This window comes from Nomascus leucogenys, chromosome 1a, assembly GCF_006542625.1.
Source record: "Nomascus leucogenys isolate Asia chromosome 1a, Asia_NLE_v1, whole genome shotgun sequence".
Classification (NCBI taxonomy): domain Eukaryota; kingdom Metazoa; phylum Chordata; class Mammalia; order Primates; family Hylobatidae; genus Nomascus; species Nomascus leucogenys.
In genome coordinates, this window is record NC_044381.1 from 40,484,891 (window position 1) to 40,556,979 (window position 72,089).

Here is a 72,089-nt window from a genome sequence, read left to right on the forward strand (position 1 = left end):
TGATTATTTCAATGATGCTGAAAAAGCATTCAATAAAATTCAACATCCTTTTATGTTAAATTTTTGTGTTAAAAAGTTAAGAGTTAAGAATTTTTATGTTAAAAACTCTCAACAAACTGGGTATTAAAGACACATATTTCAAAATAATAAAGGCCACATATGACAAACCCACAACTAACCTCATACTGAATAGGGAAAAATTGAAAGCCTTTCCTCTAAGATTTGGAACAAGGCAGAGTCCCACTTTCACCACTTTTATCCAACATAATACTTGAAGTCCTGGCCAGAGCAATTAGCTAAAAGAAATATAGAAAAGAGATCCAAATTAGAAAGTAAGAAGTCAAGTTAGCTTTGTTCACAGATGACATGATCTTATACTTAGAAAAACCCCAAGACTCCACCAAAAAACTTCTAGGACTGATAAACAAATTCAGTAAAGCTGTAGGATATAAAATCAATATACAAAAATTGGTAGAACTTATATACACTAACAGTGAACAATCTGAAAAGGATATTAAGAAAGCAACTCTACTTACAATAGCTACAAAAATATAAAATACATAGGAATCAATTTAACAAAGAAGTGAAAGATCTATATAAGGAAATCTATAAGACACTGATGAAGGAAATTGGAGAGGACACAGACACACACACACACACACACATATACACACACAAATTGAAAGATATTCCATACTCATGGACTGGGAGTATTAATATTGTTAAAATGACAATACAACTCAAACAACCTACAAATTCAATGCAATCCCTATAAAATAACACTGACATACTTCACTGAAATTTTTAAAATACTAAAATGTACATGGAGCCACATCTATTTGATGAAGAAATTTTGAGCAAAAAGAACAAAGCTGGAGGCATCATATGGCCTTTGAAACATACTACAATCAGCATGGTAGTATATATAGCAAAATATACCAAGAAATCAGCATGGTACTGCATTTAAAAAAGACACATAGACCAATGGAACAGCATAGAAAACCCACATATATGTCTATTATTTTTAACAAAGGCACAAAGAACATACACTGGGAAAGGGGCAGCCTCTTCCATAAATGGTTCTGGAAAGCTGGATAATCATATGCAGAAGAATGAAACTAGAACCCTATCTCTCACCATATACATAAATCAAATCAAAATGGATTAAAGGCTTAAACCTAAGACCTGAAACTAGGAAACTACTAGAAGAAAACACTGGGGAACTGCTCCAGGACATTGGTCTGGGCAAAGATTTGTGTGTGTGTAAGATCTCAAAAGCACAAGCACAAGCAAAAATAGACAAATGGGATTACATCAAGCTAAAAAGCTCTGCATAGGAAAGGAAACAATCAACAAAGTGAAAGGACAACCTACAAAATGGAAGAAAATATTTGCAAACTACCCATCAGACAAGAAATTAATAACCAGAATATATAAGGAGCTCAAACAACTCAATAGCAATAAACTCCAAATAATCCGATTTTAAAATGGGCCAAATATCTGAAGAGACATTTCTCAAAAGGAGTCATAAAAACCACCAACAAGTATATGAAGAAAATGCTCAACTTCGCTGTCAGAGAAATTCAAATCAAAATCACAGTGAGAGATCATCTCACCCCAGCTAAAATGGCTTTTATAAAGAAGACAGGGATTAACAGATGCTGGTGAGAATGTGGAGAAAGGAGAGCCCTTCTACACTATTGGTGGGAATGTAAATTTGTACAGCCACTATGGAAAACTGTATGAAGGTTTCTCAAAAAACTAAAAATGGAACTATCACATGATCCAACAATTTCACTACTGGGTATATATCCAAAAGAAATGAAATTAATATATCACAGAGACATATGAACTCCCACATTTATTGTAGCACTGTTCACAGTATCCAAAATACGGAATTGACCTAAGTGTCCATTGGTGCATGAATGGATAAAGAAAATGTGGTGTATATACACACAATGGAATATATCCAGCCATTATAAAAAAATTCAGTCATTTGCAGCAACATGGATGGAACTGGAGGTCACTACGTTAAGTGAAATAAGCCAAGCACAGAAAGACAAATGTCACATGTTCTCACTCATACATGGCAGTTTAAAAAAGTGGGTCTCATAAAGATAAAAAGTACATTGGTGATTATCAGAGGCCAGGAAGTTGGAGGCGGGAGAAAAGCGTTTAATTAATGAGTCTAAATATACAATTTGATAGAAGAAAGAAGATCTAATGTTTGACAGGTTGGTAGGGTAACTGTAGTTTCTAATAATCTATTGCATATTTCAAAATAACTAGAAGAGAATAATTCAAATGTTTCCAGCATAATGAAAGAACAAATATTCAAGGTGGTGAATATCCCAATTATACTAAATTCATCTTTATAAATTATATAAATGTATTAATTTATCACATATATCCTGAAAATATGTATATCTATTGTGTGTCAACAAATTTTTTTAATATAAAGGAAAAATCATTAAAGGAATTAAAATGTTATACTAGAAAATATTAACTCCACACAAAAGAAAGAAATCAAGGAGGACTAGAAGAACAAAATAAAGGAGACGTATAGTAAACAAAAATGAAATGTCAGATGTAAGTCCAACGATATCAATAATGACCTTAACTTAGAATGGATTAAATAATCCAATCAAAAAGCAGAATTGTCATACTGAATAAAACGCATAATCCAATTACATGTTGGCTTTAGGAGATATGTTTGATTCAAAGATACAAATGGGTTGAAAGTGAAAGGATGGAAAAGACATATCATCCATATAGCAACCATAAGAAAGCTGAAGTGGCTATACTAATACCATATAAAATAGCTTTAATTTTTTTCCCTGAAGATAAATAGGGATATTTTATAATGATAAAAGTGTCAGTCCATCAGGAAGTTGTAACAATTGTAAACATATGTGCACCTAACAACAGAGCCCTGTGATATATGAAGCAAACCCTAACAGAACTGAAGGTGGAAATAGACAATTCAACAATAACAATTAGAAACTTCAATACTCCATATAATGGATAGAACAACTTGGCAAAAGGTCAACAAGGAAATAGAAGACTTGAACAGCAATATACACAAACTAGACTTAACAGATATGTATAGAACACTGTGCCTAACAAGAATCACATTATTCTCAAGCACAAATGAAACATTCTACAGGACAGACAACAGGGCAGATCACCAAGCAAGCCTAAATAAATTTAAAATAATTGAAATTTACAGGACATCCAATTACAATGGAGTGAAATTGAAAACTAATAACAAAAAGAAATTTGGGAAATTCATAAATATGTAAGAATTAAACAACATACCATGAAACACCAATGGGTCAAAAAAATCACAAAGGAAATTAGAAAAATACTTTGAGATAGGTAAAAATGAAAACACAACACATAAAAATTTCTGGAATGCAGCTAACATACTGCTTAGAGGGAGATTTACAGATGTGAATTACATGAAATAAAAATAAAGATCTCAAATCAGTATCCTTCCACCTTAAGAACCTGGAATAAGAAGTGCAAACTGAGCCCAAAGTAAGCAGCAGAAAGGAAATAATGATTACAGTGAAAATTAATGAATCAGAGAGTACAAAAATAATAGAGAAAAGTCAACTAAATCAAGCATTGCTTCTCAAAAAAGATTAACAAAATTAACAGACAACAAAATTTACACTTAGTCGTGGTACAGAATCCTTTTTACACTAAGGAGTAGTGTAAATTCTTTTTTACACTAAAGACTAGTATAAATCATTTTTACACTAAGGACTACATCCAGACTGACTAAGAAAAAAAAGAGATGACTCAAGATTCCAAAATCAGAAGTGAAATAGGAGACATAACTACTGACTTTACAGAAATAAACACAACTACAAAGGAATACTATGAAAAACTGTGTGCCAAAAATTATACAACTTAGATGAAATGGACAAATTCCTAGAAAAAAGAGCAACTGAAGCTGACATGAGAAGAAATAGAAAATCTGAATATACTTATACAAGTAAAGAGTTTGGCTTAGTAATCAAAAAAAGTCTTCTGCCAAAATAGCCCAAGACCAAATGGCTTCACTGGTTAATTCTACCAAGCACTTAAAGAAGAATTAATATTATTTTTTCACAAACTCTTGCAAAAATAAAAGAGGTTGGAGCACTTTCCACCCCATTCTATGAGACCAGTATTGCCCTTATTTCAAAACTAGACAGATACACCACAGGAAAACCATATTTCATTCATTCTCACTTTTTATGAGTATAGACACCAAAATGTTCAACAAAACACTATCAAATAGAATCCAGCAATGTGCAAAAAGAATTATATATTATGATCAAATGAGATCTGTCTCAGGAATGCAAGGTTACCTTATCATCTGAAAATCAGTTAAAGTAATACACTACATCAACAGAATGAAGGGAAAACCCATATTTTCATCTCAATTGATGAAAAAAGACAGTTGACAAAATCTAACACATTTTTATTATAAAAACACTGAACAAACCAAGAATAGAAGGAAACTAATGAAAAACCCATGAAGTTAACTTCATATATAATAATGAAAAGCTGACTTATTTTCTCTTAAGATCAAGAAAAAAACAAGGATGTCTGTTCTCACCACTTCCATTCAACTTTTACTGGAGATTCTAACCAGGGAAATTAAGTAAGAAATAAAATAAAATGTATCTAGATTGAAGAGTAAGAAATAAAATGATCTCTATTTGAAGAAGAAATGAACTTTTGTACATAAACTCCTAAGGAATTCGCTAAAAAACTATTATTAGAACTAATAAACAAGTTCAACACAGTTGCAGAATATAGGATTGATATATAAAAATCAAATATATTTCTAAACAACTCTATTTACAATAACATGAACAAGAATAAAATACTTAAGAATAAGTTTAACAAAAGAAGTGCAAAACTTTTACTTTCAAAACTACAAAATATTGTTGAAAGAAATTAAAGAAGACCTAAATAAATGGAAAAACATCCCATATTCATCCCATATTCATGGACCAAAGACTTACTATTGTCATGAAGGCAATGTTATCCAAAATGATGTGCAGATTCAATGCAATCCCTATCAAAATTTCAGCTGATTTATTTTTGGAAATTGATAAGCTGATCCTAAAATGTATAAAGAAATTCAAAGGACCTGAAATTGTCAAAATAATCTTGGAAAAAGAACAAAGTTGGAAGAGTCATTCTTTTCCTATTTCAAAACTTACTACAAAGCAATAGTGATCAAGACATTTTGGCAGTGGCATAAGAAAGACCTTTATTTAAATGGAATACAACTATGAGTCCAGAAATGAGCTCTCACTTTTATCGTCAATTGATTTATGATGAGGGTAGCAAGATGATTCAACGGAGGAAGAATAATCTTCTTAGCAAATGGTACTAGGACAACTGAATATCCACATGCAAAAGAATGAAAGAGTATCCCTACCTCACACCGTATACCAAAATTACCTCAAAATGGATCAAAGACCTAAATGTAAAAGCTAAAACTATATGTCTTCGAAGAAAACACAGAATCTTAAATGGGAAATAGTTTCTTAGATATGACATCAAAAGCACAAGCAGCAAAAAAAAAAAAAAAAATAGACTGAACATCATCAAAATTAAAACTTTTTACACTTCAAAGACACCATCAAGAAAGTTAAAAAAAAAAACACAAAGTGAGATAAAATATTTGCAAATCGTATATCTTATAAGAGATTTGCATCCAGAATATAAAAAAAATTACTACAAAATAACAAAAAGACAAATAACCCAATGTATAGATGGGCAATGTGTCTAAATTGACATTTCTTTAAGGAAGATATACAATAGACGTTAAGAATATAAAAAGATGCTTGCCATCATTAGTCATCAGGCAAATGCCAGTCAAAATCATGAGCTATACCACTTCACATCCACTAAAATGACCAGAATAAAAAAGACAATAGCAAGTATGTAGAGAAATTATAACCCTTATGCACAGTTGGTGGGAATGCAAAATTATGCAATTGCTTTGGAAAACTGTTTAGCAGTTCCTCAAGATATTAGAGTTTCCATATTACCCAGCAATTATATGCCTAGGTATACACCCAAGAGAAATGAAGACTTGCATATGAATGTTCAGAGAAACTATTTAATAACCAGAATTAATAGCCCCAAACTGGAACCAACCCAAGTATCCTTTAGCAGATGAATGATCAAACTACTGTGTGGTGTATTCACACCATGGAATCCTACTCAGCAATAAAAAAGAATAAAGTATTTATACATGCAACAGCATGGATAAATTTCCATGCAATTAGGCTGAGTGAAAAACTACAGATGAAAAAGTTTGGGGGGTGATTTATATGTTCAGTATTTTCATTGTGGTGAGGGTTCCATAGATAGATAGATAGATAGATAGATAGATAGATAGATAGATAGATAGATAGATAGATAGACAGACACAAACACACACACATATGTACAGAAGCATATCAATTTTATTAAGAGAAAGACAAATTACAGAATGGAAGAGAGTTACTTGCAAACCACATATCTGATAAGGGTTTAATATCCAGAATATATAAAAACCCTTACAACTCAACAACAAAAAGACAATCCAATTAAATAGTGGGCAAATAGCCAACAAGACATGAAAAGATGCCTGACATCATTAGCCAATAGAAAAATACAAATCACAACCAGAATGAAATACCACTTTACACTTACTAGGATGGCTATAACTAAAAAGAACAGAAAATAGCAAGTATTGACAAAGAGGTGGTGAAATGGAACCCTCATAAATGCCTGGTGCGAATGTAAAATGGTACCAACACCATGGAAAAGTTTTGAAGTTCCTCAAACAACTAAACATAGAGTTATCATATAACCCAGCAATTTCAGTCCTAGCTATATACCTAAAAGAATTGACAACAGGAACTTGAACAGATACTTGTTTGCCAGTGGTTATTGTAGCATTATTCACAATTAGCCAAAGGGTGGAAACAACCCACCCTCAGAGGAATGTGGTTTATCCATATGATGGAATATTATTCCACAATAAAAAGGAAGGAAATTCTGATACATACTACAGCATAGATGAACTTTGAAAACATGCTAAGTGGAATAAGCCAGACACAAAAGGACACATACTCTGATTCCACTTACATTAAATATCTATAATAGGCAAAATCATAGAGACAAAAACTAGAGTTTACCAAGGGCTAGAGGGGAGGGGAAATGGAGAGTTACTGTTTCATGGGTACAGTTTCTGTTTGAGGCGATGGTTGCACAACAATGTGTATTACTTAATACCACTGAATTATACACTTAAAATAGTTAAAATGGCAAATTTTATGTTATATATACTCTACCACAATTTAAAAAATAATTAATAATGTAATATACCAAAAATCACTGAATTTTACACTTTCAATGGGTGAATTCTATGGTATGTGAATTACATCTCAAAAAAGCTGGTTTAAGAACTTATCAACTTTCATACTTCACATGTTTGCATTTTACTATGTATCAGTTATACTTCAATAAAGCAGTTAACAAAATGCTGCAATGCATGACTTCGATAAAAATAAAAAATCGTAAGGAAAAAATTACATTCCAAATGCAGTCTCTTAATCATTCCAATAATACGGATTGATACAGTGCAGAAACTTGCAGTCCCTCTTCATTTCCCTGCTTCCCTGAAATCCATTCATTCAAATAAGAATAGTGTGTGCCCCACTCAGCACGTGCCAGCGGGCTGTGACCTCCAGCACACCATGCCTGAGTTTATTTACACTGGTCTTAGGAGGTGAGTGCTGGGGCACTGAGATTCAAGGGACATAGATGGGACAATGGTGACTTAAGCTCAACAAGCCTTGGTTTCTTTATCCATGAAATGGGAATAATAATATCTGCTTCTAAGGATTAATGAAGGCATCTTTCCAAAAGGCTTGCTTAGTGGTGTGTGGCACATGGAAGAGGCTGCCTACACACAGCTTTGAGTAAGTGGGGGTCTGATATCCTCCCGTGAAGAACACATGGTCCTTGCCTGGACTTCCACATCGAGGGAGGGAGGAGAGAACTCAAAAGGGAAGGGCGAGGGGAGCAGAGTGGCCTGGGATTGGTGTGGAGTCCATGTGCTTCTCAGCCCCTAAGAAGTTGTGGAGTGATGGGTGAGTGTGACTCGAGAGGGGTGAGCAGCACCTGGAGGAGAGTGGGGAGCTGAATATCAGACAATGGAGGGGCCCAAAGTGGAGACAGAGTCCCCTGGACAGCAGGCTTCTCAAAGTCCCTTCGGGCAAATGCTGGCCTCTGTCCCCAGGCCCACTGTTAGTATTGTATTCCATCCCATCCCTGCAGCGTGCCTCCTATCCTCACCTGCAAGAGGCAGTGAAGCTACCTGGCAAGGGGGTGCAGAGGAGGAAGGGGCTCAAGTTGCACCCCACCCACCCTCTTCCCAGCCCACAGGCTCTTCTACTATCGCACCCCCTTCCTGCACATTGTCCCCTCAACCAGGGAGGCTGTGCAGTGCCAGACATCCCTGGCGGGGCAGTTGGTGGCAAGGGGCTCTCCCTCTGTCCCTCGTTCTCCCCACCCGTGGGCTGTGATCTCTCTACACCTCTCCTGGCTGGGACCTAGCCATGCCCCCTGCAACCCTCCCAGATTTATCCATCCCTCCAGGCCTTCAGCTCTCCAGGACCTAGCTCTGGACAGCGAGGCTGGGCTATGAATAGCACACAGCCCTTTTCCTTTCCAAATATAAAATGTTTGCTTTCAATCAGGGGCGTCTGGGGAAATGGAAATTATAGGATTGGAGAGTGTCCTTGGGTAAAATGCCTTGAATGCAGAACCTTGCAGGGCCTCTGATTAGGGCTGGAATAATTCCTGCTGTAATATAAACAAGCCTCACTAGGCTAATGGGGGGCAGGGAGCGGGGCCGGGAAATAGGGGCACATGCCTCCTCTTTGTTCTCTTTCCTCCCAGCATGCCAGTGCAGCAGGGCCTCGGGGCCCGGGGCGTGGAGCAGCTCTGGGGGCCCCTCAGGACATCAGAAACCTTAGCTTTGTGGCGTGCTGAGTGACCACAGGCAGGTGGCTGTCCTGAGGCCTGGTGATCCCACAGGGGTGGGTTGGGATAGATGGGGCATCCATCTTAAAGGCTGTCTGGTCTAGTCCCGGCTCCTTGAACCCCTCCATGCTTCTGGGCCTTAGACTGGCTCTGGGATTTGGTGGAGTGACCAGGGCTGAAGCCAGCAAGGCAGATGGGCCGGGGCCAGAGAGAAAAAAGGGGAGCTTGGGGAAGCGGTGCCAAGCAGAAATTTCCCATATGGTCAGTCAACAAACATTGGTTGGCATCTTCTTGATGCACCAGGATGTAATGGGGGTGAAAATACTGTCCCCATCCTCAAGGGGCACAGAGTTGAGTGAAAAAATAAACACACCAACCGTAAGTGTTAGCAGCGTGGCACAGGGTGGAGGCCTGGGGAGGGAGGGCCTTGTTCGCAGGGTGGGGACTGGAGGGAGCAGCTCCCCGTGCCTTGGAGGGCTTGGCCCTTTCCTCAGCACTGTGCTGCCACCTCCTCATGGCATTCCCTGTCAAGGGCCCTCGTTAGACCAACACCTCAATTTCCCAGAGCAGGGAAAGTCCTCGGAATTACCAAAGATGTTTGATAACACCCAGCGTCAAAGCGCAGACTCATTATTTGTTTTCTTTTTTGCAGAGTGAACTCTCAGGCTAACTGCTCTTGCTTGGCATCCAGTGCTAAGGTGTGCGGCCACCTCCACGCAAAGCGTTCAGAGAAAGGAGGCAGGCTCAGGTGAGCGCAGCTAATGAAACATAGAGATTGGGAAACTCTGGAGAGCCTTCATCAAAACTCAAAGGTCTCAAAATATGTGGTCATGTAGTTTAGGAACCTCAGAGGCCTGCAGAGGAATGGGACACGGTGGGTGGTGGGTGGGGATGGTTCGTTTCAGTTCTGGCTCCCTGTCTCTGTGGCCTCAGGCAGCTCCTTCTCCATTCTAAACCTCAGTCTCTCATCTGTAAAATGGGTACAGTTGGTAAAGAAAAAGCCATCTGAGGTGATACTGAGGAAGAAGGATCATCAGGACATTGGGGGTGAGCAGGCTGAAAGCCCTGGAGCCCCCCAGTCCACGGCACAGGCTGGCTGCAGTGTCTTGGTCAGCACCAGCTCTCCAAGAGGCCACCCGGCTTGGCTCAATGTACACTGGAGGCCCAGACAGGTCAGGGAGGAGGCAGACAGCTCAGCTGGTACCTTTGGAGAGAAGTGGAGGTGCCAGCAGGGTGCACAAATCACCTTGTTTTGTCCTTGGGATAGCCTGGGGGGAAAGTTGAGAGCCCCTAGGTCTTGGGGTTGGGGGAAGCCTTGGGAACTGGGACCCACAGGTGAGGGAGGGGCTGGGAAAGTGCCCCAACTCCTCCTCCCCTGCCTCCAGGGGCTGAGCTCTGTCAGGGTGAGGATGAGATCCACTGTCCAGAGCAGGAAGGAGGAGGGGAAGAGGCAGCCAGGCCCAGCGTGGGACACCTGCCCAGTCTCCCCCTGGGTGGAAAAGAGCCCTGCCAAGGCCTGCCAGGGGCTGCTGCAGACCCCTGCTGAGTGACTGAGGCGAGACTCACCCTTCACGCCCCTGTTCAGCATCTTGGGTGAAAAACTTGAGAACGTGGCAGGCTGCAGCCCCAGGCCCCAACCAGCAGGGCCCAGCAGGAGGAAGCCGGCACCTGGAGGAGCAGGCTTGGCCGGGATGAGGGCAAGGGGTGGGACCCCTCCCCAGGAGGGTGGGAGCAGGAACACGCCCCAGGAATGTGATGGCAGCCTCGGCAGATGGCCCCCTGCCCGCCCGCCCGCCCTGGGCCGCCAGCGGTTCCGTATTTACACTACATTAATAATGGTTTAAACGTTCTCATAAATAGATGCTGATTAATTGGCAATCCATTTGCTGAAGCCCGGCCTGCCAGACGGTTTCCTGGAGGCCCGTTCCACATCCCTATAAACACCATCAGCGAGCAAAGCAGGCGCTAATGTACCGGGCGCCCAGCCCGCCCCCCGTCCCCGGAGCAATTCCTCAGGCCTGAAAGGGCCACCGACCCGCAGCTGCACCGGCTGCCTGGAATTCCCGGCCTCGGCCGTGGGAGGACGACTCCAAGGGCCCCTTCGGGGCAAAAGGGTTCCACTAGGTGGCAGGGAGGGCAGAGGCACGGTGGCCCGGCAGCCGGTGCAGTGGGGCGCAGCTGGCCCCCACAGGCTGTGCTGGCAGAAGCTTGCTGGCTGAGCTTGTCCCGCCTGAGCCGGGGGCGGCTCCTGTCTGCTGCCCCCAGTGGCCTGCAGGCCGCCATTGCAGTGGTCACTCCATACCACCGGGTCCAAGCCCTTGGGTCTCTAGGGATCTGGAGACCATTCTGGGAGAGTGGGCTGAGTCCCTCCACGCCGGGGTGAACCAAGCCCGGGCTCATGGCTGCTTTAGGGAGCAGTCACTGCCCGTAGGCAGTCCGGCACCTCCCTGCTATCTCTCGGTCTCCCTGGCCTGCGTGTGCCCTCCCTTCTGTTCACCTGGCAGAGGCCTCTCTTCTGTACATTGGGAACCAGGTTGCGCCTTGTGCACAGGGTGTCGGGAGGAAGGGTAGGCATTCATGCAAAAAGCAGAGCCGCTGCAACCTACCTGACCTCTTGGCCCTCCTCTACAAAGCTCCTGTCCCTTAGGGGGAGGGCTGAAGGAGGGCTCGCCCCCTGCCCCTGCGGCCCCGCCTCCCTCAGCACCTCACCAATATCAACTCTTCTCTGCGTGCCTCCTGCATCCATTTCGCAGATGGGAACACTGAACGCTTGACAGTCACCTGCCCAAGGTCGCCGGCTGGCAAATGACAGTGTCAGAACTCAAATCCGGCATCTGCCCCAGGGGCCCTGACCAGGGAGTCCTGCTGCCCTAGGATGGGTTGTTGAAAGAATGAATGGGAGTGAATGAATGAATTTTACAAACCCAGGTCCAGGGAGGGAAAAGGATGCGGGAGGGGAGAGCCGAAGAGAGGGAGCCCCTCCCATCCCTTCCCTGATGATTGGTTTTTAAAGCTCGGGCAGACCCAGCCCGAGTGGGGAGGTCAAAGGTGGCCACTGATGGCTGTCACTCAAGCAAAATAGCCCCGTTTTCATTTTTCACTTGGGCCCAGACCCCTCCAAACAGACAGTGATTAGGCCCTGATTGAGCCTTTCCTCCGCCTGATGACTCCCACATGTGACCCGCTTCCAAATTACATGCAAATGTTCCACGGACGAGCTGCTGAAAGCCCCCGCCCGCCCCTGCCTCCGCCCGCACCCCTGGGAGGGGCGGCAACCGCCCCGCGCAGTCCCCCTCCCCCGCAGGTGCGCGTCCAGCCTCGGGTCGGCCTGGCTTTACCTTACCTGCGTCCTCTCCGCCGCTTCCCGTGCAGGTGCGAGGCCTCGCGCACCGCAGCGCCGCCTGCCGGTGACGTCTGGCCTCCGTTTGCTCATCTGTGAAGAGGGCACGATGATGGAGGCCAAAGGGTGCGTGTGGGCCTTGGCACAGCCTGTGCGCGGTGCATTGTGTTCTCCAACCCGAACGGGAATGGTGGCGACGGCGAAGGCCATGACTGTAATTGCTGTTAGAGTCATACAGCTGAAATGCTACGAGCACCGACTGTGAGGCCAGAGTGCTAGGCTCAGAGGAGGCGCAGCACGCAGTGCCAGCCCAGCCTACGGCAAGTTACTGGATGTGGCTGCCCCCGATTCTCGCCGATGGAATAGGGGTCACAAGAATGCCCACCTCACAGAGGTGTGGAGAAACAGAATAAACACACTCATCTACAGTGCTTACAACGGCACCGGCCACACAGTATTACGTTTATAAATGATGCTGCGCAATTCTGGGGGCGCAGCGCATACAGAGGGGACTTTGTGGCAACAACCTGGGGGCGGGGCAATCCTGCAGCGGGAACAGCCCCGATGTCTCACTGCCCCATGCAGTCATCCCAGCAGCTGTTGTCCTGGAGTCTTCTGGGCACCAGTCAGTCCTGGAAGCACCTCTGTGGCCAGTTCCTTCATCCTCAGGTCCGTCCTGTGAGGTTGGTAACATCACGATTTTCATTTTCAGAGGAGGACATTGTGGCCCAGAGAGGTTCAGCAGCTGGTCAGTGGTGGAGGTATCCTGAGGCTGACCTCACCTGCAACTTGGGAGCTGAGGCCCTGGCCTGCAGACGGCAGAGAGGACAGCTAGAGGAGGCTGCTGTGGGGTCAACCTAGAGGCCTCAGTTCATCCTAGGCCAACACCTCCTTAGATTATCTCTCCTAGGCCCTCAAAGGGCAGGACTCCTCTGCAGCATCCTAGGGGTGCAGCCGTACAGGCCCTGGCTACATGCCTCGTGTGAGGGGGAGCTCAGTCTCATGCCTAGGAGAGCACTGCAGCCCTGAGCCAGGGGAGGGAAAGGCCTTCCTATTGCACAAAGCCTCCTTAGCTTCAGGAGCCGTGCTTGTCTCACTCCCTTGGGTCAATCACTGTGAAAGACACTGAACACACATACACATGGAGAGGAGGAGGGAGAGGGAGAGAAAGTAAGACAGAGAGGAGAGAGGCCCACTCATGGACCCAGGGAGAGGTGCAGGTCTGGGAGGGAGATGATCAGGGTGTGCAGTAAGTCCCCAGGGCAAAGGGCTTTCAGAGAGAGATTGGGTTGGGGATGGGAGAATTTGTGCTTTGGACTGGGGAAGAGGGGATGAGGCTGAGGCAGAGAGGAAGGCAGGCCTTGGAAGCAGCAGAGCTCAAGAAGGAAGGAGCAGGCAGGTGGAGGGCAGAGAGGTGGGGCCTTTGACTTCACCCATTTGAAGTGACCAAGAGCTCTTTCTTGGGACAGGCTGGGTGAGCAGAGTGAGGAGGAAGGAGATGAAGACATGAGCACAGCCAGGCTGCAGAGGGCTGTTGGGCAGGTTGTGCACTGCACACAGGAGCTCCAAGGAGTCCAGCCAGCTCCTGCTGGACACATTCAAGGCTGTAGCCTGCGGCCAAGAGGGGAATCTTCCCCTGAATCCCACAAAGGTACCCTAAGGCCAGCAGGTTCTTGGGCAGGCTCTGGGGGAAGGGAGGCACTCGGGAAGACTGAACTGCTGGCTGGTGGGTTTGTCTGTGAATTTTGGGGTGAAAAGGACCAGGGCCTGTGCAAATACTGGTCGGGGAGCAAGTCAGGACAGAGAAGGGACCCTGTGGTGACTTGCCCTGGGTCACAGGGCCAGCAGTGACCCAGGTGGGAATTGCCCCCACCCTCTAACCATGCTGGCCACCCCTGCCCCTTGCACAGTGGCCCTCCATTCCTGGGCAGGAAGCCGGCCGAGCCCCTCCCTCGCCGGCAGGTGGGTGGCCCCTCATCAGCCTGATGTGGAAAGTGAAATAACTTCTCCCAGTTACCCTCGAATCTGGAAACTTTTTGTGCCTCCGACATTTCCTCCAGCCTGGGAGTTAATCAGCCCCTTGGCCATCCCCTTGTTGGGGCCGGGTGTGGGGGCACCAGGGGCAGTTGTGCCCTAGAAAATTATTTCTCATCACCAATTATTGCCCATTAGAGCTAATGGTTGCGCTTAATCACCATACACTTATCTGGGTTTTTTTTAAGCCACTGGAACGGCCTCCCCTCCACCTCCTTCCCCCAACCCAGTTCTCTCTTGAGCAAAGCTGAAGCCATTGCCAGAAATATATATTTTTTTAACCAAATCACACATCTGATACCGTTTTGTTTGAAAAATGAGCTGCCCTCCCCTTTCTCATGTCTGCTGGTCACACAGCCCATGAAGTTGTGGGACAGCAATGGGACCTCCGTGGGGTGCATTCCCAAGGCCTCTGGGGAGGTGAGACTCTTCCTCCCCAAAAGCTCTGCAAGGGGGAGGGGACTTAGCCCCAGTGACAGATTAGGAAACTGAGGCTCAGAGGGATGTGATGAAGGTCACCAAGGAGTGATGTGAGGTGGCATGAGTCAGCCCCAAGCTCTTTCTGCTTCGGTCTAGGTGCCAGAGATGGAGCAGGAAGGCAGCCCTGGGGAATTCTCACACTGTTGGAATTGGGACCAGGTGAGTCAGGTGGAATGCGGCTCACCCACAGCAGCCCTGCTAGGCCAGGATATCAAATAAAAAATTCTTTTGAAAACATTATTCACATGTCCAACCAAGAAATGGACAGGCTCAGATGTTCCACTCTGCACACACAAAACCTTTGGCTCATGTGGGCAATTCATGATTTTCTTGGGCAGAAATCTGCTCCACAATCTCTCCAAAGAGGTGCCAGAGCCTCTTTGAGCCTTGGTTTCCTAATCTGCAAAATGGGGCTCTGATTCCTAAAAGAGCAGGACTGCTATGAGGACTCCAGGTGCTGCCTTGCACCTGTAGCTAGTGTGGAGAGTCAAGGAATGGGCACAGAGGGGCCTGGGAGCAGCTCTGTCCCTAGAAGCCTGGCCTGAGGAGGGCTGGAGACAAGTACCAGGGACATGGGGCTGTTGCTTACTGCCATAAGCCAGGGCCTGAGACCACACTGTCCAACAAGCTAACTTGTTCTGTGGACCCTTGCTGGGAACCTGAGAGCCTCAGGCAAAGCCTTGTGGGGCCTACGGAAGTGGGTTCACTCATTCGAGAGTTCTTAAAGATCTCCAAGCTGGGCACACAGCAAGAGAAAAGACAGGAGGCCAATCCCCACTTCCAGGGCACTTAGGAGTGGATCAGGGAGAGGGAGGATAAATAGATGTCAGATTAGTCACCCCTTGGATCATTCCAGCTCAACCTACAGAAAAGGATGATGGAATGACAAGCTATTATAGAATACGATGTGGTGTGTGTATGTAAGGTCTTGAATGCATGCACATATCTTGTGTATCTGGCTCTGTCTGCTGAGAGAGCTCTGAAGCAGACACCTCAGTGGCAGTGAGCACACCCTGTACCCAGATGCTGGTCTCTAGTACCATCCTTGGGAATGGGATCCAGGGCTCCTTGGAGAAATGGCTGATTCCAAACTTGGGATGGGATCAATACATTATAAGCCTGGAACATGTTGTTATGCACTAAAAAAGGAAGATTATACACTATTTATACAGGTATATAGTACCTGACCCTGGATCAGATGTGGTGGTGAAGGGGAAAGACATGCTATAAAGGGCAGCATTGCATCAGGGCAGCATTGTGTCAGTTGACAAAATTGGCACATGGATGGCAGATTAAAGTGTTTTGTCAACGTTAATGTTAATTTCAATATTACCAAAGTCAAGAACGGAGCTGTAGTTACATAAGAGCATAATTCTATTTTTGGGAAACCCACACCAAAGTATTTCGGGGTCAAGGGCTATGACATTTGCAATTTACCCTCAAAATGTGTGTGTTTGTGAGAGAGGCAGACACAGAGGAGAGACACAGTGATACAGACAGAGAGAAAGAACAAGAGCAAATAACACAGTAAATAATAAAAAGTTAACAGTAGGTGAGGAGTATGCAGGTGTTTTTGGTCCAAATCTCATCCCTGCAAATTTTCCATAAATTGTATATTGCTTTCAAATAAAATGGTTTTTTAAAAGTGATGTGGGTAGGGGGTGCCTTGAGATGCAAGTGGTCAGGGATGAATGCTCTGAGGAAAAACATTTGGGCAGAGGCCTGCAACATGAGAAGAAATCATCCAGTGCCTCAGAGAAAGGGAATGACATGAGCAAAGGCCCTGGGGTGGGAAGATAGGCTGGGCGTGCTTGTGCTTGAGACAGGGTGGTGTGGAAGGAGGAGCAGGGAGACGATGAGGCTGAGGATGTTGGTGGGGACCACGCAGGTCCTGGTAGGGAGTTGGGGATTTAGTCTTAGTGCAATAGATGCAATAAGTGGCTGCCCACAACTCCAGGGATGCCACTGGATGAGAGGGAGTTCCTCCTTCATTCGCTTATTCAACAAATATGTATTGAGCCCCTCTCATATCCTGGACTACTTGGGAAAGGTGATGGTGCAGAGAGAGCTTCCAGTGCTTTGGGAACAGCCACTAGGTAGTTGGAGAACATTCTGCTACGAAGAAGGGCAGGGACTTGCCCTGATTATAGTTTCAGGGTCTAAACAGTCAGGGTGGGCTGGGTTCTATTGCAGCAACAAACAAGCCCAACATCTCATGTCTGCACACAGAAAAATGCATTTTTCAGTCAGTTACATGATGTGCCTTCATGGGCCAGCCCATCAGTCATCCAGGGGAAGGGGATGGGGCTTCTACCCTGAAGCTGCAAGTGTTCCTTCTGCTCATATTTCATTTGCCAAGCAAGTCACATGGCTACACCTAACTTCAAAGGGACTAGGGACATGCCCAGAATGAAAGGGAGAAGCAGGTGTTTAGGAATAGCTGCAAAGACAGCCACAGGGACAGAAGGAAGTTGGCAGTCTATACAGCTGTTCCCCCAGTGTTTGGCTGGGAATGCGCCATAGGGACTAGCAGTAATGCTTCGGTCTGGCACTGAACAGATTCCAGAACAGCAAGGCTTTCTGCCCCCAAGTGGCTGAGTGGGCAGTTAGGTGAGCTAAATGAACATTAGTGGGAAGGGGAATGGCCTGGGACTGGGACCCTGGGGAGGGACACCAGCATGTCCACAGCAGGCAGCTAAAGTGATGAGGGGCCTGGAGACCCCAACCCCTGGGGAGCTTGGGCTGCTAGACTCAACTAACAGCCTAAGTAGAAAGTAGTGAAATCTACTCACTGTCCTCACTGAGGGCCAGTCCTGGGGCAGGAAGAGCTGATGGGGTCCTAGGGCCAGGAGAGCAGAGCTGGGTCCCCAGGAGGGGTGGGGGCATGGCAGAGATCAGCAGTTAGGACACAAAAATGGGGAGGGCTGCTTGACGGGTGATGAGATCCCTGTCATGCAGGGCATGCAAGTAGAGCAGCAGGTGCCCAACATCTAGGGAAGCTGTAGAGGAACTTCCTGGGATCCAGGGGCCCTTCCTTTCTCCCAGAGTCTACATTTCTAGCGAGAATGGTGGGGGAGAGCCAGGTCAGAGAGGGAGCGTGTGTTTGGAGAAAGCAGGTAGTGGGAAGGGCAGTAAAACTAGGGCCATTGGGGGGAAATGAGGAATCATCTTAGCCGTCTCCACCAGTTCTTTACCTCTCCCCAGCTGGGGGGCCACTCCTCCAACTCAGTGACTGTGGGTCACCTCTGTCTGTGGCCAGGCCCTCTGAGCTTCCCGTCATGGACAATGCCCCTGAGAGACCCTAAGGCGTGTTGCAGGAATGAGCAGAAGACAGGCTGCTCACATCATCCCTTCTAACACCATGGGGCATGGCCTCAGCATGTTTCAGTCTTGCTCTGAGTGCCTTAGGGATGTCAGCGGCTCTGCATAAAGTCAGGCCACGGTGCTATCCAAGGGCTGTGATGTATGGCCAGCAGCAGGCAGTCAGTAGAGCTTGGTGAGTTTATTATTTCTCTCTCCAGCCCTCAGTTCAGAACACAGGGGTACAACCCTGAATGCCAGGAGGAGGAATCAGCCAGTTATCCGTGGTCAGACCCGGAGGCTGCAGAGAGATAACTTTGTTTGGTTTGTACAGGGGTCCCTGGAGAAATCAGAAAAAACAGCCGTTCTGAATTCAGACCCCTGAGTGGCCTGGCTGGCCATAGTATCGCCACTTTCTACTGCCCCAAGGGAAGCCCTGTGCTTGGCTGGGCTGGTGTTCTATCTGAGACCAGGAGAGACACAAAAAGGCTACAGCCATAGGGGAGGGAGCAGGTTTCTGTGGAACTAAGGAAACTCCAGAGACCCTGTTGTACAGTGTGTCTTGGTCACCTCCATCTGTAGACCCCGGAAGCACTTGGCTTCATTACCTCACTCTCAGCTCTGAATCCCACAGTTCAGGGCTGCAGTCACAGCAGAACAGCTCTGCCTCCACCCAGATGTTCCTGCTGAAGCCCCCGGCATCACCCTCAGGGTGTCCTGAGCTATGGCACCTCCACTATGGAGACCCATCCATCACAGAGCCCATCAACGGCCCAGCGCCACCCGGAAGGGGCCAACGCCGATGTCAACTAGGGCCACTCTGAAAGCCGCCAGGGCGCGGCCCCAAGGGCAAGATGGATGGGCGGAACCAGCCACTTTAAGGCTGTGTTTATGGGACACCCAAACAGCTGGTCAATCCCCCGGGACCATCACTCACCCAGCTACCAGGGGTCCCTGACAGGTTTGGAGATTGCGTTGCCGCCTTAACTCCAGCAGCACTTAGAGTCTTAGCCTATCAGGCGGAGGGGTCCTGTCCCAGCCACCGGCGCTTGACAGATGAGGCACCTGAGCCCCAGCAAGGAGGGCACGTGGCTGCCAGGATCACCCAGGCTGTGAGCAGAAGATGGGCTTGAACCTGGTCCCCTCTCCAGCCAGGGCTCCGAGGGCCCTCCAGTCTCCTGTGCACACACCCAGGCCTTGGTTTGTCTCTGGCACTTTTAGTAATGGAGGGCTTGTCCACCTGGATGTACGAGCGCTCTCTAAAGACATACCTGATTTTTGGTTTAGTTATGTTCTCATGTTCTACTCAGGGGAGCCCAGAGAGGAGCTGCACTTTTACTTCCTTGAGGAAATGACCTCCCCTCCCTCCCTCCCTCCCTTCCTCCCTTCCTCCCTTCCTTCCTTCCTTCCTTTCTTCCCTCTTTCTCTTCTTTCCTTCCTCCCTTCCTTCCTTCCTTTCCTCTTTCCTTCTTTCCCTTTTCCTTCCTTCCTCCTTCCCTCTTTCCTTCCCTCTTTCCCTTCCTTCCTTTTCTCTTCCTTCCCTCTTTTCCTTTCTTTCCTTTCCTTCCTTCCTTCCTTCTTCTTTCCTTCCTTCCTTTCCTTCCTTCCTTCTTTCCCTCCCTTCCTTCCTTCCTCCTCCCTCTTTCCTTCCTTCCTTCCTTTTTCTTCCTTCCCTCTTTCCCTTCCTTCTTTCCTTCCCTCTTTCCCTTCCTTCCTTCCCTCCCTCTTTCCCTTCCTTCCTTCCCTCCCTCCCTTCCTTCCCTTTTCCCTCCCTCCCTCCCTCCCTCCTTTCCTCCCTTCCTCCCTCCCTCCCTCCCTTCCTTTCTCCCTCTTTCCCTTCCTTCCCTCCTTCCTTCCTTCCTTCCTCTTTCCCTCCCTTTCCTTCCCTCCTTCCTTCCCTCTTTCCCTTCCTTCCTTTTTTCCTTCACTTTCCTTCCTTCCTTCCTTCCTCCTTCTTTCTCTTCCTTCCCTCCCTCCCTTCCTCCTCTTCCTTCCTCCTTCTTCCTCCCTCCTTCCTTCCTTGCTTCCTTCCTTCCTCCCTCTTCCTCCTCCCTCCCTCCCTTCCTTGCTTCCTTCTTTCCTTCTCTCTTTCCCTCCTTCCTTTCACTCCTTCCCCCTCCCTCCCTCCTTCCTTTTGACAGATGAGGCTGCTGATGTAGGAAACAGAGAGCATAAAATATCCAGCCCAAAGTCACTACCTACACCTCAAACAGCCCAAAGAAGTCAGTAGATTGGGGTTTCTGAGGAAGAAAGAATCTGGTGAGTAAGGAGGTCACCCCACTTCATAGCAAAGCTTGTTTTTTCCTGGGGAGGAGGGCAGGAGGGTTAAGGGAAGAACACAGGCTCACCTCACTCTGTCCCTTTGATTTTACCTCCTCCTCACAAGTCTCCATGTCCCCATCTGTGAAGTGGGGTCACTAACGTGTATAGGGCTGGGTGAGCAGGGAATGAAATGATGGGTGTGCCACTGATTTCCTTATGATGAGACACATTCCAAAACCAACAAGTATTGTTACTAGTAAAAACAACATCAGCCGGACACCACAACTGTTTCTCATAAAGTGCCATTTTAAGGTAGTCAGCTTTAGAAAGAAATTTGTTACAAAAAACAATATACAAACCCACCATATGCAAAAATTATCTCAAAATGGATCAAAGACCTAAATGGAGGAGATAAAACTACAAAGCTCTTAGAAGAAAACTAGAAGTAAATCTTTGTGTCCTTGGATTCTTAGATATGACACCAGAAACATAAGCAACAAAAGAAAAAGCAGATACATTGGACTTCATCAAAATTAAAAACTTTTGTGCCTCAAAGAACACCATCAGGAAGATAAAAAGAGAACTCACAGAGTGGGAAAAAATATTTGCAGCTATATATCTGATAAAGGTCTTTTGTCCAGAATATAAGAAGAACTCAACAGTAAAGACAAATTTTTTTCAGTGGGCAAAGGACCTGAATAATTATTTATTCAAATATTTTTCCAAATATTGGCAATACAAATGCCAATAAGCACATGAAAAGATGCTCAATACCACTGTGCAAATGAAGTCCACACCGAGGTACCACTTCATACCCACGAGGGTGGCTAACATCAAAAGGACAGATGATAACAAGCATTGGTGAGGATGCAGATAAGGTGAAACCCTCATATATTGCTAATGGGAACACAAAATGGTGCGGCTACTATGGAAAACAGTTTAGCAATTCCTCAAAATGTTAAAAAGAGTTACCGTATGACCTCAATCCACTTTTAGGTGCCTGCCCAGGAGAAATGAAAACATCCACATAAAAATGCATACATATGTTTATCGCAGCATTCTTCACAATAGCCAACAGCTGAAAACAATCCAAGAGTTAACCAACAGATGACTGGATAAGGAAAATGTGGCAGATGCATACAATGGAATATTATTTGCCCACAAAAAGGAATGAAGCGCTGATTCATGCTGCAATGTCTGTCAATGGACCTTAAAACGTCATACTAAATGAAGGAAGCCAGGCACAAAAGGACAAATAGCATATGATTCATGTATACAAAATGTCCAGAATAGGCAAATCCATAGAGGCAGAAAGGAAATTGGGGATTGTCAGGGGCTTTGGGGGCACAGGGTATGAATTAGGAGTGACTGCTAATGGGCATGGGCTTTCCTTTTAGGGGGATAAAATGCTCTGGAATTAGTGATGATGACTGCACAACTCTGAATACTAAAGCCATTGAATCGTACACTTTAAAACAGTGAATTTTATGTTATGGGAATTATATCTCAATAAAGCTATTATATCTATTAAAAAGTAGTTATCTGAGCTGGCACTAGGTAGTGCCTCAAAGCCATTTTTGAGAATTCCTGCTTTTTTCATTCTGGCTGCAAGTTGCTGTCAGGTGGGTGAGGGCTGCAGGATTTTATAGGCGAGTAGGGATTCCTCCACCATTTGGTTCCAAACCTCCTTTAAATCCTGCAATCAATGGGAATAATTAATGACTTCTTGGAATTTTTTAACAGAGAGACCAGCCCACATGTGGTTAATAAAGGGAAAAATTGTCCATCAGAACCTACAATGATAAGTGAGTTTAGTGTGCTTCAATATTTGCAATGGAGACATTAAAAACATTGGAAGCAGCCCTCCCAAATGCTGATAGTCCTTGGCAAAGTAATCCCCCTCTTGAGAATATTTGTCTTATCATAATTGCTTAAAAAGCAAAAAGCTGTATGCATATGGTGACCTATCTTAGGGCTGGAGGAACAACAGACCCTTCCCATGTCACAAATCAGAGCACCGAGGTGTAGAGAGGTTGTGGCCAGCTTGGGAACGTCCAGTGGGTAAGTGGCATGGCTGGGGATGGCCATGGTGTCATAACCCTTTCTGAGCTATGTCCACCTCTTCATGTGAAACAAGCTTCACAGAAATCAGAGGAAGCCTAAATCCCAGGGGGTGTGGCAAAGTCAAGGGTGGCCCACAGATTAGGCAGAAGAGCATGAAAACTTTGAAAAGGCAGGATGGGAAAGCTTTACAGCAGAGGAAAATGCCCACGGAGGACTTGAGTGGGACGGACGTTATGCGGTGTTGGCCTCTCACAGCATACCTGAGGCCAGCAGGGGCTGGAGAATGCGGCTCAGCCCACAGAGGGAATCACGGAAAGCCCTCGTGTGTTTAGAATACAGGGCATTTAAGGCAGAGAACTGGTTGCACATCCTAGAGGAAGGTGGGCTGCACTTAGTGCCAGCAGGAAGCTGCTGCCACCAAAGCTGGAGGATGGAGAGCAGTGGCACCACTGGTTCAAATCATCCAGGCACCTGCAGGGTGCTTGGGCCATGCACATCTCTGGGCACAGATAAGAAGGAGGGACACCCGCCGGCTTCTCTCCTCCACCTCCATCTCCCACAGGGAAGGGAGGTGAGGAAGGGCTTGAAGGACAATGGGCCAGTGGAAAGGGGAAGTGGCAGGGCCTAGAGGAGAGGAGCGTGCCCCTTCTGCTGGGCCACTGTGCAAATCAGGGTCCCAAACTGGGTTTGGATGCAGATTGATGGAGCTAGGGAGGTCAGGGTGACTGACCACTGTCTATGTCTCATGTCACAAGCCCCTGCAGGCTCTGCCACACCCTCCACTACGATTCACCCCTTTTCTCTTCCATGGATTTATTTTCCTTAAATGAATTTACCTCAAAGGAGCCTTTTTACCACTACTATAAAACCCAGCAGAACTTGCCATAAACTGAAGCATAGCCAGGAAAGTGAAGACAACAGGAAGCAAAGGATGAGATTAAATTCTAGCATTGCAGAGCTTGGAGCCTGAGAGATTGGCTGCTGCGGCTTGCTCTCAGAGGTGCCCAGAGGGTTGGCAGGGGTGCTGCCCCCTCCACAGGGCCCACACTGTTAGGACGCCCTGTGTCTGTGCACTCTGAGCTGATGGGCAATGCCACGGCCATGAGTTCTCTACTCTAGGAAGCACCAAGGTCAGGGAAACCAGAGAGAGAGGGAAGGGGACCCACTCAGGGCTGCAAGCCAGGTGCTGCCAGTGCTAGGACCCAACTGGGCCCTCCATGTCCCCTCATGAGCTTGAAACACTTCTTTTGTGGGTGTAGCTGCTTGCTCTGCTCTCTGCTCCCCTTCCTGAGAACGTCCACATCCCACTGGAGAATGAAGAATCCCCCAGTGCTGCGGAGCACAGCTCTTCCTGCCTCCATGCAGGGCATTTTGTTCGGAGCCATCCTTTGTGTGACTCTGCAGGTGGGGGTGGGGGCTTGAAGCAAGAGATTGTAGCCTAGTTGTCACTGGGAGTCAAAAACCTTTCCTGAAAGCATCCCGCAGCTGTCAGAGGGCCGGCCTCGGCAGGCGGCTGGTCCATTAGTGGAGGCAGGTGATTTGTATTGCTGGCTGCTGCTTGTGTAAACAGAGGGCTTAGGGAGCTCAAGGGGGGCGAGGAAGGTAGGGGTTGCACCCTGTGCACCTGAGCTGGGAGGGCTTGGCCCGGCAGCTGCCCCAGTCACTGGGTGTCTTCCCTCAACACATACCAGAGTCTGTCTGTGCTCTGCCCACATCAGCACTTGGGCACAGTGACGAGGCCAGGTGCCACATCAGGGTGTGTGGCTGCACACTGAGAGAGAGCCAGGTAGAAATATATGACCAGTTCAACCACACCTATGCCCCTGTCAGCACCTGGGATAGAGACTCCGAGCCTGTGGGGGATACCTTATCTGCAGGGCCCTAATGCCCCAAATCCTCTCCCACTTCCTGGCCTGGACACCCTGCAGAGATCTCTGCATGAAATTGGTGTCCAGTTCATTTCAGCTCAGCTGGGCTTCACGTGGCAGCTTCTCTGTCCTCCCCCGATCCAAGGGGGGGCTCAGATGCCTCCTCCAGGGTCTCTCATCAGCCCGTGCCCCCGCTCCCAGCACTCACAGCGGGGCTTCATGATGGTCTGTTTACAAGTCTGTCTTCCGCACCAGACTGAGCAGTTCTTGAGGGATTTTAATGACCTCCACCTCCCACCGTCAGCACTAATCAGTGTTTCTTGAATGAATGGATAAAGGAATGAATGAATTCTTGAACATGTACCATTTGCCAGGCTCTGTGTGGAGGCTGCAAACAAGACAGAGAACTGTATGTTGGATGGCAAAGTGGTGGTTGATGGGGTGCAAGATTCTGGGAGACATGTTGAGATGGGGTGGGGGCTTCCTGAGCAAGGAGCTTAGAACAAAGACCTGAGGAGGTGAGGAAAGGAGCTATGTGAATGGACATCTGGGGAAAAGTGCTCCAGGGAATAGCACGTGCAAAGGCCCTGGGGCAAGATCAGCCTGGGGGATTCAAGGAACAGTGAGAAGGCTAGCTAACATGACCAGAGTCCAGTGAGGGAGGGAGGAAAGCAAGGTTCAATTCTTGCCCTGGAAAAGCTCCTGGCTTAGTGGGCTGATCCGGTTCCATCCATTCCATCTCATAGGAAATGTGGTTTTAGTTGGTTTCACCTGTAATTTGCTAGCCCTGGATAGGAGCCATAGGAATGATAATGAACTTCATTAATCCTAGTCCATCAGATCTGTGACTGCTTTCCTCAGAGCTGTGAAGTGTTTTGTTTCTTCTCCAACCACAATTACATGTGTGAAAAACGTCTGGAGAATCTGCTGGGGCCACCTGTTTCCTGGAACCTGCCCTCCCTGGGCTCCTGGGTTCCTCTCTGGGCTCCTGGGTTCCTCCCTGGGCTCCTGGGCTCCTCCCTGGGCTCCTGGGCTCCTCCCTGGGCTCCTGGGTTCCTCCCTGGGCTCCTGGGTTCCTCCCTGGGCTCCTGGGTTCCTCCCTGGGCTCCTGGGCTCCAGGCCATCAGCACTCAAGAGAACTCTTCTCAAACTTCAGCCCCAATGGGCTGGGCCCCTGAGAAGAACCAGCAGGAGGCTCCTACCACCTTCAGCAATGTTCCCCCAGGGGAGTGGTCCCCAGAACGTGGTCCCATGAGATGCTCTTGGAGAAAAAAAGAGTCAGATACCTTTAGGAAATGCCTGGCGGTAAGCCTCACAGGTTCTGATGGGTCCTGCCCAGAAGCCTGTCCTGCCCACCCCCACAGCCAGCCCCACGTCCTCGCCCCACTCTCACTGGAAGGGCAAGAGAGCCAGACCCTCACTTTAATTTCCAGTGAAGGAGGGTGGGAGAGGGGCAGGCAGTTCCGGCCAGTAAGACAATGTAGAAAAAACTCCCTGTGAAGGAGCTGTCTGAAAGAGATTCATCCTCCCTAAGGAGATGAAAGAGGCTGTTCCAGGTGCCACCTCCAGCCTCAGATACACACACTCCATGTCCTTGCCTTCGGCTGTGGTCCTGTGTACACGTGATGTCTGGAGCTGTGGCAGCCACCTCATGTGCATAAGTGAAAGGCCAGGAATACTTCAGAATTCCTGGCCTGGCAGCCTTACGGGGAGAACAGCTGCATCCCCCGATGCTGTATGAATCCTGGCTCTAGCTTGTGTCACAGGAGTCTGACCCATGTCACCTCCCCAGGAAGCCCTCCTGGGCCACCTGAGCCAGAGTTCTTGACCTCTTGGTCCATGACTTGTGTGACTTTCTTCAACTCACTCTCTCTTTAAAAGGATTGTTTTCTGTCTAGATGTCTCCTTTTGGCTTTCCTCCTCGGCATATCAGTTCAGGGGCTCAGAGCTTGTGCTTGTTTTGCTCACGTGTACCTCTGTTACTTGGAGCAGGGCCTGGCACAGAGCAGGTGCCCAAATATTTGTTTAGTAAATGAGTGAGTACTCTGCCTGCAAGAGTGTGCACTGGGTGGGACCATCACTAGGTGGCTCTCCCACTTCCTCTGTTCCTGTTGGAGTTGGGAAGGGAGATCTGTGAGCTGAGCACAGTGACTCCCTGGAGGCTGCAAGCCCACAAGTGGTGGGAGGGAAAGGGGAGAAGTTTGTGGACCCCTCAGCCTGCCCACCTGCCCAGTCAGAACCAGCACCCACTTCCTGATGAATTTTCTGACATCCTGTTACCACATAATACCTCAACTGCAATTGAGGAAGGCAAAGGAAATTAACACTTAACCTTTTAAAAGGTGCATTTCAAGGCTGGGCACGGTGACTCACGCCTGTAATCCCAACACTTTGGGAGGCCGAGGCAGGCAGATCACAAAGTCAGGAGTTCCAGACCAGTATGGTGAAACCCCCTCTCTACTAAAAATATAAAAATTAGCCGGGTGTGGTGGCAGGCACCTGTAGCCCCAGCTCCTCGGGAGGTTGAGGCAGGAGAATCTCTTGAACCCAGGAGGCAGAGGTTGCAGGTTGCAATGAGCCGAGATCGTGCCACTGCACTCCAGCATGGGCGACAGAGCGAGACTCCATCTCAAAGAAAAAAAAAAGTTGTATTTCAATAGACAAGTGTCAAGGCATGGAGACACTAAACGACGTCAGGTGGCCCTCAGACGCCTGCACAATGACACAAGTAGAAGTCGGAATTAAAGGAAGTCAGAGGCCAACCGCGTCCCGCCAACACATTTTCTAGGCATGTGCAACCTGGGAACTGCGGCTGGTGACAACAACGGCGCATCTGTGCAGGCCTTGCGCAGTGCCAGGCACGCTGCTGTTTCCCAGGAGACCCAGCAGGGCTTTACGAAGTAGGGAATGACTGTCCCACGTCTCCCATAGGCATTGCCTTCTTGGAAAAGTCAGAGTACATGGAAACCATGGAAAAACAGCTCATGTTTTTGTATAAAACAGTGTATAAACAGGAGTGCAGGCATGGATACTGACCCTCTCCACGTGTAGTCTCCCCAAGTCGGTGTATGTGGGACCCTGTCTAGGGGAGGACGCTGAACTGCCCCAGCATTGGGAGCCCTACACCTTCAATGTCGCAGCCCCTCTCAAACGGCCGCCGCTGTTCTCCAGCTTGCCCCTGCTCTGGACCCCCCAGACCTGTCTCCCTTCGGCCCTTTCTTGCAGCAGTCCCGCCCCTACTGGGGTGCTGGATCCTAGTCCCCCAACTCCCAGGAGACAGGCCAGGCCTACCTGGGCCCAAGGCCAGGAGCCCCTGGTGTCAGGCTGCGCGAACCCCCCTGCCGGGGCTGGGCACTGGCTGAGCAGGCCTCTGGCGCCCCCCAAGCTAGGCCTCCCCGAGGCGCACCCTGGCCTGCCCGGCACAGTCAGGGGCTCAGCAGGCTGTGATAGATGGGTGGAGGAGGCTGCGTCCCGCTGGCCTCGCAGACATTCCTCCCCGCAGATAAACGCGGAGGCGGCGGACGCCCCTGTAGGGCCAGCGGAGGGGCGCTTCTGAGAGGCGGGAGATGAGGGGCCTCTGTATATAATAAAGGTGAACGAGTGTCATCCAGACATTTTTATGCTCTTTCGGAGGCCCCAACTGCCGTGAGGCCGGAAGGAAGGACCCAGGGCTCTTAGCGAGTGGTTGGAAAAGTGGCTGCTTTGAGGAAGCCAGAGAAGAGCTCGGGAATGGAGGCACAGCCTGGGGCCCCCTCTGCAACCTGAGTCAGGTCCAACCCCTCCTCTGCAGGAATTCTGGAGACGCCTGCAGGTGCCGTTGGCGGCTTGCTGGGGCACTCTGAGCTGGTGTCTGTGCACATTTAGCCAGCGGGACCAGGTCAGTGGCTGTTCCAGCCCAGCTCCCCACGTGGGCGCCTCAGGCTGACCCTAGCAGGGCTGTGGGCCAATTGCCTGAGCCAGGTTTGAGGATCGCCCAGCTTGTCACAGCGTCACGGTGCCGAGCATCTTCCCGTAACACAGATGCTCAGAAGCCTGGGCCTGATCTGCCTGTGACTCGAGGCCCATTCTGGTACGGTGTAGGGGGTCGGTGAGACCCCCTTACAATGGGGCTGGCACTTAGTGGCTTCTCACTAACATTTTAGCTCTCTCTCCTTCATTGCCCCCTCCCTCCCTCTCTCCCAGGTCTGCAGTGGATGGGGAATGGAGTCTCACACATGAGAACCCGAGGCTCAGGCCACCTGAGGCCACAAGTAGGGAGAGGACCGCAGAGCTGGGGCTGAGGACTCTCACCAGCAAAGGCCCCAGCCATCTGAGTGTCCAGGGCAAGGGACTCGTTCATCCCCACAGGCCTGGTGCCCTCTCTTCAGCCGGCACCCAGGTCCGTTCAGCCCACCCATCGCCTTGGTGTCGGGATCCTCTCAGTCCATCAGCCTGTTACCCTGCAGCTCTGGGGCAGCCCCCAAATGTAAGGGCAAGATAATGTGCAACGAACCCCAGGGGCGGGGGTTGAATGGACCCATGGAGAGGAGGGGCCTCAAGCCTGGAGCTGCTGGAGGCAAGGGTCCTACAGGAAGATCCCGAGACCCCATGATAGGCTGGGGGACCCAACATGCCCTCAAGGCAACCCCGCAACACCGGCATTATTATTCCCATTTTATAGAGGAGTAAACTGAGGGACAAGAAGTGAACAGCTCTGCTCAAGATGTCAAAAGGGCAGGGTTTTGGATTCAAACCTGTGTGCATCTGCCTTGAAATCTAGAATTCTTTGCACCACCCCACACAGCATGATCCCTCAGCCGACAGACATTAAGTGCCTGCTAAATGAATGAAAAAAGAAGCTCCTCTTGGAAAAGGAAATTGGAAATGGTCTAGCATTTGATCAATAGCACAGAGCTGACCCAATGCCAGGCAAGGGCCTATATAGAACTTAGAGTTTTCCAGAAAAGCAGCCGAAGGGATATTTGTTATGAGCCACGCAGGAGTGGAAGAAACAGCATATTCTTCAGCTTTTTAGTACCGTCCTAATCCTGATGGCGAGCCCCATCCCACTGGGCCAGATCAGTATTGGGATCCTGATCTTCAGGGGTCCCCAGCAATGGGCCCTGATCCTCTAGGGATCCCTGAGAAGCCAATGGTTTCACTCCTTGCCGTCCCAAAGCAACCTGACTGTGTAAGTGGGAGCAGCTGGGGCTCCTGGTTCCTTCAGAGGAGGACTGAGAGGGCCCCAATCCTCTATAAACTCTGCTGCCTTATCCTCTCCTTGTCCCCAAAAGCCAGAGCTTGTAGAAGGCCTGGGGATGCAGCTGTGAGGTGGAGATTGAGCCTTTCCCAAGGATATTGTAGCTGGAAACTGCTGCACCTGCAGCAAAACCCACCCCCCGACCCCAACTTCTCAGCCCAAACCCCACCCCCCACCCCGACTTCTCAGCCCAAACCCCATCCCCCTACCCCGACTTCTCAGCCCAAACCCCACCCCCACCCCACTTCTCAGCCCAAACCCCACCCCCCACCCCGACTTCTCAGCCCAAACCCATCCCCCTACCCCGACTTCTCAGCCCACAGCCAATCGCTCCCTCTGTCCTTTAACAGTGGAGTTGGGTTCGTACCAGGCAGGTCACAAAGCCATCACCATGGTCCTTTCTTAGAAAGTCCTTGATGCTGAGAGCTCTGCTGCTTGGAGATAACAAATGGTGGTGGGTTCGTGTTAGGGCCATTTGGGTCTGTCCTTGATGACACAGAGTGAGCAGCCCTGGGGAGGCTTCTCTGTAACTTTTAAAAAGTGATAGGCCCATGAAATCCTGTGACTAGGAGCTCCTGGGCCTGCTGGCCCTAAAAGCCTTCAGAGGGGAGGGTCAACAGATTGAGGCTGTGTTCATGCCCTGTGTCCTCACAGTGAGGTCCTGGCCAAGTGGCCTTGGCAACAGCAGAGCCCCATGCTGTTCACTAGATGCCTTTACATCAAAGCAGGTGTCTTTGACTGTCAGGAGCCATCCAAGCCTCAGCTGAAGAGGCAATGTCTTGTTTATTTTAAATTTTGGATCGATAATGCAGTACCTGGTTCAAAATGTGAAAAATACCAAATGGCAAACAGTGAACAATCTCCATCCCATGCCCTGGTCCAGCCACCTTCTGTGGCCGTGGGGCAGTTGCTGTACCTCTGGGCTTTAGTTTCTTAGTCTCTGAGATGAATTGGGCCCGTCCCTCACACTCAGTCGAGAGGAACCCATGGACACCGCACTAAGCCCCCAGCACTGGAGCCTCCAGCACAGGCCAGCAGGGCCTCTGCGAGCACTGGGGACAGGACGCTGGGCTCCAAGCAGCCATCACCACCCACCCGCCCGCGGCCACGGGTCAGGTTTCCATCCGCCGTCATTAGGCAGATGTCAAACTGGAAGGGGCAGCAGTAATTTGGACAATTACGGCCGCTATTATTGCTTCCTCTTCTTAAACGGGGGCCAAATTACTCACTTAAACACAACCACCAGTCACTCCCCACAGGCGGAGGGGACGATGGATGGGGGAGGGGACACATGGGAGGGGAAGGGACAGCTGGCAGGGGAGGATTCAGAAACTCCAGCAGCCCATCTGTCTGTGACTGTCCTGTTTGAGTGCCTACTGTGTGACATCAGCATGTCTGTCCGCACTGCCTGGGACTTGGTGGTATCATTGGCAGGGGAGGTGGAGACTGGTGCCCTGGGGGAGGGGGTGGCCATGCTGCCCTGCTGGTCACTGCAGGACCAGGCTGGAAGCAGGTTAGGGTTCCAAGTCTAGAGTGGCATTGCCCCCTCTGAAACCTGTACATGGTGTGAGCTGAGCATCTGCCCAGGGCAGACTTAGGAGGGCCAGGAAGCCTCAGGCTGGCCCAGGATGCCCACTGCCCAGGAGGAGATAAATCTGCCGCTGAGGCTCATTCCTCAGGGACCAGGCAGGCCAAGGCGGCTCTTCTGTGGATGTAGGCAGGCAGACCTGGGCACCCGGCTCCCTGGCTGAGTGACAAATGGGGACAAGGGCCGTAATGGGCACCATGCAGGGAGGGAAGTTAAGTCCAGGCCTATTCCACTTCTTAGAGCTAATCACAGCCACACCCGAAAGTACAGACAAAAGTCACTCTAATGACAGGAAGCACTTATGTAGCACCTGCTATGTGTCCAGCACTCTGTTTACATATAGTAGCTAATTGAATCTTCAGAACAAAGCTTTGAGGTAGGCATTCTTATCACCCTCATTTTACAGAGGAGGCTGAGGTACAGAGACCCTAATTAACTTACTAGGGGTCACACAGCACATCAGCAGAGAGCTGACCCCCTTCCTAGAGCCATAGCACTGAGCACCTTAACCTGCTGAGCTGCAGGCTGCTGTGAAGCAGAAGAAAACCTTGCAAGATATTTCCTTTTTAAAATTTTTTAATATATTTATTTCTTCTAAAAAAAATAATGGGATACATGTGCAGAATGTGCAGGTTTGTTACCCAGGTATACATGTGCCATGGTGCTTTGCTGCGCCTATTTATTGGTCCATCCTCTAAGTTTCCTCCCCTCACCCCCTACTCCCCCAACAGGCCCTGATGTGTGTTGTTCTCCTGTCTGTGTCCATGTGTTCTTGTGTTCTTTTTTTTTTTTTTTTTTGAGGCGGAGTCTTGCTCTGTCACCCAGGCTGGAGTGCAGTGGCGCGATCTCGGCTCACTGCAGGCTCCGTCTCCCAGGTTCACGCCATTCTCCCGCCTCAGCCTCCCGTGTATTCAACTCCCACTTATGAGTGAGAAAAGGCAGTGTTTGATTTTCTGTTCCTGTGTTAGTTTCTGAGGATGATGGCTTCCAGCTTCATCCATGTCCCTGCAAAGGACATTATCTCATTCCTTTTTATGGCTGCATAGTATTCCATGGTATATATGTGCCACATTTTCTTTATCCAGTCTATCATTGATGGGGGTTTGGGTTGGTTCCATGTCTTTGCTATTGTAAATAGTGCTACAGTAAACATACATGTGCATGTGTCTTTATAGTACAATGATTTATATTCCTTTGGGTGTATACCCACTCATGGGATTTCTGGGCCAAATAGTATTTCTGGTTCTAGATCCTTGAGGAATCGCCATACTGTTTTCCACAATGGTTGAACCAATTTACGTTCCCACCAACAGTGTAAAAGCATTCCTATTTCTCCCTAGCCCAGCCAGCATCTATTGTTTCCTAACTTTTTAATAATCACCATTCTGACTGAGATGAGATGGTATCTCATTGTGGTCTTGATTTGCATTTCTCTGATGATCAGTGATGTTGAGCTCTTTTTAATGCTTGTTGGAGGCAATGTTTAATGGAGGCAAAGTGGAGGTCCCTGAGCTTCCAGGCCTGCATAAATGTCTTCCTTTGAGAAGTGTCTGTTCATACCCTTTGCCCACTTTTTGATGGGGTTTTTTTTTCTTGTAAATATGTTTAAGTTCTTGTAAATTCTGAATATTAGGCCTTTGTCAGATGGGTACATTGCAAAACTTTTCTCCCATTCTGTAGGTTGCCTGCTCACTCTGATGGTACTTTCTTTCTTTAGTTTAGTTAGATCCCATTTGTCAATTTTGGCTAGTGTTGCAGTTGCTTTTGGCGTTTTTGTCATGAAGTCTTTGCACATGCCTATGTCCCGAATGGTATTGCCTAGGTTTATAGGTTTTCTTCTAGGGTGTTTTATGGTTTGAGGTTTTACATTTAAATCTTTAATCCATGTTAAGTTAATTTTTGTATAAGGTGTAAGGAAGGGGTCCAGTTTCAGTTTTCTGCAAATGGCTAGCCAGTTTTCCCAGCACGATTTACTGAATAGGAGATCCTTTCCCCATTGCTTATTTTTATCAGGTTTGTCAAAGATCAGATGGTTGTAGATGTGTGGTGTTATTTCTAAGGCCTCCATTCTGTTCCATTGGTCTATATATGTGTTTTGGTACCAGTACCGTGCTGTTTTGGTTACTGTAGCCTTGTAGTATAGTTTGAAGTTAGGTAGTGTGATGCCTCCAGCTTTGTTGTTTTTGCTTAGGATTGTCTTGGCTATATGGGGTCTTCTTTGATTCCACATGAAATTTAAAATGGTTTTTTCTAATTCTGTGAAGAATGTCAGTGGTAGCTTGATGGGCAGTATGGCCATTTTCTTTCTTTCTTAAAAAATTATTTTTATTATATTTTAAGTTCTGGAATACATGTGCAGAATGTGCAGGTTTTTTACATAGATACACACCTGCCATGCTGGTTTGCTACACCCATCAACCCATCATCTACATTAGGTATTTCTCCTAATGCTATCCCTCCCCTACCCCCCCACCCCCTGACAGGTCCCAGGGTGTGATGTTCCTCTCCCTGTGTCCATGTGTTCTCATTGTTCAACTCCCACTTAGGAGTGAGAACATGTGGTGTTTGGTTTTCTGTTCTTGTGTTAGTTTGCCAAGAATGATGGTTTCCAGCTTCATCCATGTCCCTGCAAAGGACATGAACTCATTCATTTTAATGGCTGCATAGTATTCCATGGTGTATATGTGCCATATTTTCTTTATCCAGTCTGTCATTGATGGGCATTTGTGTTGGTTCCAAGTCTTTGCTATTGTGAGCAGTGCCACCGTAAACATATGTTTGCATGTGTCTTTATAGTAGAAGGATTTATAATCCTTTGGGTACATACAGAGTAATGGGATTGCTGGGTCAAATGATATTTCTGGTTCTAGATCCTTGAGGAATCACCACACTGTCTTCCACCATGGTTGAACTAATTTACACTCCCACCAACAGTGTAAAAGCATTCCTATTTCTCCACATCCTCTCCAGCATCTGTTGTTTCCTGACTTTTTAATAATTACCATTCTGACTGACGTGAGATGGTATCTCATTGTGGTTTTGATTAGACATAGCGATTCTCAATGTGTTTGTACCTTATAATAGAGCATCAAAGTACGTGAGGCAAAAATTGATAGAACTGCAAGAAGAAATAGACAACACTGTGATAGTTGGTGAATTCAATACACCAACACCCCTCTGTCATTAACTAACAGCTCCAGCAGACAGACAATTGGTAAGAATACTGTTGAAGTGAATAGCACCATCAATCAACTGGATCAAATTGATGTTGTTATAATACTACATGCAACAACAGCAAAATGCACATTCTTCTTAAGCTCACATGGTATATTCATTAGGATAGGACACATTCCGGGCCATAAAACACACCTCAACACATTTAAAAGAATAGAAATGATACAAAATATGCTCTCAGGCCACAATGGAATTAAACTATAAAGAAATAATAGAAACAAAGCTGAAAAATCCATAAATATTTGGAGATTAAGCCATATGCTTTTAAATAACACATGGGTTAAAGAAGAAGTCTCAAAAGAATTTTTAAAGTATTTTGAATGAAATAAAATGAAAATAAAACATCAAGGTTTGTGGAGAGCAGAGAGGGCAATGCTTAGAGGAAAATGTGTAGCATTGAATACATATATTGCAAAGAAGAAATACCTAGAATCAATAATCTAAACTTGCACCTTAGGAAACCAGAAAAAGGAGCATATTAAGTCCAAAGTAAGCAGAAGAAAATTAACAATAATATTAGAGCAGAAATCAATGAAACTAAAAACAAGAAATAGTTAAAGAAAATCAACAAAACCAAAAGCTAGTTATTGAAAAGATCAATAAAATTGATAAACCTCTAGACAGACTAATGAAGAAAAGAAGAGAGAAGATACAAATTACTAATATCAGAAATGAAAGAGGGGCCATTACTACTGATCTCAAAGATAATAAATGGATAATAAAAGAATTCTATGAAGAACTCTATGTACACAAATTGACAACTTAGATCAAAGGGACCAATTTCTTGAAAGACACAAACTACCAAAAAATCACACGAAAAGAAATAGGTAACCTGAATAGTCTTATGTCTATTAAAGCACTTAATAATTAATAACTTTCCAAATAGAAAGCACTGAGCTCATATGAGTTCACTCCTGAATTGTGCCAAATGTTTAAGGAAGAAATGGTTCCAATTCTCAAAAACAATAAAACATGAGCTATAAAGCTAATTACTCCAAGTGTTTCTACAGTCACTGACTCTAGTAGTAGCTTCAGCTTATGGCAAGCTGTAATTCTAACCTGACTCTTCAGTGTCTTCCTGACTCTCCGTTTTTAAAATGTTTTTTACATTTTTTAAATTTAACTTTTATTTTGACTTTCAGAGAATATGTGCAGGTTTGTTATATAGGGAAACTTGTGTCATGGGGGTTTATTGTACAGATTATTTCATAACCCACGTATTAAGCCTAGTACCCATTAGTTATTTCTCCTGATCCTCTCCCTCCTTCCACCCTCCACTCTCTGACAGAACCCAGTGTCTGTTCTCCTCTATGTGTCCATGTGTTCTCATCATTTGGCTCTAGCTTATAAGTGAGAACACGTGGTATTTGATTTTCTCTTCCTGTATTAGTTTGCTGAGGATAATGGCCTCCAGCTCCATCCATGTCCCTGCAAAGGACATGATCTCATTCTTTTTTATGGCTGCATAGTATTCCAGGGTACATATGTACCACATTTTCTTTATCCAGTCTGCCATTGATGGGCATTTAGGTTGATTCCATGTCTTTGCTGTTGTGAATAGTGCTACAGTGAACATTCACGTGCATGTGTCTTTATAGTAGAATGATTTCTATTCCTTTGGGTATATACCGAGTAATAGGATTGCTAGGTCAAATGGTAGTTCTCTTTTTAGGTCTTTGAGGAATAATCACATTGTCTTCCACAATGGTTGAACTAATTTACACTCCCACCAACAGTGTATAAACATTCCTTTTTCTCCACAATCTCCCTAGCATCTGTTATTTTTGACTTTTTAATAATAGCCATTCTGACTGGTATGAGATGGTATCTCATTTGGTATTGATGTGCATTTCTCTAATGATCAGTGATATTGAGCTTTTTTTCATAAGGGTGTTGACCACACGTATATCTTCTTTTCAAAAGTGTCTGTTCATGTACTTTTCCCATTTTTTAATGGGTTTATTTGGCTTTTATTGTAAATTTGCTCAAGTTTCTTATAGATGCTGGATATGAGACCTTTGTCAGGTGCATAGTTTGCAAATTTTTTCTCCCATTCTGTAGGTTGTCTGTTTACTCTGTTGATAGTTTATTTTGCTGTGCAGAAGCTCTTTAGTTTAATTAGATCCCATTTGTCTCCATTTGTCTATTTTTTGTTTTGTTGCAATTGCTTTTGGCATCTTCGTCATGAAATCTTTGCCCGTTTTATGTCCAAAATCGTATTGCCTACGTTGTCTTCTAGAGGGTTTGTAGGTTTATATTTCATATTTAAGTCTTTAATCCATCTTGAGTTAATTTTTGTATATGGTATAAGGAAGGGGTCCAGTATCAATCTTGTTCAGTTGGATGTAGGCTGAGGATACAGGCAGAGACTGGATGGTGGGCCAGAGGACAGTCACAAATCAGCAGCTCTCTAACTGGGGGTTGCCAAATTGAAGAGTAAAGAGAGCATTGGTGGCACCTCCTATTGGTTTGCTGTTTGCCTAGAAGCTGCTCCACCATCTGATTTAACCCTCAGCAAGCCAGGATGGCTCTCTCCTGAGGCCTTTATAGCTGTTCATTAAGCCCCCAGCCCCACTCCCCGCTGGCATGTGGACAGAGGTTTACATTCATCCATTCATCATTACATTCCATCCTCTCCATAAATCTGGGAGTTGGCGTCCTTTTCAGCTACATTTTATAGAAGGAAATGAGGCTCAGAAAGCTGCAATGACCTATCTAAGGTCACACAACAAGGAAGTTGGAGCCAAGATTGAAACCCACTCCTGCAGGACACCAAAGTCTTTTTCCCCTGCCGTCCCCAGCTCACTCCCCACCCAGGAACCCATTCCCCAAGTGTTGGAGTGAGGATTAGAGAGGCTGCGGCTCCTATTCACTATTCATCACCATGTCTTATGAATTAGAAACAACGTTCATGAGGTCATTTCCATGGGGCTTGGGGTTGGCTATGTAAATATTTGGCCTTCGGGGCTCTTCTCGGCCAAGCTCCTCAGGGTGCTGACGTTAAACACACTCCTTCAGGAAAAATGCAATTGGTTTCAGGAAGCCCCTAGAGTCGGGCGCTCAGAGGGCGTCTGCTCAGGCTAATGTTTGACAACACAAAGCTCATTTTTCCTATGACTTTTTCTCATTTAAGACAAGAAAGATTGCCTTCCACTCGTCAACACACATACTCACCAGTCATTAATACACAGGCATTTAAAAACATTGATGATCAGAAAGGTCTGTGTTTTCTCATTTCTTTACAGAGTCAGGGAAGTTTGAGAGAGAGAGAGCAGGAGTGTGTAGGGAAAGAGAGAGAGAGAGAGAGAGGATATAAGAGAGGGAGAGAGTGAAGAAATAACCTTAGTATACACCAACAGCAGCTTTGTTAAAGCCTATTCTTTCCATGCATGCAATGCTGCACTCATTTGAATCCATGCTGTAGATCCACGTGTAAATATCTACCGTATATCTGAAAGCAGGTTTCAGAGCAGCCCGAGAAACACACCTCGGTGCTATAAATCAGTGCAGTGGCTATGCACAGGAACTATTCGGGAGGCGTGGCTGTCAGAAGCTGCAGTTTCCTCTGGGTGATGGAATTTCAGGTGGTTTTAGCTTTATTTGGTGATAAGATAGCCAGCGTGTTCGTTTCCTGAGCTGCCGTCACAAACCACCACAAACCTGGTGGCTTAAAAAAATAGAAATTTATTCTCACAGTTCTGGAGCCTGCAAATCTGGAATTAAGGTGTCAGCAGGGCCGCACTCACTCTGAAGGCTCCAGGAGAAAATCCTTCATGCCTCTTCCAGCTTCTGGTGGTGACCTGCAATCTTGGAGTTCCTTGGCTTGTGGCTGCAGCACTTCATCTCTGCCTCTGTGGTCACATGGCCTTTTCCCCCTGTGGGTCTGTGTCTATGTCTCTCCTCTTGTAAGAATATGTCATGTTGGATTAGGACCCACTCTGCTTTAGTATGGCATCTTAACAAATTACCTGTGCAACAGTCTTATTTCCAAATAAGGTCACATCCTGAGGTCCTGGGGGTCAGCACTTCAGTATAACTTTGGCAGGGGGTTCATTCAACTCATAACTGAGTGCTATTCAACTCATAACACCCAGTGATGAAAAAAATGGGGTGCTCATTACTTGGGGGACTGAGCCCCTGTGTTTCTGGCCAATCACAGCCACAAAGCCAGTGCCATGGGACACCCCCATGGGCCTGTGTCCAAACTGCAGAGCAGCTCCACAGCCTGTCCTGATGGTGATGAGCCTTAGGAAGAAGGGTCTGGACCCCAGGGAAGGAGAAGCTGACCACACCCAGGGACAGGCTGGATGCTTGGCAAGACCAGGCCAAGGACACCAAGTGCAGCATCTGCATTCTGGATTAGGACGTCCCCACTGTTAACGGGAGTCTCCGGGAGCATTTTCCCAGTGTACTGGGAGGGGTAGAGAGAGGACAGGACAACCAGAATGAACTGATGGGACAGGGAGGACACGCTGGGAATATTAAATCAGAATGTTTTATCATGAATCTCTTGTTCATTCTGAGAGCAGATGTGGAGGACCAGATCGGGGAGTCTTCCCTATGGCTACAGTAGAGAGGCCTCTGGCTAGACCCTAGAGGAAAAGCAAAGCCATCCTGTCTGGCCAGGATCTGCGGGAAAAAGAGAGAGTGTGGCCAGCAGGCAGGGAGGAAGGTGAGCCGGGCTGTGTGTCTCAGGGCAGGCGCCTGGGCTATTAGCACAGGAAGGGAAGTAAAATAACAAACTCCTCAATTATTTTCAATAATAGTGAAGTCTTAGGAATGATGATGTATAACACACATATAAGGGGTAAAGAATACCAAGAAATGCCCATCTATGCCCCATCATTTGGCTTAAGAAATAGAAATACCCATGGGCATCCCTTCAATCTAGAGGTAACCACCACCCTAATTCTGTGTTAACAATTCCCTTGTTTGTTCAGATTTCATCTCACCATGTGTGTCTGCATCCCTAAATGCTGCAGTGTGTAATTTTGCATACTTTCAGACTTGATAAAAATGGAACCATGTGATATATATTTTTTATGACTGGCCTCTTCACTCAGCATCATGTTCTTAAGATTCACACATGGCTAAGTATGTAACTATAACTGATTTGTCCTCAATGTGTTGTTTTTGTTGTATGAATTCACACAATTTGTCCACTCTACTGCCAAAGGCTGCCTCACTCCTTTGCTACTCTGAACAAAGTTCCTGGGAGCATTTTTGTGCCTGTCTCTGGGTACATATGTGTGGGGACTCACCCAGGAGTGGAATTGCTGGGTTTAGGGCAGGCTTCTGTTAGCTCTGCTAGCTGATGTCACACTGGTTTCCAAGTGCCAGGGCCAAGTCACATGCCCAGTCATGGGGCAGGAGCCTGTGCTGCTCACACCCTCGCCCACCCTGGCACCTTCGGACTCTTAGTTCTGTTTCTTGGATTTTCCAGAATTGTCAAAATATTAGTTACAAACACCACAAAGTAATAAGAGAAAAGGGCAATTAAGCAATTTATAATTCAAAACAAAGAAAAACCGGAAAAGGAGGTTTAAAAAATAGGAGAAGTATTTAAAAGGAGTAGGGAAAAACCCCTGCCCCCTTGAAATAGTCAGTGCACTCCATGGAATGGCCCTATTGGCTGATCCCATCAAGGATTCTTTGGTGAGGAAACAAGATTAACATTTGCGTTTTTTCTTTTCATAAAATCCCACGGTACAGCCTTTCTCTGGAGCCACAACTTCATTCTTTATGACTCCCACAGCTCCAACCAGATGCAGCCTGGGCCCAGGAAAGCCCTGAGCCCCAAGCCCCGAGTCCTAGTTTTCCCACTGTCTGCTTGTAGCGATGCTTCTAGCTACCCCATATTCCTGAGGGAAGCTGAGTCTGAGGAAATGACAGCAACTCATGGTGGGACAGAGTTGGAACCTGAGCAACAACCCCAGAGGCTAGGAGTGTCTCCTTTTCTCAAGCTGCCACACTCACACATGCACTCATGCATGCATGCATACACACACAGGACAGAGCGGGTGATGGGGTTTGGGAATGCCAGGCTGGAGGGCCGGAGTGGAGGCTCTGCTGTCCTTGTCCCCTGGCAGCATCCTTGAGCTCCCAGACCTTGGAGAAGTTCCCCCTCTTAGGATGCCTAGGACAGTGGCTGAACAGAGTAATATTGATGACTCAAAAGGTCAGATCCTCTGTGCTCCTTGCCTGGCACCAAGGAGCCACAGCTGTCACCATCTGGTCACATGCCCCTCAAAACCCATCTGTGCAGTGGATGATCCGTTGCTTCTAAGGGACATACTGAACCTGGAGTGAGGCTGTGGGAATCTTGGCTGGGCTGGGCAATGGGTAAGCCCTGGGACTGGCTACAGGATGTGGCCCCATGACCCCCACAGGGACCCGGGCTCCTCCCATGGCACACTGTGCTGGCTTCATAAATAGTGGTAAAATAAGAAACCACATATGCTGTGCAGGGTGAGGAGGCACAGGCAGAGGAGGGCCCAGAAAGAGGAGTTAGTGGGGGACGTGGACATGAGGACCAGGGGTCTGCAGGGGTTCTCACACCTGTGAGAGCTCAGGAGGAGGGTGTCGGAGGGGCCGGGCAACTCAGAGTATCACATGGGTCTGGCAAGGTGAGCACGGGAGGTGGTCAGCAGCTGCTCTCTTGGAAGAGCTCCCAGCACCCCCATGGTCAGAGCCAGCACCGTACCCTGGGACAGCCCAGCAATCCTTGGGCTCTCACGTAGGTCCAGGACTCTGGCTCTGTGAAGCAGTTGTTGCCCGGGCTGGCCTGAGCCGGCCACCGTGCTGCCCACCTCCGCCTGTTGGAGCTCACCCCAGCCTCTGGGCGGTCAGAGGGCAGACCCAGCACAGCAGAAGTGGCCTGGGTGGTGTCACAGCTGGTCTCAATCCCCAGCTCGGCTCTTCCCTGGGACCTCAGAGAAACCATGCCCCCTTGCTGCCCCGGTATTGCCATCTGCAGAGTGTGATCACACCACCCTCTCTTCTGAGCCTGCTGAGTGCAGATGGGACCTTGCTGGGCAGGCAGCAGTCAGAAGGGTTGGCTAGGCTGCCCTCCTTATGCCAGGGTCTTCTCAGGTCTCACAGGACCCTGTAGCCCAGTCCCGAGGACTTGTATGATTCACAGAGGGCGGGAGGAAGGGTGTATCCTCAGTCTGAGTCAGGAGGCTCGCTGGCCGTGGGTTGCTGAGAATGGAGGTCTCAGGCCAACTACTACCCCCAGGACCTGACCTGCCAAGTGCAGCCACCCCAACCTGCCCAGCCCCGCTGCAGATACTTCTTTCTTATGTTATTACTACTTTGGCATTGTCCAGGATTCTGAGCTGAAAGAGTTCATGCAACTTGTCCAAAATTCCCAGCTTGCAAACTGGATCCTCTCCATGCAGTGTCAACCTACATGGGTCTTGACCCATTGATGCACAAGTTCTCAAAGGAGGAGCCACACAGGGAAAGTCATGGGAGATGGTGTGTCTTCCCACTCTCAGATCAGGCCACGCATACTGACCATGTGCCTGGAGTGCCAGCTGCCCCAGGAACTGGCCTTTCCCACCCAGTGGGGCCAGGCCCTGCCTGAGCTGCCCTCCCCTCCACCTTTCAGACCAGCTCCCGGGAGGAACCTCCTGAATACCCCTGCCTGGGGCCCATTAGCCCTGCTTACCCCTTGGGTAGGACTCTTGGTCCCTGGAAGGGGGTGGCCTTCCTAGTGTCAATGAGCAGGGGAAAGGCAGAGCCTTCAGGGAGGAAGAGAGGTTCCTAGGAAAGGCTAACACCACAGGCTGGGAGAGAAGGAGGGGACCTCCCCTTTGTCCAGGAGTCTAGCAGAAACTTCTAGGTACTAAATACTGTAAAGCAAGGGCTTCTCTTCTCCTAATGAGACACTGAGCTCTTCAGAGCTGCTCCTCCTCCAAGATACCAACAAGCTGTTGAAATCGGACCTGTGTGTGTCCTGGGAATTTATGTGCCCTGCCGGGTACGCAAATGAGAGGGATGAGGAAGAAGCAGAGGAGAGAAGGCATCTGGCCATTCCAAGTGCTGGGGGCCATCAGGTGAAGGGGTCACCTGCAGAAGGGGTGATAGCCCTGACTGCTGACACCCTGGGGACTCCCTGCGGCAGGCACCTTCTAGAGACCTCACATACCTGCTCAGTTAAATTTCACCAGGAGCTCGGTGCAGAAACAGGCTCAGGTACACATGGCAAAGCTGGAGCTGGCTGCAGCCTCCTGACCTCAGTCCAGCACCTTCCTCCTTGTGCCGGATCACATCACCTTTCCCACATCACCCCTGCCTCTCCCCTGGCCAATGAAGATGAAAAGCGGAAGTGTGCTTTTCAAAAAGCCCCACCCAAGCCCTGTTTTCTGGGTAACTTTCATGGGTTCCCTGGGCCTCCCATTCCTAACACATTCCTAACCCCAACCTCCTAACTGCTTATCCTCACCCACGTGAAGTCATAAACTGTGGAGGCTGCTTAGGCATTTATTTTAGTTAGTAAAAATGTCTTGGACTTTGCCAAGAGCCATTTGACTTTAATTGGAAACTTTTGAGGCATTAAAAATGCACCAAAGTTTAAGACGTGTCTGAAGGCTCTGGAATCATCGATCATGTGAGCGATGCTTGGACCAGGTGGAGCAAAGGCAACCTTTTAGCAAATCCACCTCCCTTAATGGACTCATTTATAACTCTCTGCAACATTGGGCAGCGTCTCTTCCTTAGAACTCTACTAGTGCCAGCCAACAGGGTTAAAAGCAGCCAACATCTGGTGACTGTAAATGGGGAACCCAGAAATAACAAAACATGACATAAACAAAAGGCAGCACAGAAAGGGGCAATACGGACACCCCCATGCTGTGGTCAAGGAAGATATTTCCTCTAAAATATACAGGAGGCTAGAGGAGAGGCACCATCTGCAGCCCATCCTAGAAACGTCAGCCATCAGCTTTGTTTATGGAGGATGTGCTGGATGCCAGGCCTGGTCAGGAAGCCTCCAGGCCAGGGCCGACTGCTCTGGCCCCACCTCCAGGCATATTCCCACTAGCCTCTCAGACTCCACTGCATGCAAGGCCTTGCTCATGCTCTTCCCTGTGCCTGGAGCATTCTCCCTCCCTCCCCTCATCTGTGCTGTCTCACTATGCCTGCATAACACATTGCCCTAAAACCTAGCAACTGAAAACAACAAACACTTATAACTGCACAGTTCCTGTGAATTTGCAAGGCAGGAGCAACTTTGCTGGGTGGCTCTGGCTTAGTTCTATTGTGAGGATGCAGTTAAGCTGTCAGCCAGGCCTGTGGTCTCATCTGAAGGCCTGACAGAGACTGGAGGATCTGCTTCTGATCCTTGTGACTTGGATCAGAGCTTGGACTCACTCCCATGGCTGTTGGCTGGAGACCTCAGCTTCTCACCATGTGGACCTCTCCACAGGCTTCTGAGAGGGCTTACAACATGGAGACTAACCTCCCCTAGAGCGAGTGATCTGAGAAAGAGAGTCAAGATGGAAGGCACACAGTCTTTTATAACCTAATTTTGGAAGTGATATGCCATCACCTCTGCCATATGCTGTTGTGTATTGGTTTGAAAACATCCATCAAAGCTGAGTGCAGTGGCTCATGCCTGTAATCCCAGAACTTTGGGAGGCCATGGTGGGTGGGATGCTTGAGTCCAGGGGTTCAAGAACAGAGTGGGCAACATGGCAAAACCCTGTCTCTACAAAAAAATTAGAAATCAGCTGAGTATGATGGTACATGCCTGTAGTCCTAGCTACTACAGAGACTGAGGTGGGAGGATCACTTGAACCCAGGAGGTTGAGGCTGCAGTGAGCTGTAATCACACCATTGCACTCTAGCCTGGGTGACAGAGTGAGACCTTGTCTCAAAAATTAAAAAAAGAAAATATCCATCAAAATGCAGGTGTACCCAGAAACTCAGAATATGAATTTATTTGAAAATAGTGTATTTGGAGATGTAATTAGTTAAGATGAGGTTATACTGGATTAGGCTGGGTCCTAAATTCAATGAGTGGCATTCTAACAGAAAGGCTGCATGAGGACACAGATACCCAGAGGACACAGTGAGAGGGCTGTGTGAGGATGGAGGCAGAGACTGGAGTGATGCCTCTAGGAGCAAAGGAACGCCAAGAATTACTGACAGCTGGGAGAGAAACATGGAAAGGATTCTAGAGCATTCAGAGCATCTAGAAGGAAACAACCTGACCAACACCCTGATCCTGGCCTGGCCCCAGAACTGTAAGCAAATAACTTCTTGTAGTTTTAAGCCACCCAGTTTGTGGTACTTTGTCATGGCAGCCCTAGGAGACTCAAACACATTGGTCACACACAAGCCTGGTCCACGTGGAAGGGACCGCAAGGCTGTGAGTAATAGGAGGTGGGACACCTGGCTGCCTATTGCAATGCCTAAGGGACTTGATTCAGACTTCAGGCCTCAGCGACTGCAGCTTCCTCCAGGAGGCATGCCCTGACCCCAGGCTTCCTGGTGCCCTAGGCAGGCTCCTGGGACATCCGGGACTCCTTGGTAGCACACTTCCACTTGGGGCTGTTTCCACTGCCTTTCCACCCTCTTAGGCCAAAGTCAAGGGAGTTCTATCTGGTTGGCCACCTGCTTGCTCCTATACCTGGAGACAAGCACATGCTGGCATACAAGAGGTGCTCCATAAATGCATAAGGAGTAGGTGGATGTGCTGTCCAGCTGCTACTCCTGGCACCCCTCCATCGTCAACAATCCTTTCCCAACTTTACAGATGAAGAAACTGAGGCTGCAGAGCTGGTAGGACCACCCTCACCCCCTCACAAGATCACACAGCAAGTAGGCGGCAGAGCTGGGATTCAAACCCATGTCTTTCTAGCTCCAAGTCTTGGGCTTTTCCCACTGCACCAACACAACCTCACAGACATGCTATGTGGTCCCTGAGGAAAGGCATCTGTCTCATAGGGCAGCTCTGGAGAGAGACCCAGTTCTCATGGAGCAGGGGCAGCTGAGATGTGAACACTTCTCCCTGAGAATCCCCCACTAATTACCACAGCCATCCCCTGCTGACCTGGGCCCTGCTGCACTGTCTGGGCCATATGGGGCTCAGGACACCTTCTTTTGCTCCCCTAAGGACAGTGGAGACCCAGCCAGAACAAGAACAGATTTGATCATGGCTCAGGAGTGATGACAAGGAAATACACACAGAGGCTAAAAGGGGTCAGTTCTCACCTGGGCTGCAAGAGCAGCAGAGAATGGTTATATCCCTATGGCCCACTCTTCCATGCATGCTTACTCATAATCATATGGGTGGATGCATGAGCAGTCTCTATTTCCCAGCCTCCTATGCAGGTTGGTATGGCCAGTGACATCACAGCAGACATTACACATGGGACTTCATGTAAGTGATGTAAATAGAAGATGGTGAGCCTTTCTTTGCCACTTGTACTACTTCCTGCTTGCTGGAATGGCAGCTGTGATGGCTGGTTCTCAAGCAGCCATCTTTGACCACTGGATGGAAGCAGTGGATTGAGGAAGGATGAGCAGAAAGACAGAAGGACCAGGGTCCTTCATTCCTACCTCTGCATCTTTTATTTGAAAGAGAAATAAATTTTGATCTCTCTTAAGCTACTGTAACTTTGGATTTTCTGTTCATGATGGTCAAACCTAATACCAATGTGTGGAGGAGATTGTGTCTTCTCTGCCTTTAGTTGAGGTTCTGCCATGAGAACTTTCAGATAGAGAACACTTGAGGGCCACTGAAATGAAGCCGGGGATTTGTGGTTCTGATGCCTCTCATTCAGCCCGTTGGGGCTGGGAGCATGGTGGGCTGTTGAATGTCAGCTGTGTCTGGAGGCTCCTGCACACACCAGCGGCCTCCCTCCACCTCTTCATTCCCAGGACTCAGTCTCTTTTTCTGCGCCCAGGGACAGGGAGCTTGCATGTATTGAGCACCAACTGTGTGACAGGCAAGGTAGTAGGTCTTATGTCAGTTGTCTCACGTAGCTCTCACCATTATGCCCCGAGACAGTGGTGGAATCTACAGAATAAGAAGCCGAGGGTCAGAGATGTCACTCGCAGCCTGTGTTCTCGATGATCGTGTGCTCCGGTGGCTGGAAGCTTGCCTGGCACCAGCGGGGATGTGCAAAGGCCCTGGGGGAAAAGGCAGAGACGCTGGCTCCGGATTCGGACAGGATGTGATGATCACCCTCCCTCTTCGTCCTGGAGCCACATTCTCCGTGGGGGCGCCTCTGCAGGGTCACTGGACAGCAGTCTCCCACCCTACTCGGCAGCCTCCCACACACCAGGCTCTCTCTGACTGGACGTCTGAGGTCACATGCCCAGAACCAACTATAACTGTGGATTTGGCTGTTTGTCCTTTCAGCTCTCCCAGTTTTCCCTTGTGCAGTTTGAAGCTCTGTTGTTTAGTTAGGACCATTATGTCTTCCTGGTGGATTGAGCTTTTTCTCATGATATAATGTCTCCCTTTGTCTCTAGTAATTTTCTTAGCTCTGAAGTCTACTTTATCTGATATTTATATAAACATTTCTACTTTTAAAAAATTAATACTTGCATGCTATTATCTTTTCTAATCTTTTACTTTTAACCTGCCTATGTCATTAAAGCGAGGTCCTTGTAAACTACACACAGTCTGTGGTGTATGTCTACCCACTTTGCCAAACTCTGATCGGGCTCTATGTCAGATGGCTCTGAGGCCATCATGACAGTCAGGGCAATGCCATATGTGCTGACCAAGGACTAGGCCCCAGGGCCAGCCCCATCTAACTACCTGGACCCAGAGAAAAGGAGACCTGTGAGCCTCCAAAGAAAAACAGAAGATGGCAGGATGGAGGGCAGGCAGCAGAAACAGCTGCCATTGCCCTGTCCCTTCATCCACCAGGCACATTGTGGTCTCCGACAAAGGGGCAGACAGTCTTGTCATCCTGTTCCACCTCTATGCTTCTGCTCTGAGGTCAGGGGTGGGTTATAGAAGGCTCCTCAGAGGGGCTGTTTCCCAGCCTTCTGCCTTCCCACACGTCCAGGTTCCAGCATGCCTTGGGACCTGGCAGCTGCGATTGTGTCTGACAACACCCCAGCTCTGTGCTCACAGAGCCAAGAGCCAGGTAGAGTCAGAGGAGGCAGACCAACTTGAGGGCACCTGGGATTGTGCACCTGTGCCAAATTATCAGCTAGGTGCAGCAGGACAGCCAGAATTCTGGGAAGGGGCAAGTCAGGGAGCTCTGTGCCCTTTAGAAAGGCCCGTGGGGCAGGGGCATTTTTGGCAGGAGGGAGGAGGGCTTCATTCCAGTAATGAGGGAGCCAGAGCACTCAGCACCCGGTGGGCGGGATCTACTCCTCACAAAGCTGGGTGCTACCCAGACCCCATTCACATCCTGAACCTGCACAGTCTTCCCGCTGCCAGGTACTTCCCAGGTGCAGATACGGAGCTGAAGGAAGGTGCCCAGGGGCGCACCACTGCTCAGGGCAGGCCAGGACTCGAGGGAGGGCTATGTGGCCCCAGAGCTTGGGCTCTTCCGGGAAATCGGGTGTGTGTTCTCCCAAGAGGAACAAAAACATTCAGCCATTTTTACAGGGCGTGGGGGCAGGGGTTGAACCCCCTCACAGTCACAAGCCAGCTTGAAAGCGTGGCCAGGTCCTGTCCTCCCTTGCACCCATCTCCTCACCTGCTGGGTGCAGGAGTATTTCCTCGCTCCTGGGGCTGTGGAAGGTGGCATGCCCAGGTAGCATGCCCTGGGGCTGTGGGAGGTGGCAGGCCTGGGAACCCTATGGTGGACTCACAGCCAGGAGTGAGGCCCACGCAGGCAGGAGGAAGGTATTTTTCCTCTGCTGGGTCTGAATGGACATTGCCTCCTCTAACTCTCTCCTTGCTGTCTCCCTGCTGAGTCCAGCTCCATCCCAGAAGGCACAGGAGGGCCCCCTGTGTTTCAGGAGCTCTCCTGGCTTCTGCAGAGGTTCCTGAGGGGCATCAGCATGACAGCTGTACTCTGGGGACTGGGAAAGATTTGGACTCAGAACTCAGAACAATGCTGCTGGGGCCTCTGCCCTCAGCTCTGACTTCCAAAGATCCAGTGGGAAGAGGGAGAGAGGATCCAAAGATCCAGGGGGAGAGAGGATGAGGCCAAGTCATCAGAAGGAACAAGGAAGCTCTGTACATCCTTATGAGGACTAATCTCCAAGACAGAGTAGCAAGTTAAAAAATCCCAAGGCACAACATCTGTGCACCTAGACGGTATTTGTTTAAAATCGAAGCATATATGGATCAAATGTTTGCGCATAGAGAAAACCTGGAAGGACATGCAGGAAATAGGTGGGATGGGGTGGCTAGGACTGAATAGGGAGGGAAGGGATTTTCCCATGCACCCTTTTCTACCTATTGAATTTTGAATCATGGAAAAGAGATACCTGTTTTTAAAAAGAAAATAAATCATATTTGAAACATAAAGTTTCCATGTTTTGTTTTGTTTTTTGTTCTAAACCAGCTTTGATTAACATCTCGGTGGTTTAATTTTCCAACCTGTTTGGAATTTGATTCAGATGAAATTAGACGGTTTAGCCACACTGCAAGTCTAACTCTGAGAAAGTCTTCCTGCATCACTTGCCTTTTGGTGTCTTCAATTTTAGTGGGCAGGTAACCTCTGTGAAATTCTAGGCTTAGACTTTTTTTTTCTTTTTGAGACGGAGTGTCACTCTGTCGCCCAGGCTGGAGTGCAGTGGTGCATTTGGCTCACTGCAAGCTCCCCTCTGGGTTCACACCGTTCTCCTGCTTAGCCTCCCAAGTAGCTGGGACTACGGGCGCCGCCACCACGCCCAGCCAATTTTTTGTATTTTTAGTAGAGATGGGGTTTCACCGTGTTAGCCAGGATGGTCTGGATCTCCTGACCCGTGATCCGCCCGCCTCAGCCTCCCAAAGTGCCGGGATTACAGGCGTGAGCCACCGCGCCCGGCCTCGGCTTAGACTTTTATATGGCATGGTAGCTATTGCATGGCTATGAATTCTCCGGGTTCTCCGATAGCACTAATTGGTTTCTTAAAAGTGAAGTAGTTGGTTTTTACACAAAGAATGTCACTGTGCTATATCCCATCATTTCATGGCATTGGAGACCAGCAGTGAAGCCTTCCATACTTACCTGTCTGAAAGACAGCAGAGCTCTGCAGCCAGGCTGCCTGGCCTCCAACCTGGCTCCACCACCTACAGGCAAATCACTGAGACTCCCTGGCCATCAGTTGTCACCTATGTAATGAGAATACTCATGATATCAACCTCAGAGGGCCACCAACAGTCAAAAAAGAAAAAGACCTATTCCACAAAAGAAACAAAAGAAAAAATAGGTAAACTGGATTTCATTAATATTAAATACCTTTATGCACCAAATTACTCTATCAAGAAAGGGAAAAGACAATCCCCAGAATGGATGAAAATATTTGCAAGTCAATGTCTGATAAGAGTCTAGGGTCCGTAATAAATAAAGAACTCTTGCTAGGCAGGGTGACACATGCCTGTAATCCCAGCTACTCAGAAGACTGAGGTGGGAGAATTACTTGAGTGCAGGGGTTTGACACCAGCCTGAGCAATGTAGCAAGATCTCGTCTTAAAATTTTTTAAGTTTTAAATTTAAAAAAGAACTCTTACCACTTAATAGCAAAAAGACAAACAACTCAGTTATAGAATGGAGGAAAAGACTTGAATAGACATGTCTGAAGAAGATACTCAAATGGCCAACAAGCACATGAACATGGCTGACACCATTAGTCATAAGGAAAATGCAAATCCAAACTATGAAGAAATGCTACTTCACACCCACTAGTATGGCTAAAATTAAGAAAAATAAACAGAAAATAATAAGTGTTGGTGAGGATGTGGAGAAACTGGAACTCTCATACATTGCTGCTAGAATGTAAAATGAATGGTACAGCTGATGTGAAAAAACAGTATGACAGTTCCTCAAAATTTAAACGTAGAATTACCCTTTGACCGAGCAATTTTACTTCTGGATATAATCCCAAAAGAATTAAAAATGGTGTTCAACAAAAACTTGTAGATGGATGTTCATAGCACAGCATTCAGAATGACGTGGAATGCTTCCCAAGTAGTGGGAACATCCCGAATGTCCATCAAGGGATGAATGGATAAATAAAATGTGGTAATACAGGCAATGGAGTGTTATCCAGCCATAAAAATGAACAAAGTATTGATATATACCACAACACTGATGAACCTCAAAAATATCATGCTAAATGAAAGACACAAGACACAAAAAGCCACAGTAGAGCCTATTCTGGACATTTCACATAAACAGAATCATGTGATAGAGACACGGGGGCAACTAGCTGTTGCTAGGGATAGGGGAGGAGAGAACAGGGAGTGACTGCTTAAAGGGGACAGGGTTTCCTTTAAAGGTGATTAAAATGTTATAGAAATTAGTATTGGTAGGCCAGGTGTAGTGGCTCATGCCTGTAATCCCAGCACTTTTGGAGGCCAAGGCAGGCAGATCGCCTGAGGTCAGGAGTTTGAGACCAGCCTGGCCAACACAGTGAAACCCTGTCTCTACTAAAAACACAAAAATTAGCTGGGTGTGGTAACAGGTGCCTGTAATCCCAGCAACTCAGGAGGCTGAGGCAGAAGAACTGCTTAAGCCCGGGAGGCAGAGGTTGCAGTGAACCAAGATCACAGCACTGCACTCCAGCCTGGGCAACAGAGAAAAACTCTGTCTCAAAAAAAAAAAAAATGTATATTGATGACAGTTGTACAACATCGTGAATACACTAAATGTAACTAATGATAAATTTTATGTTATGTGTATTTTGCCACAATAGAAGAATATAAAAATCTTTAAAGTCTATTCCCCCTAGCCAAAAAATGAAAAAAGGTAGCCTAATAGCAGAAAACTGGCAATACCCACCCTACTCCAGCCAAAGATGAAGGGAAACCCATACCCACCTTGCCCTTGTGGTTTCAGCAGGTCTGAACAGGAAGTTAACCTTCCATTCTCTGCTTAGTATTACTCTGGGTGGTATTGAGTGCTGTTCATCTTCCATCCTCTGCCCAGCAGAAGCAGGTGGCACCCCAATTCTCCTGCCAGTGGTGTTAGTGTGATCCAGTGGCAAGCTAAGCCTCCATCACCTCCAGCATCAATAAGACTGAGCAAAGTGACATAAGTCAGGGCTCCTGGTGTCAGTGAGGCCCAGTGGGGAACTGAGTTTGCATCCCTCCCTGCAGCAACAAAACAGTATGAGCCAGCCCTCCTCTTCCCCTCCCTGGTATCAGCAGGAAGGTGATCTTACGTCTCCATTAAGAGACAGTGCAGTGATTTGAGTTGGTACCACACTTCAGCTAAGAAGGTATCAGCGGGGCCAAAGGGAAAGCTAAATATTCACGCCCACTTGCCCCTTGTATTATATGAAGACAGGGGACTTCCAGATTAAAAGAAGAAAAAAAAGAAGATTAAATAGAATCAAGAGTTTCATAATATAATCACCATTCATCAACAATGAGATGTGTTAGATGTGGAATGATCTGAAGAGATGAATACTGAAGCCAGTATTACACTGATACCAAGACCAAACAACAAATACAGTACTAAAAAAGACAACTACAGACCAATATCTCTCATGAAATCAGAGGCAAAAATCCTCAAAAAAAAATAAGCAAATCAAACCCAGCAATGTGAAACAAAAAATTATACACCGTAACCAAGTGGGATCTATTCCATGAATGCAAGGTTTGTTCAATATTTTAAAATCAATCAATGTAATTCACCATATCAGAAGGTTAAAGGAGAAAAATCATTGTACAAAATGATTGTATCAATTGATGCAAAAAAAGCAATTGACAAAATTCAACACCCATTCATGAAACAGACTTCAGCAAATTAGGAATAGAGGGGGAACTCTCACAACTTCATAAAGAGTATGTACAAAAAAATCTACATTTAACATCTTACTTAAATGGTGAAAGACTGAATGCCTGCCCTCTGAGTTTGGGAAAAGGGAAACAATGTCCATTCCCACTACTCTTATTCCACATATAGTGAAGTTCTAGTCTGGCAATAAGACCAGGGGAAAAAGCACTTGTGTTGTAAAGGAAGACACGAAACTATCCTTATATGTAGGTGACATGGTTATTTGTGTAGAAAATCTAAAGAAATCTACAAAAAGATTTCTAGAACTAATAAATGAGTGCAGCAAGTTTGCAGGATACCAGAGCAACATACAAAACTCTATTGCATTTCTAGCAATGAACATGTGAAAATCGAAATCAAAAGCGATACCATTTATACTCGCTCCAGAGAAAACAGAATACTTAGGTGAAATGTAGCAAGTACAGAACCTGAAATGTTTATAGTTACAAAATGTTGATTAAAAAAATTAAAGACCTAAATAAATGGAGAGCCATACTGTGTTTACAAATTGGAAGACTCAGCATCGTAAAGATGTCAGTTCTCCCAAACTGATCTATAAGTTTGATGCAATCCTGACGAAAATCCCGACATGGTTTTTGGTAGACATAGACAAAGTTTTTCTAAAATGTATATGGAAAAGCACAGAGCCATGGGTAGCTAAAGCACTGTAGACAAAGAGGAGGAATAAAGTATGGGGAATCTCCACACTCATCCTTAAGGCTTACTCCACAGCTACAGTGACAAAGACTGTGTGGTGCTGGTGGAGGGATGGACACACAGATCCATGGAACAGAGCAGAGATCCCACAAAGAGGCCCACATGAGCATGCTCAATCGGTTTTTTTTTATAAAGGTGCAAAAACAATTCAATGGAGGACGAATAACTTTTTCAACAAATGGTGCTGGAGCAATTCCACATCCAAAGACAAAACAATGAACCTGGACCTAAACCTCATACCTTTTACACACGTTGGCTCCAATGGATTACTGAACTAAATGTAAAACATAAAATGAAAAGAAAAACTTTTTTTTAAATAGGGGGAAATATTTATGACCTAGGCGAGGCAAAGGGCAACACCAAAAAATGATTCATAAGAGCCTGATTGATAAATTGGACCCCGTCAAGTCAAAATCTTTTGCTCTATCAAAGACTCTGTTAAGAGGATGAAAAGGCAAGCCGATAACTGGAAGAAAATATTTATAAACCACATATAAAAAAAGACCAGTACCTCAAAGATAGAAAGAACTCTCAATACTCAACCAAAAAAAAATCCCAACAAACCAATTAGAAAATGGAAAAAAAATACACGAACAGCCATGTCATTGAGGATACTCCATTAGCAAACAAGTACATGAAAAGATGTTCAATGTCATTAGCCATCAGGGAAATGCAAATTAAAACCACAATGGAGTGTTATCTACACACCCATCAGAATGGCTAAAATAAAAAATAGTGGCAACACCAAATGCTGGCAAGGATATGAAGAAACAAGGGCACTCATACTTTCCTGGTGAGAATTTAAAATGGTACAGCCATTCTGGAAAATACTTCGGCAATTCCTTGTAAACTTAAAGATAGAGTTACTAAAAGACCTAGCAGTTGTACTCTTGTCCACTTATCCTAAAAATGGAGACTCACACAGAAATCTGGATGTGAATGCTCCTATCAGCTTTTTAAAACATTTTAATTTTTTTTTTTTTTTTTTTTAGACAGAGTCTCCCTCTGTCGCCAGGCTGGAGTGCAGTGGCATGATCTCAGCTCACTGCAATCTCTGCCTCCTAGGTTCAAAAGATTCCCCTGCCTCAGCCTTCCAAGTAGCTAGGAATACAGGCGCACACCACCATGCCCTGCTAATTTTTTTTTTTTTTGTACTTTAGTAGAGATGGGGTTTTACCACGTTGGCCAAGACGGTCTCGATCTCCTGACCTCGTGATCCGCCCGCCTCGGCCTCCCAAAGTGCTGGGATTACAGGCATATTAGCTTTATTTGTAATAGCTGAAAGCTGGAAACAGCTCAGATAGTCTTCAGCGGGTGGAGCTAACCTGTGGTATGTTCATACCATGGGGCACCCCTCAGCAACCAAAAGGAAGGAAGTTATGATGTACACAAAATTGTGGATGAGTCTCTAAACAATTATGCTGAGTCAGGGAAAAAAAGCCAAGCAGGAAAGGTTATATGCTATATAAATACATGTCTATGATAGTCTAGAAATGACAAAATTATTGAAATGGAGAACAAATTAGTTGTTGCCAGGGTCAGGGACAGGGTGAGAAGGAAGGAAGTGGATGTGACTATGAAAGTTTAACATGAGGGATCCTTGGGATGATGAAAGTGTTCCGTGTCTGGGCTGTGTCAATGTCAGTATCCTGGCTGTGACACTGTACTGCAGTTGTTTTTCAAGATATTACCATCGGAAGAAGCAGGGTAAAAAGGTACAAGGATCTCTCTGTATCATTTATTACAACTGCGTGTGAATTTACACTTAACTCTAGATAGAAAATGTAATTTCAGATAATCAACAATGTAACAAAATGATGCTTCCCACTCACCACCGCAGAGCCCACACTGTTGGAGCAGGGGACCACACCCAACTCTGGAAACCTTTCTCTTTGTCTCAACCACCTGGGGCTCCCCTCCGTAGTACCAGTCCCTGACCCCAGAACCAATGGAGTCCAACTAGAAAATTGTGACATTATCTCAAAAAACTGCCTGTTACCAAGTCAGCCCCAGGAACGAAGCTGAACCTCCTTTGCAAACCCATGCCTTTGAAAAAGCAGTGCCCATAAACCTGGGACAAATGGACTTTGAGGGGATATGGGCTGAAAAGGGGGCTTTGCCCGCCAAGGCTCCATTCCTCATGGGGAAGGCACTTGGACCTAAAGGCACTTGGACCATTCACAAGTTCTTGGCTCCACTCGGGTCTGCTCATAGATCTCCTCTCATGGAGGAAGTTGCCAGGAACACCGTCAAGGGGAAAGAAGTTGCTGTGGTAGAATGGAGAGGGACGGTCTGGGGCCCGCGTTGCACCCCTCCTGGGCAGCCCCTGCGCTACCAGCTTCCCTGCAGCCACAAACCGAAGTTTGTCCCAGTCACCAGCCAGGATTATTCTGCAAAAAGCCCTGATCCCTCAGAATATTGTCTGTTGAGGTGCTGGCATTCTGGAATGTCACCTTGGGAAGAGAATAGCCAGGGAAGCTGGGAAGTTGCCACCATGAAAAATGTCAGGGAGTTGGGTAAAAGATCTCTTCCCGGAAACTGCAAGAAATTGACCTCTGGCCTAGCTCACCCTGGGGACAGACAGCTCATGCACCTCCATCATGCCCTTCAGGCCCCAGCGCTTGTTATGGCTTGTTTCCATTTGTGTATTTTTCATTCAACAAGCATGGGGTGAGCTTTGGGGCAGTGAAAACCCCTTAGTGTTGAGTCACAAAGAACTGGGTTCCAGTCCTCTCTGGGTAACTTCAGAGCTGCCTCCTTGGGTAAGATGTGCTCCCTACAAGTCACATTCACCATCTGTGAAAAGCAGGTAATAGGTCCCCTGTTTTCTTGCCTATTACTTGTTTTCATGTGATGACTAGAAGTAATCTGTGAGAGGCACTAGTGTGTTGGGGTTCTTCAGAGAAACAGAACCAAGAGAATATACCTCTGTCCACACCATATATATAGTGTGGTACTGTGGGGTGCTTTTTTTTTTTGGTTTGGGGGGTTTTTTTTGAGACAGGGCCTCAGTCTGTCACCCGGGCTGGAGTTCAGTGGCACTATTTTGGCTCACTGCAGCCTCAACCTCCCAGTCTCAGGTGATCCTCCCACATCAGCCTCCCAAGTAGCTGGGATTACAGGCACATGCCACCATGCCTACCTAATTTTTTGTATTTTTTGTAGAGATGGGGTCTCACCATGTTGCCCAGGCTGGTCGTGAATTCCTGGGCTCAAGTGATCTGCCTGCTTTGGCTTCCCAAAGTACTGGGATTACACCTCAAAACCACTCCTGGCCGGCGGTATTGTGGTTTTAATTTGCATTTCCCTGATGGCTAATTATACACACACACACATAACACACACAAACACTGAGACAGATATATATAGATATCGAATCTCTATGTCCTCTCTCTTTCTCATATATATATATGGAGGCATTTGCAATGCGTTATGAAGCATTGGCTTGTATGTTTGTATGTATGACTTCAGGGGCTGAAGTCCCGCAGTGTGGTGTCTGCAGGCTGGAGACCCAGGAAAGCGGTGCTGTAATTCCAGTTTGAGTCCAGACACCTGAGAAGCATGGGAGCTAAGAGTGTAGGTCCCAGTTTAAGGTCCGAATACTAAAGTCACAACACGAACAGGCAGGCAGGAAGAAAAGGGGCAGAGCCCTGCTTCCTCTGCCTTTTTGCTCTATTTGTGCCCTAGAGGGATTTGGTGAGACCCACCACATTGGGGAGGGCCACGTGTTTTGCTCAGTCCACCAATTCAAGTGCTGATTTCATCCAGAAAGGCCCTCACAGACACACCCAGAAATCACGTGTAACCAGCTAGCTGGACACCCCGTGGCTCAGACAAATTGACACATAAAATTAACCATCATAACTGGATACCGTGCGTTCATCAACACATCCTTCATCAACTGTGGTTGTTGGTTGTTGGGAACATTTGGTCTTGGCCTCCCTACATTCATTCCTGCCTCTTGCATCCGCATCTTTGACTGACACTTGGGGAGTGTTCCTCCTCCCTCCTCCCCACTTGGTCTGTGGAGCAGGGATGAGGCTCTACCACTGATGGGAAACATGTGACCAGGCCTAGCGAATCAACATGGTGTGCTCCCCACCCTTACGCCCACAAGGCTCAGAAGTGGCCCTGCCTCACTGGGAAGGTTGGCATAGAGTCTTGCAGCTCTGTGCAGGGCTGGAGTCAGGAAAGGGTGATGCCAGAACTGCTCATGGCTGCCTGTGACCACCAGGGCAGGCCTGTCTGATGTTAGAGTCAAAAATCATTAAGTGGAGCCCAGAAATTGAGCAGGACTCAGGATCCTAGTAAGATCACTGGGACACCTGTATCCAGTCACACCTGAGGCCAGTTGACCCTGAACTGTTTCACAAAAGACCCACTGGAGTCCAGCACCTGCTTAAACAGTTAGGCTGAGGCTCTGTCCCTTGGGTCCACCAAGGAGACAATGATGGGTAAGAACTTATCACTTGCCTTGAGTCTTTAACATCCCAGACCCATTAAAGAAAACAAATTGAGAACAGTGTTGTAACCACTATAGGGGTCAAAGCTAGCCACAGTGTGAGTCCTGAGGAGGAGGGATCAAGGAATGAATCTCTGAGCCCTGATAGGGATAGAATCTATGATATGGATGGAATCTAACGTCCTGGGGGTCCTAGACCCCTGTGAGAATATGATGGAGTTCTGTGCCCATGACCCACAACAATGCACATTTATGAGCACACACACCCTATGCACATGCACACACACGCACCCTACACGTGCATACACGCGTGCACACACACACACACACTTGCCTGCATGCACACAATGTCATCCACAGCATCGGTCATCATAAACCCAGTCTATGAACCCTCCCCTGCTCGCTGCACACTGGGGACCAGGAACAGCTTCACAGATGTGGCAGTGATAGGCAGAGAGAATGGCCCCGGTGAGGCATCCCCAGGTGGAAGGGATGGAGGGGCAAAGCCACAGTAACACAAAGGCCACAGTGTCAGGGAACATATAAGCAACACCTACAACAAACTGCAAGGTGGAGCAGGCAGTGGAGTGTTCCTGCTTAGGGATGGAACCCCAGATCAGGAAGCCCAGGCCTGAGCATTCTTGTGTCCTGAACCTCCAGCCAGAGCCATGTGGTCAGGAAACAAGAAAACAGAGACAACCACAAGAGGAATCTAGGCTCATCCAGGCCAGCTGCTTGGCATCTCCAAACCACACACTGCAGACAGGAGCTCTTCCTGTGAATGAGGTCTGTGCCTCTCTCTTTTTTAAGACAGAAATCTTGGCTTAGCCAGAAGCAGAAACCACTAAGAACTGCATTGCTCTTCTCCACTTGGCCTGGACAGCAAGTCACCTGAGAGGTTTAGGGAACAAACAAACAAAGCAGATCCAGACTCCATCCTTGACCTGGTGACTTAGAGTATTGGTGTGAGTCATGATCAGATAGATGATATAGATAGATAGATGATAGATGATAGATAGATAGATAGATGGATAGATAGATAGATAGATAGATAGATAGATATAGATAGATATAGATAGATAGATGATAGATAGATAGATAGATAGATAGATAGATAGATATAATAGAGATAGATGGGTGATACATAGATGATAGGTGGATAGATAGCTAGATGGAGATAGATAATAGAGAGACAGATGACAGGTGGATGGATAGATAGATAGAGATAATAGAGAGCTAGATAGGAGATATATGATAGGTAGACAGAGACAGATGATAGATTATAAGTGGATAGATAGGTGACAGATTTTGATGGATAAGTGGATGATAATAGATGATAAGTAATATATAAATTTTGATAGATTTTGATAGATAAAAGATGATGATGAAGACAGATTTAGATAGATGACAAAAATAAATAAATTTTAACAGATAGAGTTAAGATGAATGATAGCTAGCTAGCTAGATGACAGATCAATGATAGGTAGATGATACACAGATCATAGATAAGATAGATGATTGATACATAGATCATAGATAAGATAGACAGATGACTGATAGGTGATAGATAGATGATAGATAGATAGATAGATAGATAGATAGATAGATAGATGATGATAGATAGATAGATAGATAGATAGGGCACTCAAGGAGGGGGCCCAGGGTCTCCCCTCCACTGAACCTGAACCAGGATATAGACAGGGCACCATGAGGTGTGATGCCACTAACTGAAACCAGAGAGGGATAGCAAGTTGCTGAGGCTCACACAGCGAGCCCGCAGCTGAGCCAGCTCCCCATTCCAGGGTAGGGTTTCTGCCACTCTAGGCAGCCTCTTCCACAGTCCCCAAATGACTCCAGAGCTCAGAGGCCACAGCAGGCACAGACACTCCTCGTCTTGTCCTGGCTGCAGCCCAAACCATCACCCTACATGCCCTGATTTTCAATCAGATGGAGCAGGAGGACTGGGCTGAGGGCAGTGGGGCAGGAGTGAGGATGATGAGCAGGGCCATATTCTGGCCTCTGTCCCATTCTGGTCCATAGCGGGTCAGCAGGCAGGCCTACCAGTTCTCATATGTGACTGTATCAGGTTCCAGCTGGCCACCACTACAGCCTGGCTGGATTCTATTCTTAGATTTCCCAGCAAACCTCATTCGGAAAGACAGAGACAGAAAACCTCGAAAATGACCACCTAGCACTGTTCCTGAGGCCTGGAGTTGGGGGAGATGGCAGTATCTGGTTTCTGACTGGAAGGAACATGGAAACCCCCAAATTTCCTCAATCCTCAGAAGAGGAAACTGAGGCCCAGAGAGGTGAGTGGCATGCCCAGTTTCACCTGCAGAGAGGCAGGGTTGGCACCCCTCCCAGCAGCACCCTCTGGAGCCACCCTGGTCATAGGCAGCCAGAGTTGGCAGGGCCCTCTGTTGGCCGGAAGGCAGGGAAACTGAGGCCCAGAGAGGAGCTAGAGAAAGCTGGAGCCACTCGTCAAAGCAACTGACTACGAGATGTGGTGCCTGACCTTAACACGCAGTGGGGTGTCGGGAACACAGTGCTCCCCATACTGACTGGACCACGGCCTCCGTTTTCTCTCTTCAGAACTCATCGAGGGGGGCAGTGACCCCTGGAGGCCTCTCTGGGAAGCATGAAGTAATAATACCAGTAAAAAGCCCTATACCCTATATCCCAGGCTCTGTTCTGTTCCCATTACCCGGCTGGCCACCAACCTAAGCACCTACTGTATGTGGAACACCCAACACCTGTAACCAGGGCTGGATATAGGTGTTTGGCACACAGTAGGTGCTTAAAAAGTTCCATCTCCTTCTTCCCCCCGCAGTCATGGTTTGCTCAGAAGTGCTTCCTAACCACCAGCTCAAGGCCACCAGTTCCATGATATCATTCAGAAGGATGTTGTCCAAATACGGCAGAGCAGCTCCTATCCCTGCCCACACCCTCCTGGTGCCCCCCAAAGCTCAGAAGTGGAGGTCACTGCATGCTTTCTTCTCTGGCAGCTGCATACTGGATAGGCCCTTCAGGAAGCCAGTGTCAGTGCAGAGAATACAGCTTCAAAGACAGATGTGGCAGTTTTTAAATGTGGCTGTGAGCTATTTAACACTGCTCCATCAAGAAGTGGGTCTGCTTGCCCCTTTTGAATCTGGTAAGCTATGGCTGCTTTGACCAAGGAAAGAGTCAAGGAACAGAACTGTGTGACTTCCAAGGCCAAGGCACAAAAGGCCGTGCAGCTTTTACCTTGCTCACTGGAACACCCACCTTTGGAGCCCCAAGAAGTCCCACTGCTCTGGGCTGCCATGCTGTGAGGAAGCCCAAGCCACACAGAAAGCCACATGGAGTCACTCCAGTCAATAGTCCCAGCTGGCCTGTCCCTCAGCTGTCCCAGTCCCTTTGAAAGAGCAAGAATGCTATCTTTAAGTGAACCATCATGCTCAGCAATCCTAGCTCCCAACTGTTGAAGTCACACAAGATCCTTTGGTTGTCCCAGCAGAAGTACCAGATATTGTAGAACAGAGATAAGTTGTTCCCACTGTGCCCTGTTCTAGTTTCTGACCCACAAAATCTTTGAGAATAATAAGATTATTGTTGTTTGGAACCACAAAGCTTTGGGGTGGTTTCCTATGCAGCAATAGATATTCAGAATACAGGCATACCATGGAGATATTACAGGTTTGGTTCCAGATCACAATAATAAAGCAAATATTAAAATAAAGCAAGTCACACACATTTTTTGGTTTCCCAGTGCAAGTAAAAGTTATGTTTACACTACACTGTAGTATACTAAGAGTGCAACAGTATACAGTCTAAAAAATTTTACATACCTTAATTTTAAAATACTTTATTGCTAAAAAATTCTGACACTGAGACATAAAATGAGTACATGCTCTTGGAAAAATTGTGCCAATAGACTTGCTCAATGCAGGGTTGCCATAAATCACCAATTTGTTAAAAATGCAATATCTGTGCAATGCAATAAAACAAAGTGCAATAATATGAGGTATGACTGTATAGGATTATTGGGTACTGGGTTCTGGGTCCAAGGCCCAGCCCTGCAGTGGACCAGTTGTCTGGATCTCTCTGAGTTTCAATTTCCCCACATGTAAAAGGATCAAAGTTGGTCACAGAACACGGATGACAAATATAGAATACATGTGCCCCCCCATCCCATTCCTGGGCAGATATTACTAAATGCACACAGTATTGCTTCCCATGCTCATCCCTATACCCTCAAGAGAGCCCTCCTAGCAAGCACAGGCATCAGTTAAACTTGCCCTCAATGAGGGGCCACAACACCCGCCCCCTAGAGTTCCTATGGTAACCAAGTACACTTGCTATACACAAGGCTTGCCTGGTACCCAGGTGTGGCTCAGAGAGTCCCTTTCTGGGCACCATATCATCTCTCAGTCAGGGGGGTTTCATGAAAGAATGCTCAAGAGTGTGATCAGGAAAATGGTGAACTGGGAAGAACCAAGCTCCTTTTCCTCCACAGTAACATTCTTCCCCCACCTCAAAAAACATCAAGCAGCAACTATCAGAACAAATTTTGTCCAAAGTCTGGAAAGCAGTCAAGTGTTTAGAGCAATCAAGCTAATGCCCAATAAGAAAATAATCTTCAAAATATTAATAGTAAGAAAGTTTTTTTTAATCTGTTCTTGTCCCACCCCCTCCCTGGTACAGCATGTCTTGGTGTTGAGGTGGTGGTGGCAGGCAGCCTGTGGACTCCATTTGGGATCATCAAACAAACAACAGGAAACCCTAGAGAAGAGAAAGAAACCGACTTAAAAGTTGCTATATTATAGCAGTCAAATTCAACTTATTAGACCAAGATTTTTAAATGACTCTTAAAAATGCTCAAAGAGCTAAATCAAAACAGGTACAAAGGGCTGAAGGAAATCAGGGAACAGATATAGGAACAAAATGAGAATATAAATAAAGAGGAATTATAAAAAGGAGCCAAACAAAAATTCTGGATAGCATAATAACTGAAATTTGAAAAACTTACTTGAGGGTTTAATAACAGATTTGGGCAGGCAGAACAAAAAAAAATAGTTAACTTGAAGAAAGAGCAATTAAAACTATTGAAGCTGAGGAACAGAAAGAAAAAGCAATGAAAAAAGTGAATGGAGCCTAAGGGACCTGTGAGACACTATCGAGCATAACAACATATGCATTGCGGGGATTCCAAGTAGGAAAACTCAAAGACATCCATACGAAGACACATTGTAATTAAAGTAGTAAAACTAAAGACAAAGGGAAAATGTTCAGAGCAGCAAGAGAAGAGCAACATGTCACATGTGACAAGAAATTCATTATAAGATTATCAACTGATTTCTCATCAGAAACCTCAGAGGCCAGAAGGCAGTGGGAATGACGCATTTGAAGTGCTGAGTGAAAACAAAAACAAAAACAAAAAAACCTTAGGATGAAAAGAAAGGATCTCAAATGTAACCTGAACCTGCATAAAGAAATAAAGATTTCCAATAAAGGTAAATACATGAGAAAATGTAAAAGCCAATAATATTTGAAATTTGGCTTAGAACTCCACTGTTTATTTTCTATGTGATTTGAAAGTCAAATCTATGTTACTGAGCACACGATGTACAAAGATGTAATTTGTGACAACAACCTAAAAGGGCAGACAATGCTGTACAGAAGCACTGATTTGTATACTGTGGAAGTTAAGTTCATATCAATTTGAATTGATAAATTTCTCATATTAACCACAAAGAAAATATCTATACACAAAAGGAAATGAAAAGGGAATCAAAACACTTCACTATTTTTTTAAAAGTCAACAAAACACAAAAGAATGTAGTAATGAGAGCAATGCAATAAAACAAAGTGCAATAATATGAGGTATGTCTGTATAGGATTATACAGAGAGTAAAAAGCTATATTCTTTTGAGAAACAAAAAGCTATAAGATATACAGAAAACAAAGAACAAAATGACAACAGTAAGTCTTTCCACATTAGTAATTACTTAGATTAAACTCTCCAATCAAAAGGCAGATTGACAGAATGAATAAAAAATGATTCAACTATATACCGTCTATAAGAATCTCACTTTAGATCTAAAGATAAAATAGAGGCCAGGTACGGTGGATCACACCTGTAATCCCAGTACTTAGGGAGGCCAAGGTGGGTGGATCACTTGAGGTCAGGAGTTCAAGACCAGCCTGGCCAACATGGTGAAACCCCATCTCTACTAAAAATACAAAAATTAGCCAGGCCTTGTGGTGCATACCTGTAATCCCAGCTACTTGGGAGACAGAGCCCCAAGAATCACTTGAACCCAGGAGGCAGAGGTTGCAGTGAGCTGAGGTCATGCCACTGCACTCCAGCCTGGGCAACAGAGCAAGACACTGTCTCAAAAGACAAAATAGATAAAAACTAATAAGATGAAAAAATATTTCATGCAAATAGTAACCAAAAGAGAGCTGGAATAGCTCTACTAATATCACACAAACAGACTTTAAGTCAAAACAATTAGAAGAAGTAAAGAGAGTCATTATATATTAATAAAAGGGTCATTCATCAAGAATGCATAACAATTATGAACATATATGCACCAAACAACCAAGCACCCAAATATACAAAGAAACATTAACAAAATTAAAGGGAGAAACAGACAACTCTACAATAATAATTGAAGATTTCAATACCTAACTTTCAATAATGGATAGGACAACCAGACAGAAAGCCAATAAAAAAACAGAGGACTTGAACAGCACAAAAACCAATTAGACCTAAAGGACATATACAGAACAGTCCACCCAACAACAGCAGAATACAGGTTCTTTTCAAGTACATGTGAAACATTCTCCAGGATAGAACATGTTAGGCCACAAAACAAATCTTAATACTTTTTCAAAAAATTGAACTCATACAAAGTATATTTTCTGATCACAAGGAATGAAAGTATAAATTATTAACAAAAAGAAAACTAAGCTATGCATGGTGGCTTTCATCTATAATCCCAGCACTTTGGGAGGCCAAGGCATGCAGATCACCTGAGGTCAGGAGTTCAAGACAAGCCTGGCCAACATAGTGAAACCCCATCTCTACTAAAAAACACAAAAATTAGCTGGGCATGGTGGTGCATGCCTGTAGTCCCAGCTACTCAGGAGGCTGAGGCAGGAGAATCACTTGAACCCTGGAGGCAGAGGTTGCAGTGAGCAGAGATCACACCACTGCACTCCAGCCTGGGTGACAGAGTGAGACTGTGTCTTAATCTCAAAAAGAAAAAACTGAAAAATCCACAAATATGTGAAAATTGAACAACACACTTCTAAACAAATCAATGGATTAAACAAGAAATAACAAGGAAAATGAGAAAATACCTTGAGATAAATGGAAAGGAAAACACAACATACCAAAACTTAGAGGACACAGAGAAAGCAATGCTAAGAGAAAACAATATGCAGTAAACACATACATTTCTTTAAAAAGATGTCAAATAAATAGCCTAACTGTACACCTTAAGAAACTAGAAAAGAAGAGCAAATTAAAATTCAAGCTATCAGATGGGAAAAAAAATTTGTATAGAGATAAATGAAATAGACAGTCGAAAAACAATATTGAAAATCAATGAAGTCAACAAGTTGGTTCCCTGAAAAGATCAAGAAAACTGACAAACTTCTAACTAGACTGACAAAGAAAATAAGAGTTAAGACACAAATTACTAAATTCAAAGATGAAAATGAAGACAATGCTACAGATTTTACACAAATAAAAAGATTACAAGAAAATACTATGAGCAATTGTACACCAACACATTGGGTAACCTAGAAATAATGAACAAGTTTCTAGAAACACACAATGTACCCAAACTGAATCATGAAGAAATGAAGGATCTGAATAGACCTCTAAGAAGTAAGGAGATTGATTCAGTTATTCAAAACCTGGCAATAAATAAAAACCCAGGTCCAGGTGGCTTACCTGTTGAATTCTACCAAACATTGAAAGAAGAATTAACACCAATTCTTCTCAAGCTCTTCCAAGAATTGAAGAGGAGGGAATAGTTCCTAACTCATTCTATGGAGCTAGCATTATCCAATACCAATGCCAGACAAAGACGGTACAAGAAAACTACAGAACAATATCACCTATAAATATAGATATAAAAACCCTCAACAAAATGCTAGCAAACCAAATCCATCAGCATTGTAAAATAATTATTACCATGACCAACTGGGATTAATTCCAGGAATGCAAGCATGGTTAAACACATGAAAATCAAACAAGGAAACACATCACATTAATAGAATGAAGGAAAAAAATACATAATCATCTGAATTATTGGAGAAAAATCCAATACTCTCTTATGATTAAAAAACACTCAATAAATTATGAATAGAATGGAAGTTCCTCAAAATAATAAGTCATATATGAAAACCTCATAACTAACATCATACTCAGTGATGAAAGACTGAAAGCTTCTCCCCTAATATCAGAAGCAAGACTTTGCCTACTTTTGCCACTTCTATTCACCATCACATTGGAAGTCCTAGCCAGAGCAATTAGGCAAGAAAAAGAAATGAAAGGCATGCAAATTAAAAATGAAGAAATGAATTAATGCTCATAGATTGAAAGAATCAATATCATTAAAACTTCCATACTGCCCAAAGCAATCTATAGATTCAGTGTTATTCCTATCAAATTACTAATGCCATTTTTCACAGAATTAGAAGAAACTAAATTAAAATTCATATGGAACCAAAAACAAGCCCAAATAGCCAAGGCAATTCTAAGCAAAAAGAATAAACCTGGAGGCATCACATTATCCAACTTCAAACTATACAATAAGTCTACAGTAACCAAAACAGCATGTTACTGGAACAAAAATAGACATATAGGCCAATGGAACAGAATACAGACGACTGAAATAAATCTGTACACCTACAACCAACTGATCTTTGACAAAGCCAATAAAAATAAACAATGAGTAAAGGATATCCTATTCAATAAATGGTGCTGGGAAAACTAGCTAGCCATATGCAGAAGAATTAAACTGAACCCCTACCTCTCACTGTATACAAAAATTAACCAAGATGGATTAAAGACTTAAATATAAGACCTCAAACTATAAAAATCCTAGAAGAAAACCTAGGAAACACCCTTCTAGACATTGGCCTAGGCAAAAAATTTGTGACTAAATCCTCAAAGGCAAATGCAACAGAAACAGAAACGGACAATTAGAACCTAAAGAGATTCTGCACAGCAAAAGAAACTACCAACAGAGTAAAGAGACAACCTAGGGCCTGGGAGAAAATATTTGCAAACTATGCATCCGACAAAGAAAATGTTTGCTAACTATGCATCTGACAAATAACTAATATCCAGAATATATAAGGAACTTAAACAGATCAAAAGTAAAAAAATGACTCCATTAAAAGGTGGTCAAAGCACATTAACAAATACTTTCCAAAAGAAGACATACAAGTGGCCAACAAACATGAAAAAATGCTCAATATTACTCATCATCAGAAAGATGCAAATCAAAACTGCAAGGAGACACCATCTCATACCCGTCAGAATGGCTATTATGAAAAAGCAGAAAATAACAGATGTTCGTAAGGTTGCAGAGAAAGGAAAATGTATATACATTGTTAGTGGAAATGCAAATTAGTTCACCCCCTGTGGAAAAAAAGTTTGGCGATTTCTCAAAGAACTAAAAATAGAATTACCTCAACCCAGCAACCCCATTACTGGGTATATACCCAAACAAAAATAAATTGTTCTACCAAAAAAACACCTGCACTCATATATTTATTGTAGCACAATAAATAGCACAATAGCAAAGGCATGTAATCAACCCAGGTGCCCATCAGTGGTGAACTGGATAAAGAAAATGTAGTATATATTGAGGTAGGAGGCAGGACTTAACTCCAGAGGTGGGGTTCAGACACTGGACCAAGTTGAAGACTGGCTAAAACAGGGCCAGGGTGGAAGCAGCTTTCCATAAGACACACCCACCAGTGTGCCATGTTAGTTCACCTTGCCGTGACAACACTTAGGAGTTACTGCCCCTTTCCATGACAATGACTCAAAAATTACCACTCTTTTCCTAGCAATTTCTGCATAAACTGCTCCTTAATCTATGTGTAATTAAAAGTAGGTATAAATATGACTGTAAAACTGCCCTGAGCTGCTACTCTCAGCACACTGCCTGTGGGGTAGCCCTGCTCTGCAGGAGAGGTCATGGAGCTGTAACGTCACTGGAGCTCAAACACTGCTCAAACATTTCGATAAAGCTGTTTTCTTCTACCCTATCACTGGCTTACTCTTGACTTCTTTCTTGGGTGAAGCCAAGAACTCTTGTGAGCTGAGCCCCACTTTGGGGGCTTGCCTGTCTTGCATCACATATACAGCCATAAAAAAGAACAAAATCATATCTTTTGCAGCAATATGGATGCAGCTGGAGGCCATTATCCTAAGCTAATTCACGCAGAAACAGAAAAACAAATACCACATGTTCTAATTTAGAAGTGACAGCTAAACATTGGGTATACATGGGCACAAAGACAGGACCAATAAACACTAGCGATTCCAAAAGGGAGGAGAAAAAGATAGGGATGAGAGTTCAAAAACTACCTATTGAGTAATATGTTCACTAGCTGGGTGACAGGATCTTTAGAAGCCCAAACCTCAGCCCACACAATATACCATGTGACAAACCTGAACATGAACCCCCTAAATCTAAGATTTAAAAAAAAAAGCAAGGTGATATAATCTTATATGTAGAAATGCTCAAGATTGCACACCAAAAAATAAAGAATAAAAACCAAAAAACTATCAGAGCCAAAAAACAATTCAACAAAGTTGCAGGATATAAAATTAGCATCCCTAAAATTAGTTGCATTTCTATGTAGTAACAATGAAAAGGAAATTAAGAAAATAATTATATTTATAATGACATCAAAAAGAATAAAATACTTAAGAATAAATGTAATGAAGAACATGATAAACCAGTATCCTGAAAACTATAAAACATTGCTGAAAGAAAACAAAGACATAAATGGAAAGACATTCCATATTCATAGAAATGTCTTTAAGTTCGTAGGGATATTAAGATGGCAATATTACCAAACAGTCCACTGATTCAATGCAATTCCTATGGCATTTTTTGTACAATAGAAAAACCTACCCTAAAATTCACATAGAATGTTAAGGGAACCCAAAAAAGCAAAACAATCTTGAAAAAAAATAAAGTTGGAGAGTTTACTCTTTCTAATTTCAAAACTTACTACAAAGCTACAGTAATCAAAACAGTGTGGTGTGGTATAAAGACAGACATATTGACCAATGAAATACAATAGAGAACCTAGAAATAAACTCTTGTATATATGGCCAAATGATTTTCCACAGAGGTTCCAAGAACATTCAGTGGGAAATGGATGGTCTTTCAACAAATGGTGTTGGGTTTCCAACTGGATATCTTCATGCAAGAATGAAGTTGGACCTTTATTTTACACTGAATACAAAAATTAACTCAAAATAGATCAAACACATAAACTCTTGCTAAAACCATAAAACTCTTAGAAGCAAATATGGGGAATATCTTTACGATATTGGATTTGATAATGATTTTTTAAAATATAACACCAAAAGCACAAGCAACAAAATGAAAAATAGACTACATAAAAATTTAAAGGGCTGGGCAAGGTGGCTCACGCCTGTAATCCCAACACTTTGGGAGGCCGAGTTGGGTGGATCACTTGAGGTCAGGAATTCGACACCAGCCTTACCAACGTGGCAAAACCCCATCTCTATTAAACATACAAAAAATTTGCTGGGCATGGTGGCAGGTGCCTGTAGTCCCAGCTACTTGGGAGCCTGAGGCATGAGAATTGCTTTAACCCAGGGTACAGAGGTTGCAGTGAGCCAAGATTGTGCCACTGCACTCCAGTGTGGGCCAACACAGCGGGAGATTCTGTCTCAGAAAAAAAAAAAAAAAATGTAAACTTTTGTTCATAAAAGGGCACTATCAAGAGAATAAAAAGGCAACCCATGTAATGGGAGAAAACATTTGGAAATCATATATCTAATAAGGGATTACTATTCAAAATATATAAGGAGGCTGGGAGTGGTGGCTCACACCTGTAATCCCAGCACTTTGGAAGGCTGAGGCAGGTGGATCACTTGAGGTCAGGAGTTAGAGACCGGCCTGGCCAACATGGCAGAACTCCCATCTCTACTAAAAAGATACAAAAATTAGCTGAGTATGGTGGCATGCACCTGTAGTCCCAGCTCAGGAAGTTGAGGCAGAAGAATTGCTTGAGCCCAGGAGGTGGAGATTGCAGTGAGCCAAGATCATGCCATTGCACTCCAGCCTGGGCGACAGAGACTCCATCTCAAAACAAAACACCACCACCAACAACAAATATATGTATATTTCTTTTAAATATAAATATATTATATATATTTACATTTCTTTCTTATTTATATAAGAAATGTATATATTTGTAATAAAGATATACATATATATATAAAGAAATCCTGGGCTGGGTGCAGTGATTCATGCCTCTGGGAGGCATAGGCGAAAGGATCACTTGAGGCCAGGAGTTCAAAATCAGCCTGGTCAAAATAGCAAGACTTCATCTCTGCCAAAAATTTTTTTAAAAATTAGCCGGATGTGGTGGTGCACACCTGTAGTCCCAGCTACTGGGGAGGCTGAGACAGGAATATCCCTTGAGCCCAGGAGGTCAAGGCTGCAGTAACCCATGATGGCACCACTGCTCTCCAGCTTGGGTGACAGAGTGAGATCTCATCTCTTAAAAAGCAAACAAACAAACAAAAACTCCTACCACTTAACAATAAAAATCAAACAATCAAATTCAAAAATGGGCAAAGGATTGAAAAGATATTTTGTCCAAAGAATGTATATAGATGGCCAATATACTCATCAAAACATGTGCAACATCGTTAGTTACTAGGGAATTGCCAACTAAAACCACAATAAAATAGCAATTCATACCCATTAGGATGGCTGTTATGAAAGGAATGGAAAATAGCAAGTGTTGGCCAGGATGTGGGGAAATTGGAACCCTTGTGTGTTGCTCATGGGAATGTAAAATGATGCAACCACTGTGGGAAGCAGTATGGTAGTTCCTCAAAAAGATAAACATAGAATTACTATATGTCCTAGCAATTCCACTTCTAGATATATTCCCAAAAGAATTGAAAACAGGGACTCAAGCAGAATATTTGTACACCAATATTCATAGCACCATCATTCACAATATCTAAAAGTTGGAAGTAACCCAAGTGTCCACCAACAGATGAATGGATAAATAAAATGTAATATAGATATACAATGGAATATTATTCCGTTGTAAAAAAGGAATGAAATTCTGACACATGCTACAGCACGATAAACCTTGAAGACATGATTCTAAGTGAAATAAGCCAGACACAAAAGGACACATATTGTATGATTCTACTGACATGAAGTGCCTAGAATAGACACATTCAGAAATAAGAGAGTAGAATACTGGATATCAGGGGCTGGCGGAGGCAAGACTGGGAAGTGACTGCTTAGTGGGTATACAGTTTCAGTTTGGGCTGGTGAAAGTTCTGGAGATGGAGGGTGGCAATTGTTGTGGAGCATTGTGAACATGCTTAATGCCACTAAACCACACTTTAAAGTGACTAAAATGATACGTTTTATGTGATGCATACTTTGTCACATTTAAAAAATAATCAAAAAAAAGGAAGAAATGAGGGAGGGAGAAAGGGAAGGAGGGAGGTAGGAAGCAGGAAGCTTAATGTCCTGGCTCGCCTGGCAGCCATCTTGACCTAACTTCGCCAAGTGATTGGATTTTTGCCTTTCCCAACACAGGTTCCATGTAAATAGTCCTCTCAGGCTAGGTATATTCACTTTTGAAGCAAACAGAAGTATATTTTAATACTCAAGGAAGAAGGAGAGAGAACATTTCCCCAATTTTCCGTCTTAATTCTACAAGTGAAGGGAAAATACTCATTCTATTTCCAGATAAATCCTAGCATTTCACAAGGGGAAAATCTACTTTCTGAGTGGACTAGCTCTGGGAATAACCTGAGTTGTAAGTGTGTAAGGTAACTTACACTCAAAGCACTCAAAGGAAGTTGTGGGACTTGTATCTGAACAGGACCCATAGCCACTTGGTGACAGTATTCAGCGGTTTTTTGTTTGTTTCCAGGAAAGAAGGAAGGCTAAGGTCTTTCTGAAGACCTTAGGAAACCTGACGACCTTTGAGTAGAGCAGGAGAATCAGGAGATCCTTGGGTTCTTCTGAGAAGCCCTCATGAAGGAGATCCTGTGAGTGAATGGCCTTGGCTTTGGGCCCTTCACATTCTCCCCTTGCTGACTGTGTGACCTTGATCAGGTCACCTCCCCTCTCTGAGCCTCACTGTCCTCTTACCCCAGGTGCCTACCACCTTTTATGAGCCCCTAGAATAAATTCTTCCAGGTCTGGTGAACAGAAGTGAGCAGAAGGTTGTGAGTATGGTCAGACTTCCATACGGAGACAGCACCTGCCTCCTGACTCCAGCTGG